We start from the raw sequence: 60372 nt of genomic DNA on the forward strand, positions 1-60372 counted from the left end.
CCTAACCCTAAACCCTAAACCCTAACCCTAACCCTAACCCTAACCCCCGTCTAAGTCTAAGTCTAACCCCATCTCTACGTCTAAGTCTAACCCCCGTCTAAGTCTAAGTCTAACCCCATCTCTACGTCTAAGTCTAACCCCCGTCTAAGTCTAAGTCTAACCCCATCTCTACGTCTAAGTCTAACCCCCGTCTAAGTCTAAGTCTAACCCCATCTCTACGTCTAAGTCTAACCCCCGTCTAAGTCTAAGTCTAACCCCATCTCTACGTCTAAGTCTAACCCCCGTCTAAGTCTAAGTCTAACCCCATCTCTACGTCTAAGTCTAAGTCTAACCCCATCTCTAAGTCTAAGTCTAACCCCATCTCTAACCCTAACCCCATCTCTAAGTCTAAGTCTAAGTCTAACCCCATCTCTAAGTCTAAGTCTAAGTCTAACCCCATCTCTAAGTCTAAGTCTAAGTCTAACCCCATCTCTAAGTCTAAGTCTAAGTCTAACCCTAATCTCTAAGTCTAAGTCTAAGTCTAACCCCATCTCTAAGTCTAACCCCATCTCTAAGTCTAAGTCTAAGTCTAACCCCATCTCTAAGTCTAAGTCTAAGTCTAACCCCATCTCTAAGTCTAAGTCTAAGTCTAACCCCATCTCTAAGTCTAATCCCATTTCTAAGTCTAACCCCATCTCTAAGTCTAATCCCATTTCTAAGTCTAACCCCATCTCTAAGTCTAATCCCATCTCTAAGTCTAACCCCATCTCTAAGTCTAAGTCTAACCCCATCTCTAAGTCTAAGTCTAAGTCTAACCCCATCTCTAAGTCTAAGTCTAACCCTATCTCTAAGTCTAACCCCATCTCTAAGTCTAAGTCTAACCCCATCTCTAAGTCTAACCCTAACTCTAAGTCTAAGTCTAACCCCATCTCTAACTCTAAGTCTAAGTCTAACCCCATCTCTAAGTCTAACCCCATCTCTAAGTCTAAGTCTAACCCCATCTCTAAGTCTAAGTCTAAGTCTAACCCCATCTCTAAGTCTAACCCCATCTCTAAGTCTAAGTCTAAGTCTAACCCCATCTCTAAGTCTAAGTCTAAGTCTAACCCCATCTCTAAGTCTAAGTCTAAGTCTAACCCCATCTCTAAGTCTAACCCCATCTCTAAGTCTAATCCCATTTCTAAGTCTAACCCCATCTCTAAGTCTAACCCCATCTCTAAGTCTAAGTCTATCCCCATCTCTAACTCTAAGTCTAAGTCTAACCCCATCTCTAAGGCTAAGTCTAACTCCCGTCTAAGTCTAAGTCTAACCCCCGTCTAAGTCTACCACCCTCTGCACTTACCTTTCTCACCTACCTTCCCGTGTCCTTCAAGTCCTTGCCGTGACAAAGCAAGACACACCACATACGTGCATTGTTTAACTATTTGTTTATTACAGCACTGTTTCCACAAGGCAGGACTCATACAATCATATACATACACACTATACCAGCAACTACGCATTGAGAAGCAGAACATGTAATGAATATGGGTCTCTGATTCCAAGACTTAGTTTATAGGCATGGCCTCCACAAATTCTGTACATGGCATAGCACAGTTCACAGGCGCAACATAGCACATATTGCGTACACGGCACGACGCAATTTACAGGCGCAGCACACACATATGCAGTACAGCTGTAACACATGGTTCGCATAGACATCAGACCAACCAGAGAAAGAGTACAAAGCCTCCACACCCCATTAGTGACCCCGCATTTGTGAGAATGTTGTGTACTGCAACCCACCTCAAAAGCAGTGCAGATCTCAGCCCATCCAAAGCCATTGCAATTCTCAGAACGGCCACAAAGGGGCGCGAGTCTCAGACTGGCCGGGAGGAACAAAATCGCCTCCACCAGCCCTTGGTTACGGGGTTGGGTTAGCCCTGCCTAGGAACAAACAAAGCAAAGCTAACCCAACCCCGTAAGCAAGGCAAACTTAAAGCCAATTTGGTTTACATTAATTTGGATGTAAAACTAAAGCCAATTTGATTGAAGTCAATTGAATGTAAAACTAAAGCCAATTTGGTTGAAATAAGTTGAATGCAAAGCCAAAGCCAATTTGGTTGATGCAAAATGACTACAAGGCTAAAGCCAAGTTGGTTGAGATTAATTGAATGCAGACGCTGAAATCAGCACAGATCATCAAATGGCCACAAGGGGGCGCAAGTCTCAGACTGGCCGGGAAGGAACAAAATCGCCTCCGCCGGCCCTTGGTTACGGGGTTGGGTTAGCCCTGCGCTAGAACAAACAAAGCAAAGCTAACCCAACCCCGTAAGCAAGGCAAACTTAAAGCCAATTTGGTTTACATAATTTGGATGTAAAACTAAAGCCAATTTGGTTTACAATAATTGAGTGTAAAGCTAAAGCCAATTTGATTGAAGTCAAGTGAATGTAAAACTAAAGCCAATTTGGTTGAAATAAGTTGAATGCAAAACCAAAGCCAATTTGGTTGATGCAAAATGACTGCAAGGCTAAAGCCAAGTTGGTTGAGATTAATTGAATGCAGACGCTGAAATCAGCACAGATCATCAAATGGCCACAAAGGGGCACGAGTCTCAGACTGGCCGGGAAGGAACAAAATCGCCTCCGCCGGCCCTTGGTTACGGGGTTGGGTTAGCCCTGCGCTAGAACAAACAAAGCAAAGCTAACCCAACCCCGTAAGCAAGGCAAACTTAAAGCCAATTTGGTTTACATTTAATTGGATGTAAAACTAAAGCCAATTTGGTTTACATTAAGTGAATGTAAAACTAATGCCAATTTGGTTTACATTAAGTGAATGTAAAGCTAAAGCCAATTTGGTTTACATTAAGTGAATGTAAAACTAAAGCCAATTTGGTTTACATTAATTGAATGTAAAGCTAAAGCCAATTTGGTTGAAGTCAATTGAATGCAGACGCTGAAATCAGCGCAACTCTCAAAATGGCCACAAAGGGGCACGAGTCTGAAAGTGGCCAGGAAGGAATGCAGATGGCATCAGAAGGAAACGTTGATTGGCCTGGGAACCCTCAGGAAGGGTGCGGGTGGGTTGGATCGCTGGGCTGAAGCTGATGGGATGAACTGTAATGAGACCGAGTGCCGCATCCCACACGTTGCCTGCGATGACCTTGGTGGGGGCTTGTGGCAGAGTGACAGGAAGATCATGGAAATCATGGAAAGGGAACGGAGTGGGGATTCGGGTAACAGCTCAACTGAACTGAGCTGGCGGTGACTGTGGGAGGCCAGGAAAGCCAATGGCATCGCAGGGGGGAAGTCATCGACTGGAAGCATCGAAGGCATCTTCACCTGTAATACAGAGACATGCTTTAGAAGGAGGAACGCTGAGACCCAAACTGTGCTCACCGTCAGCCCACCCCCACAAGGCAAAGGCAGGAGCAAAAGGCAAGGAGAACAGCCGAGGGAACGGCAAAACAGAGGGCAAAGGCAAAGGGATGGGAAAGGCTTGGAGAATGCCAAAAGTTGCGTCATAGGTCAGGCCCAAGGAGAAGGCCGCAGAGAACACCAGAACAGAGACCAAAGAGATCAACGCAGAAGGCCAAAATGGAGGGCGAGGTCCGTGAGAACGCTGCAGGGAAGGCCGATGCAGAAGGTCAAGGGCAATGGCCAAAGAGAATGCAGCACAAAAGGCCAAAACCAAAGGCAAAGAGAATGCTGTAGGAGAAGACAAAACAAGAGGCCAAAGGGAATGTGGCAAAGAAGGCCGGGAGCAATGGCCAAAGAGAACGTGGAAGGGGACACCAAAATCAAAGGCCAAAGAGAACACTGCAGGGAACGCCAGAACAAGAGGCCAAAGGGAATGTGGCAAAGATGGCCGAGGGCAAAGGCCAAAGAGAACGCAGCCAGGAGCGCCAAAACTGAAGGCCAAAATAATGTTGCAGGGAACGCCAGAACGGGAGGCAAAGGGAACGTGGCAAAGAAGGCCAAGGACAAAGGCCAAGGGAACGTGGCACAGATGGCCAGAACCAAAGGCCAAAGAGAACGCAGCGAAGGTGGCCAAGGGCAAATGGCCAAGAGAATGCCACAGGGAACGCCAAAACAGGAGGGCAAGAGAACGCAGCAGGAAAAGCCAAGGGCAAGGAGAATGCTGCAGGGAAAGGCTGGAGGCAAGGAGAACACGGAAAGAAAAGGACAGGCAGCATTCAGGACACCATGAAGTGCAGAAATGAGCTCTGGGAACCCTACCTTGTGTCTCAGTAAGTAATGAGTAAACACTGGTGGGTGAGCATTGCCCTTACCTGCTGGGCAGACAATTACCAGGCAGCAAAGTGGGGTTCCAGGGCGTTCCAGGAAATGCAGATTCCGGTTCCTGCTGCTGTCATCAAGAGCCGCACATCTCCATGCTGTCCTTACAGCACTCAGGAAAGGGAACGGAGCAGGGATTCAGGTAACGGCTGGACTGAACCGAGCAGGCGGTGAGTGCGGGAGGACTGGAAAGACGATGGCATCGCAGGGGGGAAGCCATCAACTGGAAGTATCGAAGGCATCTTCACCTGTAATACAGAGACACGCTTTAGAAGGAGGAACGCTGAGACAGAAACGATGCTCAGTCAGCCCACCCACAAAACATGGAAGCCAAACACGGCTCCAAGAAATGGCTTCAGAGTAAGGTTAGGAGTATTTAACAGGGAAGCTGTGGGGTTTTTGTTAGTATTACACAGAAGGTTACAGAGGGGTTCAGTGCCCAATTGAAAGCACTATGGAAGGTGCAGGGTTAATTTGCACAGGTATCTATACAGTCATGGCTGCAATTCACACTACATTTGGGGTTCAGAGCTTAGGGTTGGGGAGAAAGTATTGAGGTTAGGGTTATTAGGATCGTGCTCAGAGTGAGCGATAGGGAAGGCCAAGGCAAAGGTAAGAGCAAAAGGCAAGGAGAACAGCTGAGGGAACGCCAAAACGGAGGGCAAAGGCATGGACGACACCCAAGGGAAGGCAACGTCAAAGGCAAAGGGAAGGCAAAGGCAGGGAGAGCACTGAAGAGAAAGCCTCGTCACAGGCCAGGCCTGAGGAGAAGGCCGCAGAGAACACCAAAACAGAGACAAAAGAAAACAAATCAGGGAAGGCCAAAATGGAGGGCAAGGTCCATGAGAACGCTGCATGGAAGGCCAACGCAGAAGGCCAAGGGCAATGGCCAAAGAGAACATGGAAGGGAACGCCAAAACCAAAGGCCAAAGAGAACGCCATAAGGGATGCCAAAACAAGAGGCCAAAGGGAATGTGGCAAAGAAAGCTGAGGGCAATGGCCAAAGAGAACGCAGCCAGGAGCGCCAAAACTGAAGGCCAAAGAGAATGTTGTAGGGAATGCCAGAACAGAAGGCAAAGGGAACGTGGCAAAGAAGGCCAAGGACAAAGGCCAAGGGAATGTGGCACAGATGGCCAGAACCAAAGGCCAAAGAGAACGCAGCGAAGGTGGCCAAGGGCAAATGGCCAAGAGAATGCCACAGGGAACGCCAAAACAGGAGGGCAAGAGAACGCAGTAGGGAACAGCGAGGGCAAGGAGAACACAGCAGGGAAAGGCTGGAGGTGAGGAGAACACGGAAAGAAAAGGACAGACAGCATTCAGGGCACCATGAAGTGCAGAAATGAGCTCTGGGAACCCTACCTTGTGCTTCAGTAAGTAATGAGTATACAATGGTGAGTGAGCACTGCCCTTACCTGCTGGGCAGACAATTACCGGCCAGCAAAGCGAGGTTCCGGGGCATTCCAGGAAATGCAGATTCCAGTTTCTGCTGCTGCCATGAAGAGCCGCGCATCTCCGTGCTGTCCTTAAAGTGCTCAGGAGCAACGCAGCTCTGCTGCCACCTGTGGGACACAATGCAGTAATGAAGGCGCTGCCCCGCATGTGTGGGGCTGCACCCTGAGCACGTTGCTGTAATGATGACACAAGGATTGTAATTAATTATAATTATAATTAACATTAGGGATATAATTAATGTTATTCATAGGGTTGAAGTTACAGTTGGTCTAACATCAGTATTCTGCACTACAATCACTATTAAGGTTATTTGACAAAAAACATGAGGCATTATTTTTAAGGCAGCATTCAGGTTAAGAGACATTTTCAACACTGCGTTAAGGGTTTGGTTTACAGATACGCTGCAGGTTAACACAATTATCATTAGAACTCCCATTCAGCTACGGGTTCAGGTCAAGGTTAACTTTAATGTTGCCTCCCAGCTAATCCCAGAGTGCCGAAGACAAGCAGAACTCCCAGGGCAGGCAAAGGGAAGGAGAACTCTCATGGAAAACCAAGGTAAATGCAAAGAAAACAGCCAAGCTAAGGCAGGGGCAAAAGCAAAGAGAGCACCAATGGAAAGCCAAGGTGAGGGCAAGGAGAACGCAACAGGAAAGGTCAGAATACAGCCAAAGAGAACACAGCAGGAAAGGCCAAGGGCAAAGGCCAAGAGAATGCAGCACAAAATGCCAAAACAAAAGGACAAGGGAACACAACGTGGAATGCCCAGGCAAGGGCTAAGAAAACATGGCAGGAAAAGCCAAAATAGGAGGCCAAAAAGAACGCGGCAAAGAAGGCCAATGCAGAATGTGGCTGGAACAGCAAGTTAGGAGGTCAAAGAGAATGCTGCAGGGAATGCCCAGGCAAGGGCCAAGACAATGTGGCAGGAAATGCCAAAACAGGAGGCCAAAGAGAATGCTGCCGGGAACGCCAAAACTGAATGCTGAAGAGGATGTGGCAACAGAAAGCCAAGGGCAATGGCCAAGAGATGTGGCATAGAACACAAAAACAGGAGGGCAAGGGCCAAGAGAACGTGGAAGGAAATGCCCAGGATGATGGCCAAGAGAACACGGCAAGAAACGCCAAAACAGGAGGGCAGGAGAACGCAGCAGGGAACACCAAAACTGAATGCCGAAGTGAATGTGGCAAAGAAAGCCAAGGGCAATGGCCAAGAGAACCCAGCATGGAACACAAAAACAGGAGGGCAAGAGAATGCCCAGCCAATGGCAACGGCTAAGAGAACATGGAAGGAAATACCAAAACAGGAGGGCGAGAGAACGCAGTACAGAATGCCAAAACTGAACGCTCAAGTGAATCCAGCAAAGAAAGCCAAGGGCAACGGCCAAATGAACGTGGCATGGAACACAAAAACAGCAGGCAAGAGAATGCAGTAGGGAACAGCAAGGGCAAAGGGAAGGAAAACACTGCAGTGAAAGGCCAGAGACAAAGAGAACACAGAAAGAAAAGGACAGGCAGCATCCAGGGCACCATAAAGTGCAATGAAGAGCTCTGGGAGCACCGTGTTGTGCCGTGCTATGGAGTGGGTAAACACTGATGGGTGAGCATTGCCCTTACCTGCTGGGCAGACAATTACCAGCCAGCAAAGCGAGGCTCTGGGGCATTCCAGGAAATGCAGATTCCGGTTCCTTGCTGTTCCCATGAAGAGCCACGCATCTCCATGCAGTCGTTACGGCACTCGGGAGCGCTGCAACTCCGCAGCCACCTGTGGGACACAAAACAGTAATGAAGGCACTGCCCTACAGATGTGCCTCTTTCACAAACCTGCACTCCTTTCCCTGATCAATGTGGCTGCACTCTGTGCGTGATGCTGCTTACCAGCAGCACTGCAGCTGGGAACAACAGACAAGGAGAAGGCTCAGGTACCCAACAACATCCATCTTCCATCTTCTCTGATAACTGCTCATTATACACTGCTCTCACCTTCGGTTTGGTAGGTGGGGATTGAGGAAGCAATGCCGGTCCCACAGACCCCTCCCTATCCCACACTGTGATGGGAGATCAGGATCTGGACCACCTGAGAACCTGACATCCAGGAGTCTTTGGGTCCTGATGAGACGAGTCCCAGAGCCCTGAGGGAATTCACCGCTGCAGTCACCGAGCCACTCTCAGTGGTATTTGAGAAGTCGAGGCAGTCAGGTGAAGTCCCTGGTGAGCAGAAAAAAGGCAACAGCACAGCTGTTACTGCAGATATAAAGTGTGACCCTGGGAACCACCAACGTGTCAGTCTCACCTCTGTGCTGCAAAAAAATCGAGGAGCAGATCCTCCTGGAAGTGACTCTGAAGCACGTTCCAGTGCGTCACCACCCTCTGTGTGAAAAGCTTCCTCCTAATAACCAACCTAAACCTCCCCTGTTTCAGTTTAAAATCATTTCCCCTTGTCCTATCACGATCCACCCTCGTAAACAGCCGTTCCCCTTCCTGCTGTTCCCCCTTCAAGTACTGTGAGGCTGCAATGAGGTCCCCCCAAGCCTTCTCTTCTCCAGGCTGAACAAGCCCACTTCCCTCAACCTTTCCTTGTAGGAGAGCTGCTCCAACCGTCTGCTCATCTCAGTGCCTCCTCTGGACCCGCTCCATGAGCTCCACGTCCTTCCTGTGCTGGGGGCCCCAGGCCTGGATGCAGCACTGCAGATGAAGCCTCACAAGAGCCGAGCAGATGGGGACGATCACCTCCCTCTCCCTGCTGGCCGCTTCTCTTTTAACGCAGCCCAGAACACAGCTGGCCTTCCAGGCTGCAAGCACGCTCTGCTGGCTGATGTCCACTCATGGATGCCAGCTCATCCACCGGGAGCCGCAAGTCCTTCTCTGTGGGGCTGCTCTCAAGGTGTTCTTTGCTGAGTTTGTACAAACACCTGGGATTGCCCCTTCATCAGTGACATTGACAGTGGGGCTGAGTGCACCCTAATGACACAGAGCTGTGGGGTGCAGTGACGCACTAGAGGGACAACGCCATCCAGAGGGACCTCAACAGGCTGAGTAGTGGCACTCAGCAATGCGCCTTCCAGCCCAGAAAGCCAATCGTACGCTGGGCTCCATCCAAAGATGTGTGGTCAGCAGGCGAAGGGAGCTGGTCCTGCCCCTCTGCTCTGCGCTGTGAGGCCTCACCTGGAGGTGCTGCATCTGGATGTGGATGTCCGCAGCGCAGGACAGACGTGGAGCTGTTGGAGAACATCCAGAGAACAGCCACAAATATGAACTGAGGGATGGAACGCCTTTCCTATAAAGAGAGAGAGCTGGAGCTGTTCAGCCTGCAGAAGTGAAGGCTCCAAGGTGATCTGGTAACAGCCTTTCAACACCTGAAGGGAAGAACAAGGAAAGATTTAGCCTAGATATAAAGAAAATCTGGTACAGTGAGGGTGGTGACACAGCAGAACAGGTTACCCAGACATGTGATGGATGCCCCGTCCCTTCCAAGGTGAGGCTGGGTCAGCCTCTGGGCAGCCATATCTGGCTGTGGATATTCCTGTTCATTGTGTGGCAGTTGGACAAGATCACCACCAATGGTACCAAGTACTCTGGCTAGGATAATCCACATCCATCAGAGCCTCTCTGGGCCAGTCCCAGTATTCAGCAGAGCAGGGGCTTCACTTCATCACACTGGGGTGATACTGAGTACAGCAGTCCAGAAGAGGACAATCCTTGGCTTTCTATAAAGACGAAGATTTATTACACCTAAGGGTGCACAGAACGCCCTTAAACAACTCTGCATGGTTGGAAGCAGCGCATAACAGCCCTGAAATAAAGGAAGAATAAGTTACCCCATTCCAAAGATGAACACTCAGCCCACACTGCCAAGGAAGCAGTCTACAGGTAGAGATGCTGCCCTTACAGCTTCCATCCCTTAAAAGTGGTCAGGATAAAAAAAAATAAATAAATAAAAAATAAAAAAAATAAAAAAAAGGGAGAATGTAGCTCTGAAATAAAGAAAAAACAAAAACCACTTACACCCTTCTCAAAGGCCAAAACTCACCCCTGCTCCACAGGAGACAGTCTCCAGAGATCAATGCTGCCCTTACATCTGCCAGCACTTCAATGTGGTCAGGATGCCCCAAAAACAGGAAAGATCACAGTCCTAAAACAAGAAGGAATGACTCACCCTTTCTCAAGGACCAGAGCTCATCCCACACTCCCAAGGAGACGGTCTCTAAAGACAGATACCACCTTAAAGGCTGCCAGCCCTTAAGTGGGGTCAGGATCCCCCCAACAACAAGATATTGCAACCCTGGAATAAAGAATCACTCACCCAGTTTCAAGGGTTCACCCCACACTCTAAAGGAAGCAATCTCCAGGTGCAGTTGCTGCTCCTTCTGCTGACAGACCTTAAATGTGGTCAGGAGCCCCCAGAAAGTGAAATTACAATCCAGCAGTAAAGAAGAAATCAATGACCCCATTCCAAAAACAAACAGCCCACATCCCAAAGGAAGGAGCCTCCATGCAGAGATGCTGCCCTCACAGCTTCCAGCCCTTAAAAGTGGTCAGGATCCCCCAAAAGGGAAAGACCAGAGCCCCGTAATAAAGCAGCAGTCACTCACCCCATTCCAAAGGGCAGAACTCACTCCCAATACTTCCAAGGAGGCAGCTCCCAAGCAGAATGCTGCTCTGTCTGTTCCCAGCCCTTAAATATGGGCAGGGAGGGGGTGGAGCCAAGCTCAGCCCTATCCGGTCCCACAGGTAAATTGCTTCCACCTGTGCTGGCAGGGCTGGCCACACCCCTCACCAGGTGCTCAATCACTGCTTCAGACCGTAAACAACAAAAAAAAGACTAATTACAAGCAGGTGATTGGATCTGCCTGTCCGGCAAGGGAGTTTGATCAAAGGATGAGAAACAATGGCATGCATATTTTGATTGAAGTCTGTCCTCAAAAGCATTCAGTAAAATTTCTAATAGATAGGGGAGCACAAATTTCAGTATGATACAGCACACAAATTTCAGTACTGATACAGCAAGATGCTGAAAAGCTGTGTGTGCAGCCTGGATGGCAGAGTTGAGATTACCGGTGTGATCGGAGCGAGCTCTGTTTGCCAAACTAGTGGGGACAGCTTGTGGCTCTCCAGTGAGAAACGTGTCGCCTACTTTCTTTGCAATTAAAGCCCATTGTGAAAACAATTCAGGATTTGACATAATCAGTGGGTGAACCTGGCACCTGCCTGTATGGCAGTGTGTGGCCTTTTGGGTCAAGTTTCAATCCCAGACTCCAAAGAAATAGGCAGGCTGCAGCGTGTGCACTTTACGCAGCCCCTGTGCTCCCTGAAGCAGGGGTCGCTAACATACCACTGTACCCCATTTCTGCTGCAGCATGATGTGGGATTTCTGAACTCATAGCAGGTTTGGAAAAAAGACAAATCGTTTCCAGAACAGACTCCCCACATAACTCGTTGTCATCTGGTTTGGAAACCAGATGGAAGGTGGTGATTAATAATCGATTATCGGTGTCTGAAAGCTTATACAGCCCCGCTAGGAGCTGCTGTCCCAAACCTTGCTTACTTGGCAAGCAAGTTGGGGTGATGCCATGGAGTGATGCTGGGATGACACTGGGGTGAAGTTGTGGACTGAGCCTGGAGAGTGACGCTGGGGGGTGATGCTGGGGTATTGCGGGTGGGGGGGGGGGGGAAATCAGAGAGAGAGAGATACTCGATGGAGACACTGGGGTGACTTAGTGTGATGTTGGGGGTGACATTGCTGGCACGACTCTGGGAGTGACATTGGGGTGACACTGGAGAGTGATTCTGAAGTGTCATTGTAGTGGCATGGGTTATGTTGGGGCTTTTTGGGGAGGAAGGGTGGGTGACATCAGGGAGTGAACACTGGATGGTGACGTTGTTGGGGTGTTATATTGGGGACCTAACGGCCCCTGACTGAAGAATGATCCTGGAATTGAATAAGGTATTTTGGCAGTTTTAAGGGAGTTGATATTTGTGGCTGTGGCTGCAAATGTTTTGTAGAGAGAGCTGTCCCTGGTATTTGGTCTTGTTCTTGCGAAGACTTGTTTTGCAAGCCGATGTTCCAGCTGGGCTCTTGTATGGGAACTGCTGAGTCATGGCCTGAACCTCTGATTGATCACCTGAGGCGAGCCATGAGGCAGCCAGAGGAGCACAGGTGAAGGCAATTCAATTCACCTGTGCTGCCAGAAGGGGTGGAGCCAGGCTGCCCCCTCCTAGAGCTATTTAAGAGCTGGCTGCCAGGGGGGAGGAAGGGTCTCTGCTGGAGATCTGCTCTGCTAGAGTTTTGTGAGTGAGCCCAGGATAGGGGTAAGCCTTCTATTTATTCTCTTTTGTTGTCATAGTCTGCTTTGCCTGTCTTGTTTATTTTGTGATTATAGCATCCTAAAATTCTTAGATTGTAAAGCTCTGTATCATGTACTGGCTGAACGGGTACAGCATGCAAGTGGAACAAACCCTACAGACCCTGGGGAGAATGAAAGTGGGAGAAAGAGTGGAAGTGTGCTTTGAAGCAGGGGATGCCCTGCTAGTGATGCTGATCAAATCCACTGCTGGCATGTTCCTTCTCTCTCCTTTTCTGTGGCTTGCCATCTCTCAAGGGTCAGATAGTAATAGCATACTTGCTTAGGGAGATTCTGCTTCCCACTTAATGGAATCATCTAAAATTTTAGAGTGACACGGTGGTTATGTTGGACCATGATGTTGGGGTATCAATAGGATAGATGTTAGGGAGTAGCATGATAGGGTGACATCATTGGGAGTGATGTTGGAGTACCACAGGGATTTAACGTGAATGACTGGTTTTGGGGTGAGAGCATTGGGGTGACACTGGGGAATGACAATGTTGGAGTAATGCTGAGGGTGGATATTGTGGTGATGGTGAGGGGTGACATCAGGAAGTGACTCCAGGGTGACATTGTTGGGTTGGCACTGGTGGGTGATGTTGGGATGAAAGGGGGGTGATGTGAAGGAGTAATGCTGGGGGATTGATGCTGGAGCATCCCTGGTGGGGTGACATCAGGGAGTGTTGGCGCTGATATTTGGAATGAAATAATGAGGTTTTGGGAACTCAATTTGGGGTGAATTAGCAAGGACGTGAACCTGGAGTTTGGTGTGAAATATTGATGGTTTGTGTCTGGAATATGACATGAAATGGGCTTTGGAGCTTATTTGGATGGCAGTTTTCAGCGTAAAAAATGCTCTTTACAGTTTCCTTGCAGGAAGAGAATAAAGAAAAGTCTGCTTTCACAGAGGAGGGGATATGATATACCTTTAGCTGATTCCCACAGGGGTGTACATATTCTCCCACTATTGCTCAAGCCACCTCAGTGAACTTTGACAGAGTTTCACTGCCTTAGGATGTGTATCCATGTGTAGATGATATTTAATTGCAAGCTCATACTCTGGAAAGGTGGGGGAAGTGGCAGCAGCACTAGATGACTGAGAATTTGAGATTCCACCTGCAAACTGTCAGGGGCTAAGTAAAGGAGTGAAACTTTAAAGCAGCAAAGGCCAGCAAAATTGTGCAGACTTGACTGAACCAAAGCGGAGATGTGGGAAACTAGTGTGAACAGAAGCAAAGCTGTGCAAAATCTTACAAAACCACGTGAACTTCATGGAATCTCAGTGAAGACCAGTGATCCTGCAAAGTCTTCAGTGAATCAGGGCGGACTTCTGCAAAGCCCAGTGAAGATCCACAAGCCTGTACAAAAATACCGTGAATCCGCATGGACATTGGAACCCAAGTGAACACCCACAACATCGTGCGTCCTTTGCTTTATTCAGGTTTATTATCTGGCAATGCAGCCCAGCTGGATAAGGCTCTTGTAGACTGGTAGTATTTTCTTCAGGAACACTGAAATCTGAATCAGTGGGACATCGTCCATGATCTATTATCCAACTCTTACCTTCTCCTCCCCTGGTTTCTCATTGCCTGAGCACTTCAGGTTCACAGAAGATGAAAATGAAAAGAAAAAAGGAAAAGGAAAATGGAGAGAGAGAGAGAGAGAAAAAAAAAAAAAAAAAAAAAAAAAAGGAAAACGGAAACGGAAACGAAAAAAGGGGAATAAAAATGGAAAAAAGGGAAAAGGAAAGGAGAAAAGAACGATGTAGAAAAAGAAAGAAAGAGAAATAACTAGAATTATTAAAAGGAACATTATTAGAAAAAGAAAAAAGAATTTGAAATACAATGAGGACAGGAAAAAGGCGAGGAAAAAGACAAAATAATTGGAATTAGGAAAATAAATAGAAAACGAATTGGAAATAGAACTAGAAGAAGAATTGGAAAAGGCAGAGGAAAAAGAACTGGAATTAGAAAAAGAATTACAAAAATAAAAAGGAAAAAACCAATTAGGGAAAAAAATATTAGAAAAGGAAAAAAATCAAGAATTAGAAAAAGCAAAAGAATTAGAAAAAGAATTAGGAAATAAGACAAAAAGAATTAGAAAAAGAGTAAGAAACAGAAAAACAAGAAAAGGGGAGAAGAAAAAGGTGAAGAAAATATTATAAAAATAATTTGAAATAGAAAAGAAAGAAAATAATTAAATTAGAAAATGAAAGAGAAAAACAATTAGAAAACGAAAAAACGAGGACAAATTAGGATTAGAATGAGAATTGGAAAAAGATAAGGAACTGGAAAAAATGGGAAATGAGAAAGAATTAGAAAAAAATATTAGAAAAGGAATTGGAAAAGGAGCTAAAAGTAGAAAGACAAAAAAGAGGGAAAAAATAAAGGAAAATGGAAAAGTGAGAAAAAAGTCTAGAAAAAGAACTAGAAATAGAACAGTGAAAAATAATAAGAAAAAAGAGAATAATTAGAAAAAATAGAAGAAGAATTAGAAAAAGAATTAGAGAGAGAAAAACAAAAATATGGAAAAGAAGATGAAAAGAAAAGGAATTGGAAAAAGAAAAGGAATTGTATAAAAAGGAATTGAGAAAAGAAAAAATGGAAAAAAATAGATGAAAAATTGGAAAGAGAACTGGAAATGGAAACAGACCTGGAAAAAGAATTGGAAAATGAAAAAGAAGAGAAAGGAAACAAAAGCACTAGAGCAAGAGAAAGAATATGAAAAGAAAAGGAATTAGAAAAAGAAAACCAATGGATAAAGAAAAAGGAGAAGAATTAGAACGATAATTGGAAAAGGAAAAAACTGCAAAAAGAAAAACCTGGAAACACAAAAAGAGCTGGAAAAAGATTGAGAAAAATAAAATGAATTAGAAAAAGGAAAAATATAAAGAAAAAATAGAAAGATAACAAGATTTACAATGAAAAGTAGAAAAATATTTAGAATCTGAAAAAAAAAACAATCAAAAAGAACAGAAAAAAATAGAAAATGAATTAGGAAATTAATTTAAAAAATTAGAAAAAATTGGAAAATGTAAAAGAAAAAACTGAAACAGAAAAATGAAAAAGACATGGAACAGGGAAAAGATGTGGAACAGGGAAAAGAAAAAGTACCACAATTAGAAAAAGAGTTGGAGTTGGAAAAAAATTGAAATAGAAAAAAGAAAGACTTAGACTGGGAAAAGGACCACAAAAAAGGCTTGGAAAAAGAATTAGAATTAGAAAAAGAAAAAACAAAGAGCAGGAAACGAATTAGAAAAAGAATTAGAGAAATCATTAGAAAAGGAAAAAGAAAATTAGAACACAAAAAGTATTAGAAAGATCAAAAAGTATTTTTTTTTAAAAAAGAAGAAGAATTAAAATTAGATTGAGAAATGGAAAAAGGAAATAAAAAGGAATTGGAAAAAGAAAAAGAATGAGAAAAAGAAAAAAATAGAAAAAGAATTAGACAAATAGTTTGAATTAGACAAAGAATTAGGAAAAAAAAAATAGAAAATGATCCAGAAAGAGAACACAAGAACTACAATTTGAAAAAGAACTGGGATTCAAAAAAGAAAAAAAAATGAAATAGAAAATGGAAAAAGACTTGCAATGAAAAGAAAAACTTGCAACAGGAAAAAGAAATAGGAAAAGAATTAGGAAAAAAAATTAGAAAAACAAAGCAGATTAGTGTCTTGCTCCAATTTATAGGAGGGAGAGGAGGTTCTTTTATTATCTATATACCCGGCGTGAGATTAAGAAACAACAGTTCAAATGTTGGTCCAACCAATTTATTACAAATCGTAATTAGGGAAATGGGGAAGGGGAGGACGGAGGCTATTACGAATCAGGGTAATGGGGAAGGGAAGGAGGGCGATAGGAAAGATAGAAAAGATAGAGAAGAAGAAGCAAGGAGTCTTTATAGGAAGCAAGAGGGAGACAGTCACCACCATGGATCTAGCGTGGTTTGTAGTTCAGTCTTTGATCTTCAGTAGTGGTGGGTCGTCAGGCATTGTTCTGTTGACGACGAGGAGAATGATGAGAACGACGGCCATGACCATGGCGATGACAGCCCCTTTTCAATAGTTTCAAAGTGGTCGAGTCAGCTGTCTTTGGAGTGACAGCTCAAATCCAATGTGGTTGAGTCAGCTCTCCTTGGAGCGGCAGCTTCTGGCTCTGGGATCTCAGCAGAAACTCCTTTGTTCCCATCTTCTGGGCCTTGCCAGCAGACAAGAGGGAACAGGGATGCCCATCTGCATCTTGTTTTTCACATAACACGATGGTATAATTCCCCAATTTTCCCATACCAAGCTGGAGCTCTTTAGTCACAGGCCAGATCTTCTGCCAGTGAACACTCCTGAGCACTCTATTCCCATGTCTAAGTCTAAAAATTTCGTTGCAGTTCCGGATATCGGCCACACGGGGGCAGCCCAAAGAGCGGAGAGCACATCGTTGCAGTTTCGCATATCGGCCACACGGGGGCAGCCGAGAGCGGAAAGAATTTCGTTGCAGTTCCGCATATGGGCCACACGGGGGCAGCCCAGAGAGCGGAAAAAATTTCGTTGCAGTTCCGCATATCGGCCACACGGGGGCAGCCCAGAGGCAGCGGAAAAAACTTCGTTGCAGTTCTTCATACTGTCCGCACGAGGGCAGCGCAGAGAGCGGAAAACAATTTGTTGCAGTTCCGCATATCGGCCACACGGGGGCAGCCGAGAGCGGAAAGAATTTCGTTGCAGTTCCGCATATCGGCCACACGGGGGCAGCCCAGAGAGCGAAAAAAAACTTCGTTGCAGTTCCGCATATTGGCCACACGAGGGCAGCACAGAGACGGCGGAAAAAATTTCGTTGCAGTTCCGCATATCGGCCACACGGGGGCAGCCCAAAGAGCGGAGAGCACATCGTTGCATTTTCGCTTATTGGCCACACGGGGGCAGCCGAGAGCGGAAAGAATTTCGTTGCAGTTCCGCATATCGGCCACACGGGGGCAGCCCAGAGAGAGGAAAGAATTTCGTTGCAGTTCCGCATATCGGCCACACGGGGGCAGCCCAGAGAGAGGAAAGAATTTCGTTGCAGTTCCGCATATCGGCCACAAGGGGGCAGCCCAGAGACGGCGGAAAAAACTTCGTTGCAGTTCCCCATATCGGCCACACGGGGGCAGCCCAGAGTGCGGAAAAAACTTCGTTGCAGTTCCGCATATCTGCCACACGGGGGCAGCCCAGAGACGGCGGAAAAAACTTCGTTGCAGTTCCACATATCGGCCACAAGGGGGTAGCCCAGAGAGCGGAAAAAATTTCGTTGCAGTTCCGGATACCGGCCACACGGGGGCTGCCCAGAGAGCGGAAAAAATTTCGTTGCAGTTCCGGATACCGGCCACACGGGGGCAGCGCGTTCCTAGCTCTGCACTGCGCATGCGTCTTTGCCCGAGTTCGCACGGCGCATGCGCCTTTTTCCCCGCACTGCGCATGCGCATACTCGGTGACGGCACTGCGCGTGCGCCTCTCTACATGCACTGCGGCGCATGCGCCGCTCCCGCGGCGGCACTGCGCATGCGCTCAGCCGGACGCACGCGCAGTCGATTCTCAGCGCACTGTGCACGCGCCGTTCCCAGCTCTGCACGGCGCATGCATCTTCGGCCGAGTTCGCACGGCGCATGCGCCTGTTCCCCCCGCATTGCGCATGCGCCTACTCGGTGACTGCACTGCGCGTGCGCCTCTCTACATGCGGTGCGGCGCATGCGCCGCTCTAGTGGCGGCACTGCGTGTGCGCTCATCGGGACGCACGCGCAGTCGATTCCCAGCGGCAGGGCTCGGAGCTGCTCGGAGGGGCTCGGAGGAGCTCGGAGCTGCTTGGAGCAATTCGCAGCGGCTCGGAGGTGCTCGGAAGGGCTCAGAGGGGCTCGGAGCGGCTTGGAGTTGCTCGGAGGGGCTCAGAGCGACTCGCAGCGGCTCGGGGATTCTTGATCGCGTTACCGGCGTGCAGCAGCACCGACACGAGCGTGTCTCGGGAAAGCAATACATCTGAGCAAATCCGGGCTCTGTAACACGCTATATATATGCGCCGGTTTCTGCCAGGCGAGGCGCATACGCCAGCCGCGGCATGGTAATACGCTTGCGCCAGCTCAGCAGCGAACAGCGTGTGCGGCTTCTTGGCACAGCACTGCGCATGCGTCGGTCATTGCGTGCAGCCCGCATGCGCCGACTTCATGCAGGCAGTACCCATGCGTCTTCCTGGACATCGCACTGCGCATGCGTCAGTTTCCTCACCGCAGAGCGCATGCGCAATTCTCCTCGCCGCAGCGCGCGTGAGGCAAGCCCAGACAGGACTCTTTCGTGCAAAATTCACATCTGCTTTCCCATGTGCGTTGTTGGGCACGGAATGGTTACGCGGGGACACCAGAGACCGCGGAAGAAAGTTGGAGGCAGTTCCGCATATCGGCCACACGGGGGCAGCCCAGAGAGCGGAGAGCACATCGTTGCAGTTTCGCATATCGGCCACACGAGGGCAGCGCAGAGACGGCGGAAAAAACTTCGTTGCAGTTCCCCATATCGGCCACACGGGGGCAGCCCAAAGAGCGGAGAGCACATCGTTGCAGTTCCGCATATCGGCCACACGGGGGCAGCCCAGAGGCAGCGGAAAAAACTTCGTTGCAGTTCTTCATACTGTCCGCACGAGGGCAGCGCAGAGAGCGGAAAACAATTTGTTGCAGTTCCGCATATCGGCCACACGGGGGCAGCCGAGAGAGCGAAAAAAAACTTCTTTGCAGTTCCGCATATTGGCCACACGAGGGCAGCACAGAGACGGCGGAAAAAACTTCGTTGCAGTTCCGCTTACTGGCCACACGATGGCAGCAGAGACCGCCGAAAAAATTTCTTTGCAGTTCCGCGTATCGGCCACACGAGGGCAGCACTGACCTGGAAATGAAATTCCAATGCGTGAAAACAGAAAAGAAATTGGAGGGAAGGGAGACGACAAAGAAAACGAGGAAAACTTCGACAAAGCCACCAAACTTGCGTTCAGTGCTTATGAATATCTGTCTGTAAATAATAGTAAATAATAAATAATCACTAGAAAAGTGATGATGTCATGCTTTTTATTCTATTTTTTTTTCAGACAGCGTCATCAGAGGTGATGAAAAACCCGGTGTCAATCTGAGAGATGCGTGCAGCAAAGCCAAGGATTTGCTTTTGGCACCGAAGCCCAAACCCCACAGAAACAGGGAGGCTGCAGCAAGCGTCTTTCCTGCAGCCACTGCCCTCCTCGAGTCAGAGATCGCTGACGTACTGCAGTCCCCCATTTCTGCTGTGGCATGACATGGGATTGCTGAAGTCGCTGCAGATGGAGAGAAAAGACAACCCATCTCCAGAAAGCACTCCCCGAACAACCTGCCCACGGGCCTGGGGCACCAGCCCCATTTTGGGGGCTTCAGGGGCACCATCACCCCACTGCACACGGCCATCAACTCGTCCCAGGACTCCATGCGCCCCACGGGCAGCCCCCAATGCGCGGAACTGCCACCACCTGCCGCCGAGTCCCCCCAGCTGCACAACTGCTGCATGCGCCCAGAAATGCGGAAGTGCCGATCTAACCACTCTGCGCAGCTCATCCACCACTCTCTATGGTGATCAGACCTCCGGCTAATAGCGAACACGCGCCCATCACCTTCAAAACAGCAACTGTTTCGAGAAACCACTGCGGCTACGGGCAAGCAGCCGATTCCGGACTGCCAGCTCAGCGATATATTCTCCCCCGCTAATCCGGGGTGCTCCTCGTCTATTTCCACCGTTTGATGCCCGAGCCCACCCGGGAACGGAAACGGACTGGTTCGGCTCACAGCTGCCCCTCAGTGCCTCGTGGCATCCAACTCGCTCGCCTCCCGGTGAACCAGCAAACGTCCCCTTCCAACCCTAGCCCTGCACCGTCCCCCAGCCATTTAAAAGCCCCCACAGCAGCAGTGCAACGCTGCTCGGAGCGACTCGGAGCGACTTGGAGCGGCTCGGAAAGGCTCAGAGCTGCTCGGAACGGCACGAAAGCGGCTCGGAGCTGCTCGGAAGGGCTCGGAGCTGCTCGGAAGGGCTCGGAGCGGCACGAAAGCGGCTCGGCGCGGCACGAAAGCAGCACGGAGCTTCTCCGAGGGGCTCAGAGAGGCTCAGAGCTCCTCGGAAGGGCTAGGAACGACTCTCAGCGGCTTGGAGCGACTCGGAGGGGCTCGGAGCTGCTCAGAAGGACTCAGAGCGGCGCAAAAGCGGCTCGGAGCTTCTCCAAGAGGCTCGGAGCTGCTCGGAAGGGCTCGTAGGGGCTCGCAGGGGCTCGGAGCTACTCAGAAGGACTCGGAGCAGCTCGGAGCGGCGCGAAAGCTGCTCAGAGCGGCTCAGAGCTTCTCCGAGAGGCTCGGAGCTCCTCGGAGCTTGCAGCTCCTCGGAGGAACCCGCAGCAGCTCAGACAGGCTCACAGTGGCTCGGACGGGCTCGGAGCGGCTCGGAAGGGCTCGGAGCGACTTGGAACGGCTTGCAGCTCCTCGGAAGGGCTCGGAACGACTTGGAAAGGCTCGCAGCTGCTCGGAAGGACTCAGAGCGGCTCAGAGCATCACAAAAGCGGCTCGGAGCAAGCGGCTCACAGCGGCTCGGAACTTCTCCTAGGTGCTTGGAGCTCCTCGGAGCGGCTTGGAGCTCCTCAGAGGGGCTCGGAACGACTTGGAGGGGCTCAGAGCTGCTTGGAAGGACTTGGAGTGGCACAAAAGCGGCTCGGCGCGGCACGAAAGCGGCGTGGAGCTTCTCCGAGGGGCTCGGAGCAGCTCGGTGGGGCTCGGAGCTGCTCGGAAGGACTCAGAGCAGCTCAGAGCAGCACGAAACCGGCTCGGGATGGCACGAAAGTGGCTCGGAGCAGCTCGGAACTTCTCCGAGGGGCTCGGAGCTCCTCGGAGCGGCTTGGAGATCCTCGGAGGGGCTCGGAACGACTCGGAAAAACTCAGAGCGGCATGAAAGCGGCTCGGAGCGAGCGGCTCAGAGCTGCTCGGAAGGACTCGGAGCTCCTCGGAGTGGCTTGGAGCTCCTCGGAGCAGCTCGGAACGAATTGGAGGGGCTCGGAGCTGCTCGGAAGGACTTGGAGCGGCATGAAAGCGGCTCAGAGCTTCTCCGAGGGGCTCGGAGCTCCTCAGACGGGCTAGGAACGACTCGCAGCGGCTCGGAGGGGCTCGGAGCTGCTCGGAAGGACACGGAGCGGCGCGAAAACGGCTCAGAGTGGTTCGGAGCTTCTCCGAGAGGCTTGGAGCTCCTCGGAATGACTTGCAGCTCCTCGTAGGGGCTCGCAGCGGCTTGGACGGGCTCGGAGCGGCTCGGAGCTGCTCGGAAGGGCTCGGAGAGACTCACAGTGGCTCACAGTGGCTCAGAGATTCTCGATCGCTTTACCGGTGTGCAGCAGCACCGACACGAGCATGTCTCGGGAAAGCAATACATTTGAGCAAATCCGGGCTCTGTAACGCGCTATATATATGCGCCGGTTTCTGCCACGCAAGGCGCATACGCCAGCTGCGCCACAGTAATACGCATGCAACAGTTCAGTACCGAACTGCGCATGCGGCTTCTTGGCACAGCACTGCGCATGCGTCAGTCACTGCGTGCAGTCCGCATGCGCCGACTCCATGCAGGCAGTACACATGTGCCTTCCAGGACATCGCACTGCGCATGCGTGAGTTTCCTCACCGCAGAGCGCATGCGTAATTCTCCTCGCCGCAGCACACATGCAGCAAGAGCGCACAGGACTGTTTTTCGTGCAAAATTCACATCTGCTTTTGCATGCTCGTTGTTGGGCACGGATTGGTTACGCAGGGACACCAGAGACCGCGGAAAAAAGTTGGTTGCAGTTCCGCATATTGGCCACACGAGGGCAACACAGAGAGCAGAAAAAATTTCTTTGCAGTTCCGCATGCTGGCCACACGAGGGCAGCACAGACAGCGGAACAAACTTCTTGCAGTTCCGCATATCGGCCATACGAGGGCAGCACAGAGAGAGGAAAAAACTTCGTTGCGGTTCTGCATATGGGCCACACGAGGGCAGCAGAGACCGCAGAAAAAACTTCGTTGCAGTTCCGCATATCGGCCAAAAGAGGGCAGCACAGTGACCGAGGAAAAAACTTCGTTGCAGATTCGCATACCGGCCACACGAGGGCAGCACAGACCGCGGAAAAAACTTCGTTGTAGTTCCGCATATTGGCCACACGAGGGCAGCACAGACAGCGGAAATAACTCCGTTGCAGTTCCACATACTGGCCCCACGAGGGGAGCACAGAGCGGAAAAAACTTCGTTGCGGTTCCGCATACTGGCCACACGAGGGCAGCAGAGACGGGAAAAAACTCCGTTGCTTTTCCACATATCGGCCACACGAGGACAGCAGAGAGAGCGGAAAAAACCTCGTTGCAGTTCCGCATATCGGCCATACGAGGGCAGCATAGAGAGCGGGAAAAACCTCGTTGCAGTTCCGCATATCAGCCACACGAGGGCAGCACAGATTGAGGAAAAAACTTCGTTGCAGTTCCTCATGCTGGCCACACGAGGGCAGCAGAGACCGTGGAAAAAACCTCGTTGCAGTTCCGCATATCTGCCACACGAGGGCAGCACAGAGAGCGGAAAAACTTCGTGGCAGTTCCTCATACTGGCCACTTGAGGGCAGCATTGACCTCGAAATGAAATTCCAATGCGTGAAAACACAGAAAAGAAATTGGGGGGAAGGGAGACGACGACGAATACGAGGAAAACTTCGACAAAGCCAGAAAGTCAGAATGCCCTAAATCTTTAACCTTTTACTGTGTACTTAGTGGAAGAAAAACAGCTATTTCACAAGAGGGTTATAAGTTCAGTAAAGGCCAGTACTATATACAGAAAACACTAAAAGCTTCTTATGCACAAACACAATCAACATCACAGAAGAGAAACACAAAACAGCCGCGCAACTCTTAGAAGAAACGTAGCAGTAACAGCTTCCAGGTACTGGCCTCACCCCTCTGAGAACCCATCCGGGTCCCCCAAGGCTTGTAAATATCCACTGGATCTTTCTTGATATCATGCGATTTGTCATCAGTTCTTTCATTCACAACCAGTGCCAGGATCTGCCGCAGGGCATTCTGACCACAGGCTGAACCATTTTAATAACAGTGGGGTTCCCAGGTACAGTCTCGAGAATTTGGTCTAATTTGACACAAAGGAAGAACTAATGTGAAACATGAGGTATGTATACGTCATCATGAGGTGTGTTTCTCAGCATCCCCCTTGGGAAACAGGTAATGGATTTGTCATAAAAGTCTCAGTACAGCAGTAACATGCAATGCTATATAAGAGTAGTATGAGAATACTCTGTGATGAGGCAAGGAACTTTATGATCTCCCTCTGGGAAGCACCAGCACCACCTGCCTGCGTACTCCTCTTTGGCAACTGTTCCAGATCCAGCTGTACATTTTGTTCCAGAGCACAATTCAAATCCACAAAGGAAACAAAGGGAGTTTTACATAAGCAGAAGAAAAAGAATGGTATATTTCCTTCAGTATTTAAAATAATAAAGTAAGCAATCAAGACAAAAGCCATTCCTACAATACCACTATGGGAAACATAGCAGCAGAGAAGAAAGCATCCACATTTCTCTAAACCTCTGCTCAAGAAAAAAAATTAAAAAGAAAAAAAGGAAAAAAGGAAAAAAGTACATTTCTTCTAGACATTACTTGTTTGAAAGCATATACCACCCTCACACTTTAAAACCATAAAAAAAAATGCATAGAGAATTTCCTCCAACAATACATGTATTTGGTCTGGGCAGCAAGTGCTGCAGCTCTGGTATCATAAAGAACTGAAGTTGTAAGCACCAAGCTGCAGACTAATCAGTTCAACATGCCTATAGACAGACAGAATCCTTAGGTAGGACAGCCAGTGAAAACATCAAACAGAGCACCTGATTCTCAGCCTTCTCATTCCTTTTTGAAATCCTAAAGGCCTCCCTGTTAGCTCCACCACTGGCCTGTAAAGCCCGAGCTTGCAGTCTGTTGGCAGTCCTTGTCACTGGACAGCAGAGAATTCAGATTGGACTGAATTTCAGGAAGATGAAAAGATCAAAAATGAGCATGGAAATATGGGCTAAAGACAAACAGCTTAATTCCTAAAGAACAAAGTTAATTCCTCCTTTCCAGATTACAGAAAGGATTAACATTAGACCAGAGGAGCAGAAAGGAGGGACAGTTTAGCATTATCTGCAAATTAACATGGGACATCACACATGAACGGCTTCAATTCTAGAAACTGCCCAAACTGAGGCAACAGCAAGGCTGCAGCTCATGCTACAACATACCTGATCTCCTGCAACACTGCTAGGGAAAACCAATGCAACAGATATTCTTCTCTTTGACTGGACACAGTCACACAGCTTGAAGATAACTGAATCCATGAACTCTGTGCATTTGCTTTCAGGCATCTCAACAAGCAGCTTGTTCAACTACACCGGGCTACTCTGCAACAAGAAGAAAAACTGCTGCATGCATGCATCCATAAAGACCAGTGCCACAAAGAACTACGGTGCCCCAGCACTGCAGCGCATTGCAAAGACTGAAGTGTGCTCTAGCAGCAGAATGAAAAGCTGCATACTGAAGGAAGCAGAACAGATACCGACAGGCTTCCAGCTTTTTTCCCCCTCTTTGCTGAAAGCTTTCAAATATATAAATATAATAAAATATAGAATAGTGTTAATCTCTAAGAATATTTATACAAGTATGAAAATATTTTTCAGTTCACATGATGTATGACATACCATTGAATATAAGGTAACTAATTTATGTCAGTGACATTGACAAATGACATGAGCAACACGTCTATTACATACACATCATTACATAATATTACAGGTAGATAGAGAAACGGACTCTATGTATTTAAATGCTTCCTTGTAAGACAGAGCAGCACACATCAGGAAGTACCAGCACATACATGCAGACACAGAGTGACTTTGCACACAGCCAACAGCAATAGGGCACAGGAGAGGCAGCGGCGTCAATGCAGGGAAGCCATCGTGTCCCGCCGCAGGGAGCGACCATCCCTTGGCCCCGACAGCTGCTCCGCGCTCACTCTCCAGAGAAGATGCTTGGGCAGCGATGTGGTGGTGATGGTATGGAAAAAGAACTGGAATAAACTATTATTAAAATTCCAGTAAAGTGATTCTTGTCCCTGCCCTACAGCAAAGGGGGGCTGAGAGCTCCTCATTTCGGGTGTGCGTGCATCTACTCTTTTGCCCATCCATCTTTAGGGGGACAGGGGCAGGCAATGAGTAGCAGCTTTGTACCGGGCACAGAGAAAATGCAGCAAGATGAGAGTTTCAGGAAAGGAGAGATGCAAAAGATGCCATGCAGATTTGAAAGCCTTGCAGCATCATAAAATACAGCAAAGACCTCTAAGAGAGAAGTCTGAACAACACAATTAGGGGTGGAGGGAGAGGAGGGCAGGGACTCGGCAGGGGTAAGCATTTCCAGATTCAAGGGCTGCTGTTTCTCATCAAGTTCTCCTTCCATGTCTTGCCCCAAGCCACTCTACACCCTTGACCATGGAACCCCATTGTTATTAACCGTTTATTTTTTGCATCCTGAAGTAATTTGTCTAAATCCCCTTCCACAGACAATTGACAGAAATTCAAAAGAAAAAAAAAAAAACAACCAAGTTAAAGCAAAACATCTGAATTCTGGTGAATAGATTATCAGAACTTTTAGGATATAGCCCAACAAGAGCTCACCTCCAATCACAGCACCAAAACTAGATCACTGCTTCACAGGCAGTAGCTGGTGGGGACTTCTCAAGACAACCTGTTGGCTTCTTGGGCCACTCAGTTAAGAGGAGGTGCTTAGCAGGAGACCAGAAATAGGATGTTTTCATCCATACAGTCTAAATACTGACTTTTAGTATAAAAGACATCACATATTGGCTCAGACTATTTAGCCCTCCTTTCAGGGACACTAGCTAAACAGTAAGCTGGTACTTAAAAGCCTAAACAAAGTCCCCCAAGTTAAAAAAGAAAAACAGAACAAAACAAACACCATGCATGTGCTGTGAGACATACAACTCATGTAGCATGTTTGTTGTGTCTGAGTATCACCTGCCCTCTGTGGCAAGCTAAGAAGAACTTCTGCAGAGAGACTGGTTGTAAGGCCCAACACCAAAATCATACGTGGTCTTCAATTTGAATGGAGCTTTGACAATATTCTCTAAGCCTAGCTGATGAAATCTCTTAATGCAGTACACCCAAACTAAGGCACATGGATTAGAGTGGAAGAAAAGCATCAAATCCTACATCTCTAAAGCTAAACATCTCTGTTCTTATGAGGAGCAGTAACTGATGGAGCTCTGGACTAGTTAAATGATCTAAATCTTCCCCTCCTGCACACAGTAACAGGAATTCCCTTCTCTCAAAGATGCATTTTATTCAGCACCTGTGAATGTGGAGTGATTTAAAAGTGCTTATTTCCCAAAGTTCTCAGAGTAGCACTTGTTTTGATACAGGATGGATTCTTCTCCAAAAAACACAAAGGAAAATTTCAGTCCTGTAAAAGTGCAACCTCAGAAGTGACGATGTATCTGCATGTCAGTTTCAGACCCATGACTTTGATGGGAGAACAAACACCTAGGAAAATGTAACTGAATTTCTGGAATAAATTCTGGGGCTTTAAATTTTATTTAAAACCAGGTAAGAAGATTCGTGCTATTAGGCATTGTTTTTGCTATCAGGCATTATTAACAGAAAGATAATACCTAATTAAGGATAGGGTTTTTTAATCATGATACTAAATGCAAGTACAGTGTAAGACAACAAAACATACAATGTGTATGCATAACCATCAAGAACTGTTCCAGCTAATTCCATTCCCTCATTGGCAAGTGGACAGCCGTAGCTCCGATCAGGAAAGATGGAGCAGCAGTGAGCTGATGAGCCGAAATGGGATGCATAGTATCCTGCAGCATTATTATCTGCATGCCAATCCCAGTGAAATTGCTGACTGTTTCTCACTCTTATGTCTCACAATCCACCTGTTTCTGGTTTTCTAGTGTGAGTTTCATACCCATTTAGACCAGCTGAGCTCCACCACTGTTTTGCCAGACTACCTACTGTCTTCGATTCCACCACCGAAGTTAATGAACTACACCACAGCCTACAGAAACTGTTACTTACAAGCACTTCTAGTTACCCCTTTGCTGAGCTTTAGATGCTCCTACGAGGGCAAAAGGTAGAGTTCTATGTCTGTCAAGGGTAACACTGTAACCGAGACTAAAAACGCTCCTGTTCTAAAGACCTAACGTCCTGCACCTTGCAAATAACACAGTATACCAACAAAACGGATGCTGAGGAGGCCCAAAATGCCCAATTTCTTCTGTCTTGCGATGCGTGTCTGTTACTAAATGTATTCACAGCTACCTTCATTCATGCCTTTCAAAGATTCTTTTGAAGGTTGAGGAAGGTTATCATTTCACTTGTTTAACCTGATACTGAAGATCTAGCAACAAAAGGGCTGGGAGCAACTTCAGTGGTGACCCTCACATGAGCCTGACCAGGTTTCTTCACAGTCTTCTTGAAAGCTGAAGTAAGTCTACCCGATGGGGCCAGGAGGTGGATGATCCATGCAAATCCTGAGAGCATGCCTGGTCAGAGAGGTTAGCAGTTTGTTACTTACATGAGGATTACTCCCATAAATGGTGCAACTGAGTACACAGTGCTTAGCTTCAGAAACATGAGATAAGCTTGTGTCTGCAAAGGAGAGAAAGCAAAGCTTTGGAAGTTATGCTAATTATTTCTGTATCCCAGAATGTTTCAGAATACACTGGAAAGTAACAAAGGGTTTCTGTCCCACAAAGTTCAGAGTACAGTCAAAGGTCTAACAAACAATTAATATGCCCAGGGAGACAAGAAGAGAAATGCGACAAAACCAGAAAATTATATCAAGATCTGTCACAAATGTTACACAGCCTTGGAAAAGCTGTTGCTTTCACAGTATACAAAGTAAGACATAGCCACATTCGGAATTATGGAGATCAGTATTTCTGGATCCAGTAAGAAAGCTGGGACACTCCTTTATACAGTCCCCCCCCCCCCCCCCCCCCAAAAAAAAACCATATTAACAAATACTGCATTTCAGAACATAATTTCAAAACAGAAAACTTTATCCTTAGAATGTCTTTATATTAATTTTTCATAATTGGCCAACAGCACCCAGTTTCCCTAATTCTGAAAATAAAACAATGCCAAACATTTCAATCACTTAATAAATACATACTCAAGTTTTTACCCTTTAGAGGGAAATGCTGAGAGTGTAGTACCTACTCAAGATCTTCATTCATTTTGTTATCCCTGAAAAACTAATAACTAGATCTGCAGACAGAGGTACTATGCTGCATTATGTCAACGATGTAACTGGCAAAAGCAGACAAGGTTTTGATCACTCAGAGGCCTCTGTCAGGTCCAGAACAGAAGCAACAGATCTAAATAAAATTAGCAGAGTTACACAGAACTCATTTGCTCAGAGTTTAGCTGGGGGCACATCAGGTAGGTCACCTCTGAGAGGCAAGATGCTGACTTTCTTTAAAATAAAAGAGAAGTTGGTAAGGCAATGAATGAGGATACAGTGCTGAGGGAGATAAACAGGCACTTCATTGACTGTTGAATAGAGAAGAATATTATGATATGCCATAAAACTGGTTGCTCTATTGAGTCTGTGGTCCTATTTCAGACTAATGCAGGACTTGCCTGGAAAAGCTCATCTACTCTAAGCTTACACAGTAAAAGATTACCTACAAATTCCTGTTTTCTTATGTCTCAAGACTATCATGGCAATGATAATTTACTACATATGCAGAAGATGTCATGCACCTGACTCACATTTAAATAATCAAAGATTCCAAGATGTGTGTCCTATTACCCTTAGTCATGTTTCACTTCCACAGATGCCATACTGAAGTACCTGGAAGTTTGCTGTTCAATCCCTGTAACACTGCAGACAGTACTAACCCTCTTTGTACCAACCACAATTATACCCATTGCTGTCTATTTGGACTCTGAGGCGTTTCAGATCTGTGACAAGCACTTATGAGACAAGCATTGTACAGGCTTTCCTATCAGAGTTGCTTAGTGTGAACTGCTTTTGAAAAAAAAAAAAAAAGTAAAAAAAAAAAGCCTGCAACAGTCTATAGCTTCTGCTCCTATCTGCCTCCATGTTAACTTTATAGTTTAATAATCATATTCCCCATTGTGACTCTGCAGTTCCTAAGAGTTCTCCTGCTGTTAAGCTAACATCCATGAGTCCTTCATCCTGTTACAGATACTCCTAACTGCTACTCTTTCTGCTGTCTCAGCTCTTCCATGTTTTTCACTTCCTACATGGAACAATGCACAGTCTTGATCTATCTTAAGTTTTCAAATTCAGGTAAGAAGCAATAGAGAACTGAACAGAAAACAAGCATATAAATAGAAGTCATTAGGAAACACAGAACTTGCTCCTTCAGTTCTATTACTCCAGTACAAAACAACGTCCTCCTTAATATACAACAAGAGAGTCTCATTAAAGATTTCCATATTATATTTGAAGCCTATCAGTGGCTCTGAATATACCTAAAGTGCCATAAGGAAAAAGCACATTAAGTTAAGTGAAATTATGGACATTAGATGTGACAGTGCTTAAGAAAGGAGACTCTGGAAACAAAGTATTTTCTACTATGCTTTTTGCACACTGTAGTTGATCCATACATAGATGTTTACTCTCTGCTGTACCGCTTCCTGAATGAAACATTTCCTCAATACAAAATATTTATGTAAGTCACACTGTACTTTATCCAAATGGCCTTCCTGAATGTAAGCCATATCAGAGTTAAGTAAATAATAGCCTATAGGCTAAAACCTGAGATCTCTTTGATGGACCATTATACCCATTAAACATATAAATAAAACAAAACCCAGTTTACGTACAAACAGTATGTTTTTGTTTTGGTTAGAATCATTAATGTACTATCCCTTTTGTAAAAGCTATCAAATACACAGTTAGATGAAAAATAATGGCTGTGAATTCCTACCTATGATTTTTTTATGCCTCTTCTAGCAGAGAGCACAACAATAAAACCTAGAAGCATCAGAGCAGTGACCTCTGCTGATTGTAATTTAAAAGGGATGTTCTGAGTATTTTCAATTACTGTGAGGAAATGCAATATACCTCAAACAGCAACAATAACAAAAAAGCCTTAAATCTTTCCTGAAACTTGAGAAGTGTCACTATAAGCAGGGCTTCTCCAAAAGATACTTGGGAACGCAGAACAGAATGGATCTATAGCCTATATTTGGCATTGACAAAGTGTTAAAATTACCCAGCGGCGTTCACTCCATAAGACACTACGAAGTTAGAAGCACTACAGGGCTTTCAAGTATTTTATGTATCTATAGTGAGTAGAAATACAGCCACAATGATAATACTGAGAAACTCTGAAGATTCAAAGCCTACTGAAACTCATCAGCTTCAGACCCCAAGCACCAGCCCCTAGAGTTGCGCTAGCATCAACTCCTGCAACAAAGTGAACTTCATAAACAGCAGACAGTATCAAAACATGAAGTCACTAGCAAGTATAGCCCAGGCCTTCTTATCACACTAATTGTGGTTTTTAAAACAAATAACCAAGCATCCATACCATCCTACCCCCCTAACTACTACTACCTATAATTAAATTTACCTTTCTACAAACAACTAATATAAGGAAAGAGGTGCCCATGCAATCAATGGGTGTACAATTGTACAACCAATAGGTACAGGGAAGTCAGGCTTAGTAAGATCACCACAGTGGAAAAACAATCAGAATAAATAGAAATGCTCACTACTGTCATAGGCTCACAGTGAAACTCCACAAGGAGCAATCTCCAGACACAGGTCCTTCCTCAGTGGCAGTCAGCACTTAAATGGGATCTAGGAGAGTTGCAGCCAGGCTCCACCACTTCTGGTGGAGTTGCCTTCACCTGTGCTCCGTGGGTGACTCAGTGCTTGCCTCAGGTGGTCAATGAGAGGTTCAGGCCATGATCAACAGTTCCCATACACAGGCCTATGTAACATGATTGCTTTACCCAGCCCGGGGAACAGAACTGCTCCACCAGGACTGTGAACATTCTAGAAACTGTGGGGAAACATTGATGAATATGCTGATAAGAGACAATGACAAAATAACCAGGCTATACAGTGCAAAGAGCATGCAATGTTGTTTCAGTGTTTGCACAGTACAAATAATGCTATTGTTTGAATAAACTACGCAGCTAGAAAATCAACATTGAGCCTTGACTGATACATGGAGCTCAATTCACAAAATATGATGTTGTCATGTGTATTATGCCCAGCTTCCTAACAAAAACCCAAAAGTTTTAAGAGACTTGTTTCATAAGGCATACGTTGCAAGACAGTTACACTTGACAGCTGCTGTAACTACAATGAAGAATAAATGTAAAGATCAAGCTTTTAACACAATGGCATTTACTCAGAATGATACATCTGCGATGGCAAATGTACCCAGTGTATCTCATATAGACACTGTAAATGTTGCACAGAAAACAGTTGTTTTCTGCAGTTTTCCAAAGGAAAACATGATTATCCATTCCTTAATTGGAATCTACAGTACTATAGAACATCAGTCTGTGTGGCAAGGCTGACTCAGCTTTCTATCACTCTTTTAATTGTTCATCAGATCTCTCTCTTTTTTTGTGTCCAACCTATATATTTTTCCACAGTGACAAAACCTCCATCCTGAAGCATACATAACATTGATTTTAGAAGGAAGTGGGATTTAACACCTAGAGACCACTGCTTTGCATTGCAATGAAGCTGATAACGTAGACATCTGATCAAACTCTTGTAGCATTGACTAATAGCCCTTTTCTTGTGCAACCCTGAGCATCCTAAGATAAAACTCCACTTCTCAAGTCTACTTACATCAAGAATGCAAGAACGCACACATTCTGCTGTTAGATGATCAAGAAACAATTGTCAGAAAGATAGGTGAGAAAGCAGTTCAGAGATCTGTATTGCTGATGTTTTGTACAGTTCTGTCACATAGAAATGACCAGGATTTGAATGAATGAAATGAAATTCCAAGCAACATCACTGTTGCTTTATGTTAGCTATCCTCCAAATTCTCTTGCCATTTAAAATAAATGAGCAAAGATCTCAAGTAAAATATCCTCACCTCCACTGCCAGCCCTTAAATGAGGTCTGGGAGGGGATGGATCCTGGCTGTACCCCTTCCAGTCGCTCAGGTGCACTGGGTTGGCCCTGCCTTCCACCAGGTGCTCAGTGGTTCAGGCCATGACTCAGCATTTCCACTATAGTGGTCAAGGAATGTTTCCCTGATTTTAGCGTTTATTAAGGCAAGCAATTTGCTTTTGAGGAAGGGTTTACAAAAACTGTTTCACCTCAAACATAATCACCCAAATCTGGGAAATTTGCAAGAGGTGGGACTTTTCATCAGCTTGCACTTGAGGATTTGTTTAGTTTTTAAATCCACGCACGACAAACTGTCAGCCGCTTCAGGTTAGAAAGGAATCCTGTTCCTGACAGGTTTCCCTCGAAGTATTGAGTGATAGAGCTGAGACACATCCCCGCCATGAGCAACAGATTACAGGAGAGGACCTTGGGATTCTGTTGATGCACAGTTTGCACCATGCCCTTGTGCAAAGATGTGGGTATCATGGTCTGCATTAGGTGGAGTGCTGCCAGCTGGTAAGAGGCGATGGCACTGGCAAGGCCATGCACATGGATATGAAGTTCTGATGTCCTCAGGAGACACAGAACTATTGTAGATAGCCCTTTCTTCCTAAAGATGAAAATTTAGCAGACACAGGAGACTGTACTCTCCATTACCTACCAAAGAGGTACAGCTTACATTTCTGCAAGGATGGAACCCCAGGTATGAAATAAATACACAGCCTTCCCGCTGACACACGCTGCCCTGGGGGAGGGAGAGCTGTCAACGGCATCAGTAACGTTCAGGCAGCCTGCAGCGCCGCCCAAGCCTTTGGTGTCACCTCCGTCCGCACAGCGGAGTGCTTTCAAGGACAGCTCGGCCAACAGAACACCAAGAGAAGGCACGAGGATCGCTCCGCACGCCATCCTGAAGGCGGTCACCGCCGACCCCGCACGTGCGTGCCGAAACCAGAGCACGAGCGACGTGCCGCCGCCGCAGCCGGTCATGGCGGACACCCCCCCCCCCCCCCCCCCCCCCCCCCCCGCAACACTGGAGACGCCTGGGGCTCCGCCCACCGGCCGCAGACGTCTCGCGCGCGGCCCCGCCCCTATATTAGGGGTGGCCGCAGGGTAGGTCGCGGAGTGGGTTTGTTGCGTTTGTTTGAGCTGCTCCGTGGAGCCGGTACTATGGCAGGTCAGTGAGCGCGGCCACACCTCCCGCGGGCGCGCAACAGTCGCGCTGCGACCCATGAGGGCCGGGGGCGGCGCGGGCCGGGGCTGTGGGGTCGGCGCGCTCCTCAGCCGCGTCCCGGCCGCGTCGCGGGGTTGGGGCGGGCCGCGCCGGTTCCTATTTTTAGGTGGCCGACCCTGCCAGCTGCGGGCTGCTGACCTCGGCCTGATCCGCGCTAGGATGCAGAGGCGCCGCGAGCTGATGCTGCAGCCGGTGCGGTCTGGGGCTGCCCGAGGAGTGGGGACGGGGATCTTGCGGGCCGGGAGGACGCTTCTGCCGCTGCCCCGCTCCGCGCCGCCCTCTCGGCTCCGAGGCCTCGCTGCTGGCTGGAGGGATGCGGTCTGAGAAGCGAGGGGGCGTGGGGAGCTCCCGGCCGGAGTGCGGCAGCTTGCGGAGAACGCGCAGCCCCGTTCCTGAAACGCGGCAGGCAGTGCGTAACTTCCGAGCGTGCCGGCTGCGCTGCGAGTGTGCCGGCCTTGCTTTCTGTCAGATTTCTCTGACTCTTCTGGTGGAGCTGCCAGCAGTGCCGATTCCTCTCTCACATCGGGAAGGCTGTAGGGCATTGCTCCTCACTTCCCCGTGCGCATCTCGTTCAGATGCTCTTGCCTTTGAGAATCTTGCACTCAGGACCGAGAGGTTATAACAAAGAGGGGGAGAACAGGCAAACAGAGGTGAGAACGCTGGGTGTGTCGGAGTTCGTATCCAAAACAAGTTAAAAGCTCGCAAGTCAGGTACAGAACACGTGGGGTAGACAGCAGTCCGCTGCTGCGTGCTGTCCCATGAAGGCTGATCGTAGCTTGGGCTTCCAGAGTGCTCTCTTACATGTGTGGGGAGGGGAGCAGTGCCAAGACTCTTTTGTAGAAGCTTGTTCCTGGGCGCTGTTGTAACTACATAATTAGGAAGGCATGCATGTAACTCACGTTGTGTTGCAGCTATGCTAAGAACTAACTATATTTTAGGGATAATGATGACTCCAGTGAGAGCGTAACCTATACACACGAGAAACTTTTGTGTTAGGATAAGTGGGCTAATCTCTTGCAGATTTAACTTTCATTTTAAACACTAACTGGTCTTGCCTAGATGATTGCCTGTGGTTTTGTGTGTAATGCATGAACATACTTGTACTATCAATGTACTTCAGAGAAGGTATGAAATAGTTTTCAAAGTCTTAAATATAGTATATTTTCACTGATTTTCAGTGCTCTAAAAGTTGTGAATATTCTTCTGTCAGGCAGTTGTAGTTCATCCTCCTGCAGTTGAGATATAATGGGGAATTTCTAACTCTTACTTCTCTGTTAAATTGATTTTATTTTCACTAAAACCTTTGTGTGTGTCATGCAAGCTGCCTAACCAGTAGATATATTTTTTTTTTAGGTTTATGAAAGCTAAAAGTTAAACAAAAAGTCTAGTTTGTCAGTAGCAAGAATGTCTTACCCTGCTGGAAGGGGGAAATAATTCAGCTAAATGTTGCTGGCATATAATTATACTTTGGCTGTGCTGGACTTGTAGTGAGTTCTCTATCAGTATACAGTGGCAAATGGATATTTATTGAGTAGCTGGGAAGCAGTGTGCAAATTCAGTAATAAACATGGATCCCTGTTAGAAGAGTGTATATACCAGTTAAGATTTTACACACTTGCTGTTTGTAAAGCTTCAAAGCTCTCAAGAGGCTGCAGATTGTTCTTTGGATTTGCTGAATTATATGAACTACTACAGATTAAGTGAAATGGAAAAAAGAGTATTGATTTCCGGTATTTTTAGAAGCTTTCTTAAATTTTGTAATTGACTGCCATAATCTGTTTCTTGGGACTGGTTGGTTGTGCTGCTAAGAGAAGTACATGCCAGCAACAAAACCCTCTAGAGTTTGTAAACCAAGTTTGCTGTGCTTATAGGCAATTATCATGTGAGTTTGTTGCCAGCAATTCAGATGGCAGTAATTTAAAAAGATACTAGTGAAAACGTGACTTATCTCATGATGTGAGCACTTGTCCCTAAAAGCAATCTTTCTGAAAACAGAGCAGTCAGTGTTTAAGTCTTAGTACTATGCTTGATTTTAGGCTACAGGGTGCCTAGAGCTTTCGCTCTCCGTCTTCATCTAATCAACCTTTGTAAAGAGGAGTTATTTTCCAAATGAACTTTTAATGTCAAAACCAGTTTTTGAAATTCTTTGCAAGAAAATATTTTGCTTGTAATGTCAGAAATGATTTTTTGGGAGAAAAGTATGCTTCTTCATAAGGAGTTGTAGCTTGTAAAGGGCTACTATGTAATAACAGCTGGTGGTGAACTGAATGGGTTTAGAAGTCGCGTTGGTCTGTGTCAGTCCTATCTTGGCAAAAATTTGCATTATATGGCCTCAGTGAACATACAACAAGGGGGTGCATATTTTTAAAATACTGTTGAAGTAACAGATTATATACTTGATAGTAACAATCTAGCTCTACTTCTCTTGTGAGCAAAAGTGATTGCTAAGCATATTACTAGATGCTTCCCATTTAAATCTTGCTTTCTTGTTAAACAGCTGCAACCATTTCTTGCTGAACAACTCATCTTCAATAAAACTGTCCATGATCTAAATCAAAGTTTACTTTCATTTGAAAATGAAAAAAAAAAAAATCTAACTACCTTCAGGTTCAGAGCTGAACCCAGTGTAGCTTTATGAAGCTGTACTGTTAGTAACTTTAGAAAAAAATGCAAGCGTACTGACTCCAATACTGTTTAGCTTAAAAACAGCATGTAATTAGCTAAATAAATCTCTCCAGACCTTTTAGATCCTCTCTAATGTTGGGATGTCATACTTAACCTGTAGGAAAACTAGAACTGGCTTTACCTTGCAGTAGTCTTTAATTTTTTTACTCTATTTTTGCAAGTGTCAAGTTACTAATAGTAAGTATAGCTATGCAATAGTAACGTTCTTCATTTTACCTTATGGGTAGGTTTAAAGGGGGTGTCTTAAAGATCTTTCAACATGGCTATCTAACAATACTAGATTTCTAGTGTATTTAACTCAGAATAAAGTAGTGGATTGTGCAACTTTGACCGAGTTAATTTCTTCTAGACCAGTCTTTTGTGACTCTAGCCACAAATGATTCCTATGTGAAAGGAGCACTTGTACTTGGTTCATCCTTGCAACAGTCTGGAACAACGAGGAAGCTGACTGCACTCATAACTCCTCAGGTTTCTGATCCAATGAGGTAAGGTTGCTTAAATATGTCAAACTGCCACAGCTTCTGCTGATATGAAGGTTGAAGAAAGTTAGATTTCTTGATAGTAACTTTCCAAAACTCTGAAAATTTAACTAAGCTTAGGAGAATTAGTCTAAAGTATCTGGAATTCTGTGAGGGATTCAGACTTGAAAGTTTTGTGACTTTTCTTGTATGATAGGTTAAAAAATACTCAATAGTTAGAGCACTATAATTTGACTTAATATTCTAACTGGATCTTTGCTCTTTTGTAGTCCTTAGGATTGTCTGACAACACAGCGTTGCCCAGGCCTTCAGTAGCAGTATACACATGTGTGTGGTAGTGGGGAATTAGTATCTACTTATCTCACAGAAGCATTCTAGATTGTGCCATTGCAACATTCTTGAAATCTAGCAGATGCTTCAGATGAAATTCTATCATGAGAGAATGAGTAGAACAAGAGTAGCATCAAGTGTGATAAATCAGCAAAACAAGAGGCATTTGAGTCTAACCATGGTAAGATAAATTAAGACAGCTACTTTTTACAAGCTCACTAGAAACTAGTCTCAGCATGGAACTGATATAATACTTTTTCCATGTGTAAGGGCTGGGATGGCAGGTTGCATGAGCAGTAACTTGCTGTACGATCAGTATTTCCTACATGAGGAACTTCTGAAAGGACCACTGATAAAGAGAATAATAGCTCAGTAATAAATGGAGTGAATCTCTGGAGAGTTCTGTGACAGCTGAATAGCCTTGTCATTATAAAAACAGGGGTATATCTGTTCTAACTTAAGTGATTTCAAGGCTTCACAATGAATTGCACAGGTGTGCATACTGTATTAGTGCAACACAGTACTGTGACTTATATTATAACACCTTTAGCAACCAATACCTGTCTTTCTGGTTATGTAAGTGGAGCTTGAGTTTCATACTCTCTACAACTTGCACCTTAAATTCAGATGTAGCTGTCTATACTAAACTGTCAATGTAAAGACATCTTGCAAAGCAGAGTTCTAAAACTCATTTACAAGCTCTGTGTCTCAGATTGTACTCATAATTGTGTAGCGTTCCAGATGCTATATAGAATAGGTAATTGCTTTACAGATGCTTCAAATTTTTAAGCTGTGTAAACTTCTATTGAATTAAGCAGTGATGGCAAAGCAAAGCTTGGCTATCTGTCCTGGGGAAAGAAATCATATGCTTCCTGAAAACTTAAGAATCAACCTCAAGGCAAACATGATACTAGGCAAAAATGCTACTGTACGCAGAGCCACAATTAAGTGAGCTCTTAAAGCTTTTTGGATAAAGACATTTTTCCAAGTGGGTCTAATCACATGGCTCTAGTGGTCACATATTCAGAATGGTGTTATTGCATAACTTCCTTTTCAACTGATTAGAGTTCAGCTAGTTCTTTGTTACAAATAGAAACCTTGAGACTGACATGCAAGGTTATGGATTCCCACATGTGCAGTCAATTTTCTGATGGCTTAAGAAATACTCACAGGTTCCCTGTTGCTTTACTTCTGTTCATGGAATCTGTTAAGTAGTCTAATACTGGAACCACATAAATCTTGGCAACTTATCTCTCCACAGGAACATACTACAGAAAGTATTTGATGAAGTCATTTTGGTAGACATCCTGGATAGCGGGGACTCAGCACATTTAGCATTACTGAGAAGACCTGAGCTGGGTATCACGTTAACTAAGCTTCACTGCTGGGAACTGACACAGTTTTCAAAATGTGTTTTCATGGATGCAGACACAATGGTAAGTGGCCGTGTCACAAAGAGATACCAGGAGACATGATATGAGGGTTGTTGGTTGGTTGGATTATTACTTTTTTTGGTGGTGTTTTATTCCTTTTGAGGGGAAGGAGGGATAATGGAGCTATTTTTGCTGTTTAGACTAACTATCTAAAAATGTACATACACTTATTCCTAAATGACTCCCTTTAACATGTAGTCTGTGGGCACTATCTCCATAAAGTATCATCTTCCATAAGACAAGCATCAATATGAGAATTTTCTTTCATGTCTTAAGATGGATGTCAAAAATCCATTAAAAAAGATACCCCCAGTTCCTACCCTAGAAACCAGAAAGCAATTTTTTGCCCCCCCTGCAACTAGGTTTTGTCAAATATCGATGAGCTTTTTGAGAGAGAAGAGTTGTCTGCAGCACCAGATCCAGGCTGGCCTGATTGTTTTAATTCTGGAGTTTTTGTTTACCGACCTTCCATTGAAACATACAATCAGCTGTTACAGTTTGCCACAGAGAAAGGCAGCTTTGATGGTATGTATTAATTTGTATTCCAATATAAGTTAGACCAAAATAGTAATGGTGGTTGGGATGGCACAGGAACTAGATATGTTTCATAGGGGTTGTGTATGATGGAATTCTGAACTCCAATGTAATTGCACAAAATCGCATTATCATAGTAAAGGATGAATATTCCAATATATAATAGAACTACTTTCTTCAGATTTCCTGGAATGACAAAGGAGAGTAGCTTCTATAAGCATTAGCAATGCAGAATCACAGAACACTAAGCTTTGACATGTAGCAGTACTGTAAATGCATGAACAAATTGAACAGCAGTACTATACTTTAAATTCAGCTCTTCTGAGGTCTCTGGTGCTCAAGGCTGTGCGAACTGAAATTGATAAAAAAATGTAGTACTGAACAACCTGAGTATAGCTTCAGAGAATCTTAACATACTTGAAGATGTGAGAGTCTCTTGATATGCATGTGATAGCTTCTTATCTTTATAGGATGGTGACCAGATTTTTCCCCAGTATGGTGTGCGTAGCATCAGCTGCTGACCATTATAGATGTAGGTCATTAACGATTAGTCACTGTACCAAATTTAAGCTTGAAAATCCAACTTCTGATGTCCTGTTAGTCTTGGCAATCTATAACCATTGCAGTAAATGCACATATTCCTTGAAGTCTGTTGTAGTTAAAGGCTTCTAAAAAACCAGACTTGTCTCAGTTGCTAAATTTAATTATCTATCTACTATGGCATGAAATAAAGTTTTACAAAAAGTGCTGCAGAAAACTGTATAATAAGACTGTTAAATTGTACTTGTAAGGGATAAAAATTCTAGATGTCACTCCTACTTCACAGAATTATTTGTTAACTCATGGGTTCCTATGTGCAGTCTCCTAGAGAGCATAGGTCTCAGCTGGATGCTTAGTGTGAATAACCTAGTGAAAATTAGTGCTGTAACAAAGGGATCTGTCTGTGCCTCATGACTAACAAGGCAGTAATTGATAGCTCTAGGAGTGCTTTCACACATTGGAGGTAAATTGGTCTTCTGAATGTTGGGAATAAACCTTTTACTTGAGTAGATAGTGCAAGGACAAGGGGGAATGGTTTTAAGCTCAATGAGGGAAGTTTTAGATTGGATGTCAAGGGGAAGTTCTTCATAGAGAGTGATAAGGTGCTGGATCAGGCTGCCCAGAGAGGCTGTGGGTGCTCCAGGTCTTGTCCCTGGAGGTGTTCAAGACCAGGCTGGATGGGGCCCTGGGCAGCATGGTCTAGCACTAGATCGGGAGGTTGGTGGCCCTTCTTTTTGTGGCGGGGGGTTGGAATTTGATGATCCTTGGGGTCCCTTCCAATCCAAGCCATTCTATGGTTCTGTGTGCCAAGAGCTGTAAGATGGTACTGAATTGTTGCATTTAAAAAAGAGGAAGATGACTGAAGAGTTCCAGGTACATATGAGATTTGTCTTCTCTGAGCCTTGTGCTCGACTCCTAGTAATTGCCATCTTCTAGGTGTAAGGCCCTTGTCATTTAAGAGAGTACAGCTGCTTCTACAATGTTCTTTTTGACTTCAGAGCTAGAGCCACGTAATGATGTAACATCCTTGATGTTGTCTACATGCAGCAGTTGTTATAGCTCTTAGTGGAAAAATGGGTTAATCATTTGCCATCTTTTAGAATTGTAATTTATTATTTGGCTGTTGAACTTATTCAGGTTTTACCTGAGTAATGAGATGGTGGAGACTATTAGTACTTGTGTAAGATGTGTTGAGCTTGTGAACTTGGGGAGAAAGAGTATTTAAATTTCAATTGACTTAGACATTAGTAAAAGTTTATAGGAAACTTCTTATAAGTGAAAATCTGAGAAGTCATTGGCCTTAACAGGGCACAGGAATGCAAATTTCATAATCTACAAGTTACTGAAATCAAGCTTTATACACCCTATCTGCAGGAGTATGAACTAGGAAATATAATACCTTCTAATGTATTTTGTGGTTATAAACTACAGCAGACAGATGGCTCTTATGTATAATACTTTAGTCTAAGAATAGTAGAATGACAGCTACTTACAGAGAACAACTGCTTTATCCAGAAAAGTGAAACTCAAACAGAGAATAAGGAACTAGTGGAGGAAAAAGTCTGGTTTTAAAAGAGTTCTGATAGTATTGATACCTTAACAACTGATATTACTGCAGAATAGTCTGACTTTTCACTCTGGGATCTGAAACAGTTGTTTTTTCATAAAAAGACATGCAGCAGAACTACCTGTAGATATGTGGAGAATATAAATACTGCCTGACTCTCTTACCTTATGTTTAAGGGCCGATTTGTAGAAGACTACCGCTGAAGTCTGAGCTAGGACAGCTAAACTTTGATTTCAGTGGCTGCTTTGGCACAAATGCATGCAAACTGAAAAAAAAAAAAAAGCTGAGTGTGTGGAACAAGTCAGGTAGAGTAAGTTAAATACACTGTTGCTACCCTTTAGTCACAAGCTACCTCTTCTGAGAGGGCCACCAAGACTTAGTTTGGTTTAGAACCTAGTGTTATGAATGCATATGCTAAATCAGAAGTTTAAATGTTATATAACTGAGTAAAGACCAGGGAACTTCTCCAGTTCCTTTGACTTTGCTCTCTTGCAATAGGGAACTTGTTCAAAAGTGCTTTGCATCTTTAGGGGTTGAGAGGAAAGTCAAAGGTTTGAAATTACTGATCTGAGTCTGTAGGCAGTGTCTTGCTCTCCAATCTTCACATATATTGATTGCTGTAACAGGACACTTAGAACTTGTTTGTCACTGTATCTCCTGTAAGTCTAAGTGCATGATCAATATAGATATTTTAATATCAAAAAGCAGATTTTTCTCAAACTACACTGCGGATGTAAACTTTAGTACTACCCTGTACTTAATTGTAGGCAATTAAAAAAAAAAAAAAGCAAAACAAAATCATCTTTTCCTGAGTCAGCAGAAACTGAGTGCTTCAGGAAATAAAAGATTAAGGGATGGTATATGTTTTATGTTTTATTTATGTGTTTTGCTATGTTTCTGCTGTTTAGCAGTGCTACTTGTGAATGCAGTTATAGGTGAAAACAGCAAATGAGACTGAAAAATCCCTCACAAGTTTGATTTGTGAGAGAAAGTACAGCTGAAATTGTTGAATATACTTAATCTAAGTATATTCCCTGCAGTAAATATGTAGTTTTTACTTCTCAGTGGCTCCTTGTCAAGTGACCTACTTTGGGGCAGGAGCTATATTTTTAACTACCCTACTACTGGCATACCAAACAACTTCAAACTCTCTGACTTCATTACAACTTCTGCTTGCAAACTGATAGGTGAGCCATTCCAACACTGTACCTTTGGTCATGATGTACATGGCTGTCCTCACGTAAGGGTTAATTGGTGGCTTTATATGGCAGAGCTAGGAACTTCTATTGCATGGATTTCAGTTTTATTAGTGCTGTCACCGAGACAGAATGTGCTTTCCTTGCCAGATTACAATGTAGCTACGTATGCCTGAGGTTGCAGGTCTAAAAGACCACTGATACCTTGAGTCCAGCCCCAAGGCCTTGGTCATGTGTCTGTAAGCATAAATAATAAAACTAATGGTGGTCACTTGAACATCTGAACTAGAGCTTTCCTAAAGATCTACAGGACACAGTTGTCAAATCCTTTTTTCTGCTGCCTTACATTGCTTGAAGCTGCACTGCAAAAGACTGAATGGCAGGGTTTGTGAGCAACTCATGGTCTTTTAGGTAAGAAAAGTAACCTCACACACTACCTTTTTCATTGTTTGCATTGTTTTCAAATTTTCAAAGACTGCAAGGCTTACAGGATTGTTTACAAACAAACTGTAGTGCTCTCTGCCGAATGCCTACTGTACCTGACAAACTACATTATCAGCTCCTTAATTAGGAAGGATTGGTGGAGTAGATTGAGAAGATTCTAAAGCATTTGAATAATGCTTGTCGCCTACTAATGCATTCTCTTTCAGGTGCAGACCAGGGGTTATTAAACACCTTCTTCAGCAGCTGGGCAACAACAGATATGAACAAACATCTACCATTTATTTATAATTTGAGCAGCACTTCTGTATACTCTTACCTTCCAGCATTTAAAGCGTAAGTTCAAAATTCTAAGAAGATTTTTAGAGCATATATAAACTAATGTCTTGTAACGTAACGAACGATGTGAACTTGAAAGGTTTTTCTAAATGGAGTCCACTGTTGTGATTTAATATACTGTGTATGGTTCTACCCTTTAAAAAAAAAAAAGCTGAATTTCTAGTAATTAAATGAATCATCATTTGATGAAAGATGAGCATTGTAAACTGTACTGGTAACTTAAATCACTGACTCCCAGTGTAACGTTAACATGGATTCAGAGTAAGCATGTTTAACAGCTCACCTGCAGAAGGGAGAATCAGAGCTCCAATACTGGATGCTGCTTGTTAGAGCTCTAGCCAAAGACAATAGCTCTTGAGTCATCTTAAGCTGAGCATCAACATGTAATTGTTGATATTGTTCCTGTCTAGATAATTTGCCTTAATCACTCAAATTACTTAGATTAACTACCAGTTGTTAAATACTCTTATCAAACGTTCACTTAAACATAGTGAAAAAAGACTTGCATAGAGCTAGAATTCTCACCCAAGATTCTTTCTAGATCTGAGTTCCCCAATAGTAAAAGGGAACAAAGACAATATATTATTGTATACTTCCAGCATAAGGAAGAAGCTGACTCTTCCTTAACAGTAGTAAATTAGGCTTGCGAGTAAATACTCTGGTGGTGGCAAGGTCACTGCTAAAACAGACAGAAGGAAAGGGGACAGCAGGAAAAGCAAGCTGTAATGTTACACCCAAACCCATATTCATTAAGAGCTGTGAATGCTGGGGAGGGGGGAAGTACCAATTGCATGAAAACAATCTGATCTTTCAATGACATGAAGCTATTAGTGTCTAAAGCAGCAGCTAGCATAAGCAGGACTTTGCTGGCTCAAGATCAAACTATGTCTTGTGATCAGAACAGCATCTGAAATACTGTCATGCTAAAAGTGGAGTACTTATTTAAAGAAATACATGCAAGCCTGAGAATGACTAAGTAGTTCAGTAACATTTGATAAGCTAACATCTATTGTAAAAATGTGTTCTTTTCATGGCTGCTTGCTTCGTAGTCGCATAACCTTAAATTTACAAATGATCTTGTCACCAGAATGGACTTATTGAACTGGGTGCTCCTGACAAAGATTCTGTATAACTGATTCAATCAGTTGCCTAGCTGAACTCAGGAGACCTTCAGAAACTATTACGCTGGAAGGACAGCCCTTTTAAGTAGAACATTCTTTTTAGCAGGTGGAACAACTGCTCTTGGTTAGATCAGCAGTTACTCAGTAATCATCAGTTGACATAGACTGAAATTTAAATGTACTGATATCAATAGCAGAGTAGCATTTGTAGCATTGTACAGCAAGACTAAATTTCACAGCAGGTATCGGTAATCCCTTCTCCAGTGGAAACTGCCAACTTAGGACAAATGGTGTCTAACTTCAAAACATTGACTTTTATGAGAGATGAGGAAAGAAAGATTAGTTGCTCTGACAAGTGTAGACGCAAAGCTTTCTAACAGTTCAGCTTAAATATCAAAGAAAGTACTGCATCTAGAAAGCAGATACTGAGGATATCCTGGAAGTCTGGCATCTGTCATTTCTTGCGCATGTCTTCAGTGGAAGAAATACTAAGAATACACTTCATTTGCAGAAACAGTGTAACACAAAACTTCAAGTAGCCTTGATTTTAAACAATGACAAGTTTCTTCAGAGTGACAGTAGCCTAAGATGAAGAAAACTAGATAGTGGTGTCACAACTAATAACTGAGGTAGCCCTACTAAGCTGAATCTTGACATGTGGGTTTTAAGGTTAGAGCTTGGGAAATGACCTCCTCCTGGCAGGTTGTTTGCTTGCAATTATTGCAATTCTAGACAGTTTCACATGTGCATGGGTTTTCATTCAGAATCAGCTGTGTTTGAAACATTGGGAATAGTCAAGTATTTCACAGTAGCAATGCATATTGCTTTGTTTTGTATATTTTCAAGTATTTGAAATTTACCTGTGCAGGCTCTATGTAGAAGAACTCAAATATCCAAATCCTAGTCAAGATGACCAGAATATGCTTAATTAAAAAGTTATTAGACAAAGCTGTTTGGTATTATCCTTCTTAAAGGAAATCCTGACTTGACACAAACAGTTGCTGTTACTAGAGAATTCCCAAAACTGACTCAAGGTAAACTCTATTTCTGGAATTAGATGAGGGTTCCCCTGAAAGTAATGCCTGCAATTTTATTTTGGCCCATGACACCAGAGGTGGATGTCGGTGGTGCAGCAGTAGAGGCTGAACCAGTGTTCCATTAGATTTTTATTGCCATGTGACATGTGGTAGCAGAGGGGCAGTCTGACTGAATGGTGTCAGATATGGAAGTGCGGATGAAGCAAAGGTATGGAATTGAATTGCTCCATATGGGGAAATAATGGTACCCATTGACATCCATTATGCTCACTGAATATTTATGTTCTTTACTGCAGGAGATAGATCTCATTAATATTATTATTAATATTAATATTCTCATTAATATTAATATTCATAATGCAAAAAGAACATAGTGGTAACAGTTGGAACAAAGCTTGATGCCTATTTTGAAATGGAAGTTAAGATAGCTCAAGAAACTTACTAAATCCTATTTTTTGTTATTAAAATAAGTAATGGTTGGCTTTCTAGCAAGACTTTGCAGTGAGATCAGAAGTTCTGAAATGCCTTGATTATAAAAGGCTTTATTTTGCAGAGGCAGCCTTCTTGTAGAAGGCCCTTCTGGTGTTCCCTTCTATGGAAAGATTTAGGGTTTCTCTAATACATTGACTATATAATGCTTGTAATGCTTAGCTAGCTGGATCACTGACTTTGCAGTAGACTTTCTTTCACTTTTAAAACTAGTTCTGATTGCAGTGGCTGCTTGAGACTGCTGTCTCCTGAGCTGTGATCATCACTACCTAAAGAGTTGGCTGTAAGTACTTAAATAGTTCATTAGGTTTAAGCTGTATTCTGACCTGTGTAATGTAGAATTGTTTGCGTTTTAAGTAGTGATGCTTTCAGCCCCAGTAGGCATTGACAATCCTACCTTTAGTGTTTAGTCTCCTAAATATATTCCTGTTTCTATTTTCTGGATACTTACAAAAACACAGGTTAATTTTTCTTGTCTGATAGTCAAAGCACTTGTTTTCTAGATACTTCCAAATTATGGGCTCTGACTTTCTCTTTCCAACAGATTTGGTTCAAGTACTAAAGTGGTGCATTTTCTGGGAAGCACAAAGCCATGGAACTATACGTATGACTCCAGAACAAAAAGTGTAGAAGGCAATATCAATGACCCTAAAATTGTTCACCCAGAATTCCTCAACATGTGGTGGGATACCTATACAGTTAATATTTTACCCTTACTAGAACAGAAAGAAGTTGATGAAGAAAATACCACAAGTGCAAACCTGGTATGTATCTTAATATTCCTGTGGAAACTACCTATGCAAACAGAATAGACTTTGTGTGATCTCACTTGTTTCCCCTCCTGTGCAACTGAAAGCATGGGTGTGGATTAGTTAGTGAGATGCAGAGATTCTTGGTTTTTTTCTTCTTTCATTTCTGGAATAAAGAATAATACAGATTAGAAGAATATTAAGTGGTCTTGAGCATAGTTGATTGCTATGCTTAAAATTAAGTGCAGAGTGATGCACCAGAAATGACAGTGTAGTAACTTCAGTAAACTCATCCTTAATGTGCTGCAGCTATTCAAACATGAGAACCCCCAGTTGAGCATGCAGTATACATACACTTGCAGTCTTGCATGGTACAACCTACCTAGGTAGGCCTGCAATAATTAGAGAATAGGCTACTTAAATAGATTTGCAGTAATAAATCTTGATACTTGCAAAACCAAAATAATGCTTCTTATTTTAGTTCTTAAACAGAATTCAGTAGTATGTCTGCAAACTTTAGTGTCAGATTAGTACAGTGACTGATTCAAGTTTTTAATCCTTCTCAGCCTGAAGTTACAGAACTTTGGAGATGTGCTCTATCTCTTTTAAACTTTTTCTAATGAACTGTTTGCAGCTATCAGGCTTGATCTATACTCTGGCTTTCTCTTGTGGCTTTTGTAGAGAGGTATGAAGAACTAAACCCCTGACCCTCCCTCCCCCACCTCTTTCCTTGAATGATTTGTTACTCTGCTTTATTTTGCTAGGAAAGCTGTACAGTCCCTGCTTGTTGGTGATGCTTGGTGCTATGCATGAGAACATCTACTTGGTTGCCCTCTTATGTGGCCTGTTGCTTGCTTAAAGTATGCAAAATCTGTCTGTATTTTTTACTCTGCCTTTTATTTTAGGCAGAGGTTACAGAGGCAGTGTCCCATATGTCGGTATCGGCACCACCACCACCAGTATTACCAACCATATCTTCAGAAGAACGCAAGGCTCGGTGGGAACAAGGCCAAGCTGACTATATGGGAGTGGATTCTTTTGATAACATCAAGAAGAAACTGGACTCCTACCTTCAGTAGAAGTGCCATTTTCAAACACTGGCACTACAAGGACTTGTTCCAGAACTAACAGCTAGGAAAGGCTGTAGATGATGGACGATTATGCTTGCGAGTAGCTTGATGGAAAAAATTCTTGGCTGAAGGCCTCTGCAGTGCTACAGATAAAGCAAGAGCTAGGAAGCAGAATTCCTTGGGCCAATTATAACTGCCTAGTAACTAAAAAAAAAAAAGGGTTTTCAACTACATTTTCCTTATGTTGTGATCAGCTGGCTCAATGTATTCATTGAAACTGGGTTTGCACCTTAGCTCATTAAGGTGATTAGCAATGACTCCTTTGCTTGCTATTTTAGGTCTAAAATGTGATTTGTGAGATTGCTCATACACAAAATGATTGCCATTCTGCTTTACCATTAGTGAGAGATAACAGTAATAGCACTGCTTTGATCTTCTAGTCACAATTGCACTGATGTTTTGACCAGGTTTTTACACATAGTGCCTACAGCATGGCAGAATGCATTTGTTCAGTTCTGTATTCTTCAGGCTTAGTAAACTGAGTTTTTCTGTTACTTGAAATCTTCATGCAAAAATAAAAACTTGTCATGCTTTTCTGGTTTTTTTGTAAACTCTTGAGAAAATAAAAAAGAGATCTTTGGAGCAATCCAAAATAACCCAACTTTGTTCATTCCATTCTAGCTATCATTAACAACTGTCCAGCTTCTAGTTCTGTAATTTTTAATGGAGTATGTAATCAAGTGCCAGGTTGCTGCTGGAAGAAGTACCTGCAGAATGGAGCTAAGAGAATCTGTATTTTGGTTACTGAAGAACAATCTGTAATGTGATACTGTTTTTAAAACAAGGAGTAGTGATGCTATCTTGGCAAGTAAAGATGAAGTAGCTGTACCTACACGGGTTAGGAAAACTCTCTCTTCCTTGTGTGCATTGCCACCATCATGCCACGTGTTGTATTTTGAGACAGAGAAAAGTAGTAAAAGTACAAGACAAAACTCACAGTAACAGCCTTCTGAAGAGAGGGTGGCTGCTGTTTGCCATTAGTTCAGATCCATCCTTTAGCTACAAGTGTAAACAGAACCGAACTACTTAGCGTTCAGTGTGGTACCTGTAATCTGTATCAGTCCAGAGACATGTATTTTCTTATATCTTTATAAAGGAGGATTTTGGCAGGAAGCTAGTAAGGGTTGTTTAGCTTTAATCCTGGAGATAAACAATTAACAACCTGCTACTGTTTGCTGGTAAGGAGAAGATATGATCTGCATGTGAGAGTTAATTGAGGTCCTGGTCATTGTTCAGCAAAAAAATGGTAAAAAGGAGGTCCAGGTCAAAGTAACTTACAGCTATTTAAAAGTTAATAGCATTTGAACTCTCAGTCATAATGTTACAACTAACCACTTTTTTTTTTTTTTTTAAATTCGAAGTTGTTTGGAAGCAGGAAGAGTTAGTAATTACAATCTACAGTTACAAAATATACTTTACCCAGCAAGTACAAATACTGAAGTTTGGCATGCTCACAAATATTCTCTGGGTAACTTAAAAGTACTCTTGAGGTCAGCTGAACAGTCTTAGTTTTGTTCTGTACACTTACTAGCGAATCAGCAGGTTCTTTGACTTTCAGTTGCAGACAACTGTAAGTGTAAAAAGCATGAGACTACACCAACCTGAAAATTTGGTTTAGCATGTAAGTTTTATTACATTCAAGAAGATAAGATGCTGAATAAGATAAAACCTGTATGTTTCAGATTAACAAGTATAGTTAGTAAATAATTAAAACTGGGGAAAAAAAAAAAATTACACTAACCCTTGACTCACATTATAATGTTCAATAAATTAACATTGTCATTTTCTGCCATTATTTTCTCCATAATTAACAGGCAGCATTAGCAGAACTGTACAGGCCTCTTTAAATCACCCCATCAGTATAATTTGATACAAAGACTTTTTTGTGAAGTTTGTAGTCAGTGTAATAACTGAATCACTGCTATACTCAAAATGATAATTCAGAAGCTAATGATAAATAATGATAAATAATGATAAATATGATAAATAATGATAAAGTTCATGATTGCAAAACCTCACTTGCAGACCATGCTACACTCCAAGAAAGAACAATAGCCACAGCCTGCTTATACCTTGTGAAAAGCAAAAAAAAAAAAAAAAAAAAAAAATTAAAAAAAAGCACCACCGAGAAACTCAGAAACTCAAGTCACTGTACAACTTGCCACTAACTCAGTTAAGTTTTTTATTTGGCTTTGGAACACTGAACCATCATCTAGTTAAGAGAAAACAATACTGGTGGTTAGTTTCATAATCATTTTTTAACTCAGCCACTCTGCAAAATATACATTATTTTTTAAAACAAGCAGTGATGTAGCTTGGCTAGCCGTTGAAATGGGTCCCTTGCCAATGGAATTTTAGCTTGAAAAAGGAAACAAAGTTAAATCTCTCATTCGTAGTCAGGAATTGTTTCTCCAGCTTACATCTAAACCTGAAAGTTTGTTTTACATAAACTATGCAAAAACCTGACAATTCATTTGGTTGTACCTCTGCTTTCCTGCTTTTTTGTCAGACTTCCAGGACTGTAACCAGCTACCAGGGCACATTATTCCACTGCCCATGTCTTGTTAATTCTTTGTCTACCAAACTCAAAGCATCACAGCATGTTTTCCTCGAGGCTAAGAAACTAGCTCCATAAAAGTGCATCAGCTTGTTAAGCCACATATTTTGGATTCCTTCAGTTAACTCACTATTTCTTAAAATATAAGAAGAAATGCAAGGAATCATTATGGATTTCTAAGGAGGTAATGGAATTTAGTGTATATTTCTAGTTGCCAAAATGCCCCTGTTTGCTGACATAAGATACACACACACACACACACACACATATATACACACACACGAAGTATAGCTCCTGAGAAGTTTAAAATTAATAGCTGTAGATTCCACATTATTCCCTAACTAAATTAAAAAAAAAAAAAAATCATTTTATGAAGGCCAAGACCATATCAAGAATCAAGCTCTTAACAACTACAACCAGTGGGGGGGGGGGGGAGGGAGGGGGGGGACAATAAAAAAAAAAACCACCACAGCAGCATGGGTTTTGGTTTTTTTTTTTTAAATATAATAAGCTTTATATCTAGCAAAAGTGTTTGTTTTCATGAGGAGCTGGATGTTTTCAGAATATGCTCGTGTACAGAAAAAAATATATCCATTACTTTCTATTCATGGAACAAAAAGCATAATCTTTGCACTTACCCTTTCAGTGACTGTTTTATGAGAGTATCCAGAGCTACTGTACAGGGACTGCTGAATCACGGCCTGAACCACTGATTAATCATCTGAGGCAAGCAATGAGTCAGCCCTTATTTTTCTAATTTTTCATGGGAATTTTATTGTAATTTTCTCTTGATGAACACACACAAGAGGCTGAATACCTGGTCATAGACCAGGTATAGACCATAGAGCATGCATAAAGAGAGTAACAGGAAGAGATGAACACATTCAAATCTATCAGTTATATTATAATTTATATTATAAAGTCAGCCATATAATTTTTGTAGTAATGTTAGGCAGGAACGTAAAGACAAGATAGCAAAAGTCTTCAATAATTCGCCTCTAAAATAGTCATTCATCCCCACCTAAAGAAAAAGAGAGCAACACCTCAAGAGAAATTTAAAAGTGAACAGCTTAACAAGCTAATTGTTTTTAATGAGATTATAATGGTGGCAATTAGAAATGCATCAGATTGGGATAGGCCAACACTTAACATTAATTAACATCACTCCACTAGCTTAAATGAAATAACAGAAATTTCTGTGTCTTACCTTTTACCAGTTCTTGTTAGCAGGCAATACAATTCTGTTTGTGGGTGGGTTTTTTTGTGTGTATTTTTGTTCATTTGTTTGGGTGGGTTTTGGGCAGCAGAGCTCTGTGGTCACTGTGGTTCCCTTCAAGCTGAACTGTTTGGTTCTAAAGAGCTGTCAGTAATCCAGCCAAACTCACAGCCCGTGCAGTAATTGCATTTAATTGCATGCATTGAAATTTAAATCACGTGCAAACGGAGGCAAATATTGCCAAGATCTCCCTTAGCTAAATCTTCCATAACACTACAGATTGCCTTGTAAAAAAACAACAGAAATTTAAAACTGTAAAGACCCTACTGCTGGGCTCTTGAGTACAGCTCAGAAAAGACCATCGGACAGAAAATAACAGCTTCCACATGCAGGTACAAACTGCTTTTCCTTCAGGAAACAATGGCAGGAGCCAGGCATTAGCCTCAGTCTACTGCTACAGATGTAGTTTTAAATGCAATTGATTGCAAATTATGAAAAATCTCGTGGAAAAAAAAAAAACTACACAGAAGTTGCATTGGAACAACTGAAATCTCATAGAGAATTAAAAAAAAGGAAACGAAATATTGAGTTCTGTAACCCCTTCAGAAAAGTTACTTTGGACTAGAACCACCGCTCGTGTTCTGCGCGGAAACAGGACATCAGCACCCGCGCCGCGCACGGCCCCGCCACACGCTCTCTCCACAGACCCAAATTGCGCGGGAACTCCCCAACGCTTCAGTCACGCCACCAACCGAGCATGCGGCAGTTAGCACCCCACGTGAGGAGAAGAGCGCACTGGCGAATCGGTGGCCGCCGTTCGCCTCTGGCCCGGGTGACAGCCAATGGGAAAGCAGCGCGCAAGGGCTCTCCGGACCGTTACCTGACGGCCGTTGCGTCTCTTCGGCTGCGGACGTGTTCCGGTGGAGTGCCGTGCAGTCGAGGCTCCTGAGCCTAACGAGGCGCCATGGTGGGAGTGGGAACTCGGGTTGGGGAGAGGAAGGGAACCTGGGATGGCTTTTGCCGCGGCGGGTTTGGGGAGTCGAGAGTTACCTGTGCTGCGGCGGAGCTCGCGGAGCGCTGCCGCTTGCGGCCCTGCGGTGGCGTAAGGCCGTGTGTGGGAGTGGAGAAATTAACATGAGAACTGAGAGTTCGAGGGAGGTGGTGTGTAGAAGTTGTCTGGTGGTAAATGAGACAAAACAGGTGGAAAAGCAACGAAACCGGCTTTGCAGTGCGAAGGACGACGGTTGAGGGACAAGAACGCCTACCGCATCGGCGGCGGCATTTCTTGTGGTGCCTAAAACGACTGGGGGCTTCAAACATGGAATTCAAACATGTAGTTGAAGATGAGAGTTTTGATGAAGCTTTAAAGACGCTCTCTACCTCTGTGTTTTCCTAGATCAGCTAAATACACAGTAATAGTATATAATATATGTATAGTATATAATAATAAGCTAGAATAAGAGTTTCAGTCTCAGATGTAAAACAAAATTGGGGTTTTGAGTGATTTAAACGTAAGTGCCATGCTTCCTCACCCAGATAATTTAGTAGCGGAACCCAAATATGAGTGGATTGCCTGGCACTAGTTATGTGCTTATTGTAAAGGAAAACATACTTAGAGGTCTTGTGCAGAAAAGATTCTTGCAACATTACTCAGTACATTATTGTCAACAGATCAAGGAAATAGAGGGTTATTATATAAAGAAGGCTTCTAAAACCAAAGAAAGGTGAAAAAGAGACTAAACGGAATATTATACACAGGATATATGTGCTCTGTGGTAAGGAATGATGATACTGCATTCATCCTGTGTGACCGCGTGGTATCTAAGATCCTCCAACATTCTCAACATTAAATCCTAGAATCTTTACAGTTGGTCATCTGGTCAAACTCCCCGGCAATGATTAGGGAAAAGCACAGCTAGATTAGATTGCCCAGGGCTTGATCCCACCTTGCCTTGTAAGTCTCCAGGAATGAGGCATCAACCACAACTCTAGGCAGCCTGTTCCAGTGCTTTGCCATGCTTGCTGTAAAAAACTGTTTCCTTCTATCCAACCTAAATGTGTTTTACTTTGTGAAGTTCGCCTGTACCCACTGCTCAAGCCTGCTTAGGTCCCTCTGGATGGCATCCTGTTCCTCTGGTGTGTCAACTGCAGCCCACAGCTTGGTGTCATTAGCAAACTTGCTGAGGGTGCACTTGACCCCACTTTTGATGTTGCTGATGAAGGTGGTATCAAAGAGTACCAGTCCCAGCACTGATCCCTGGGGGACGCTGCTTGTCACCGATCTTCATCCGGACACTGAGCCATTGGCCACTGCTCTCTGGACTTGATTCTGCAGCCAGTTCTTCATCCATTGAACAGTCCACTCATCAAATCCATATATTTCATATATATTTTCATATATTTCCATATATTTAAGGACTGTGATTGAAGGACTCTGACACAATACCCCACAACATCCTTCTCTCCAAATTGGAAATACATGTGGCTCTTCTGTTGTCCATTGATGCAGTGACACTGCCATAAAAGGCTGCTAGGTTGGTCAAGCAGGATTTGGCCTTGGTGAAGCCGTGCTGGTTCTCCCTGCCTTCCATGTGCCTTAGCTCACAGAGGTGAGACTGATGGGTTGGTAGTTTTGAGGGTCATCATATTATCCTTCTTAGAAGTGGGTGTGCTGTTGACTTTTTCCAGTCACCAGAGACTGATTGCCAGGACTTTCCAGATGTCATGGAGAGTGGCTTGGTGACTACATCAGCTAATTCCCTAAGGACTCTGGGATGCATTTCATCGGGACTCATAAACTGGCAGATGTTCAGGTTCCTCAGGTGGTCAAAAACGTGATCTTTGCTTACAGTGGGAGGGACGTTGCTTCCCCAGTTCCCTCCTGCTAAACCAAACATTTGAGGGCTGTTTGGCGAGCAGTTATCAGAGAAGATTGAAGCAAAGCAGTTGTTAAGTACCTCAGCCTTCTCCTTGTCTGTTGTTACCAGATCGCCTGTGTCACTAGGCATGGTATGCATTCCTGGACTTTCCTTTTCTGCTTGAGGTACCTGTAGAAGCCTTTCTTGTTCTTCTTGGTATCCCTTGCCAAAGTTAGGCCAATCTGGGCCTTGGCTTTCCTGACCCCCTCCCTGCACAGACTTGCAGCTTCTTTGTAGTCTTCCCATGGTACCTGTTTGCACTGCCTGTACGTTTTCTTCTTGTTCTTCCATTTGACCAGCAGGTCCTGGTTCAGCCACGCCTGTCTCTTGCCTTCCTTTCCTGACAGCGTAGATCAGCAGCAGTGAGTAGATTCATGCTAGCAGCAGACTGTTGGGTCATTTTAATTGTCACTCAAGCAGCCGAGGTAATAATGCAGCAGGGAAAGATCACTACAGTATAACCCACAGATAGCAAGTTATTTTGAGAGTGAAATCTAAGTGATGGATAGCCCCAGATCTCACGTTATCATTGTCCTTTTTTTTGTTTGCAGCGTGAATGCATATCCATCCATGTTGGTCAGGCTGGTGTTCAGATTGGCAATGCATGCTGGGAATTGTATTGTCTTGAACACGGGATCCAGCCTGATGGTCACATGCCCAGTGACAAAACTATTGGAGGCGGAGATGATTCATTTAACACTTTCTTCAGTGAGACGGGAGCTGGTAAACATGTTCCCAGAGCAGTGTTTGTGGACCTGGAGCCAACGGTAGTCGGTACGTACGCAAGATGCACATCTTCAATGTAAAACTACTCCTTTCCTTTCAGACTTTTGTGCGTTTTCAAAACACTAGGGGTTCTGAAAGGTGTATAGCTGGATGATGTTTTGACATTTTTGGTTCGTGTTATTTGAAAGAGATGAAATGATGGTCTATGGGTAATGTTTGGAAAACATTAAACTTCTTTGCAGATTTTGGATAATCTTTCCAAGTCACTGCACTACATCCACAGCTTCATTTAATTGCTATCCAGAATGCCTGTGCCTGCAGTGTAGTTCTCTTGAGTTGCCTCCATGTTCCAGGATGCAAATACTGCTTTGTGAGCATCTGATGTTTTCCCCTAAAGAAAGACACTGAAGTTGTACCAACTTCTTGCTGCGTTTGTTCATGGAAGCTGTCTGTAGGTTTTTGACATTTCCTTTTACGTAGTATGTCATCCCTAGGCACCACATGCAGAACTCAGCAGATAAATTTTATGTTGGAATATGTATTTTTTCACTTGTAGATGAAGTACGTACAGGCACATATAGGCAGTTGTTCCACCCTGAGCAGCTCATTACTGGGAAAGAAGATGCAGCTAATAATTATGCCAGAGGCCATTACACCATTGGAAAAGAGATTGTTGATCTAGTGTTAGACAGCACGCGCAAAGTGGTAAGAATTCGTGCTGCAGATCAATATTTAAAATACAAATTTTATTTAAAATACAGCTCTAGAGCTACCTATAGTTACAATTTGTTATGACACTTGTGTTGTTTTTTTTTTTCTGGGGGGGGAGGGAGTTGTTTGTTTTTAAGAATTTTATGCATAGATTATTAAAAACAAAAAACCAGGAACTTGGTCCCATGCCTCCCCCCTCTTGAGTTAAATAAAAATTCAGTCAGTAAAACTTGAAAGTTCTTGTGATGTGGAACATCATTATTTGAAGATATTTTAAGGATACCTCAGAAGTGCGTTATAAAATCTTTAGACTGTAAGCACTTGTTTGTTATTTTTAACCTGAATCGCACCATTATGTGTCATTCAAAATATTTCCAGTACCCTGAAACTCAGATTTTGGTTGGACGTTCAGTAATTTCACATGTCTTTCTAGGTTTCCATAACCTGGTGTAATGTAAGAAATTCACTTAGCATGATGTGAATCAAAGTGAAGTAGTGATTGCCTATCTGAAGTTGTAAAAATACTTTTTTTCCAAACCAAATTGACACTTGCTGCCATACAGAGTACAATAGTAGTTTAAAAGCTGCAAGCCTGCTGTAATTTCTAATAACCTTTCACAGTGGTGCACAACTGCTCTTGCTTTTAGTAGGATAAAAAATGCATAAAGGAAAATGCTACATTCAAATGAGAAAATACTCATATTCAGAACAAGGTGTGCTGTGGTGGTTTTAAGTAAAAGATATGCAAGAAAAAAGTTACCTTTTAAAACAAATGATTAGGAAATAATTGCTTTTGAGTGTTTATTTTAATGTTGATGATTTTGGAAAAGGTAATAATAAATATATGTTTTTTCTCTCTTGCTTTTTTCCACCCTATTATAGGCTGATCTGTGCACTGGGCTGCAAGGTTTCCTTATCTTTCACAGTTTTGGAGGAGGCACTGGTTCAGGGTTTACATCTCTGCTCATGGAAAGGCTCTCTGTTGACTATGGCAAAAAATCTAAACTAGAATTTGCAATTTATCCAGCACCACAGGTTTCTACTGCTGTAGTGGAACCTTACAATTCAGTTTTAACTACACATACAACACTGGAGCATTCAGACTGCGCATTCATGGTAGATAATGAAGCCACTTATGATATATGTCGTCGCAACCTGGACATAGAACGTCCCACTTATACCAATTTAAATCGACTAATTGCGCAAATTGTTTCATCCATCACAGCTTCACTACGTTTTGATGGAGCCCTTAATGTAGATCTGACAGAATTTCAAACTAACCTTGTTCCGTACCCACGAATCCATTTCCCCTTGGTAACATATGCCCCTATCATCTCTGCTGAAAAAGCCTACCATGAGCAGTTATCCGTGGCTGAAATTACCAATGCTTGCTTTGAACCAGCCAACCAGATGGTAAAATGTGACCCACGTCATGGTAAATACATGGCCTGCTGCATGTTATACAGAGGTGATGTTGTCCCTAAAGATGTTAACGCAGCTATCGCTACTATCAAGACTAAACGTACCATTCAGTTTGTGGATTGGTGCCCAACTGGATTCAAGGTACTTTGATAACTTCTGAAGTGCTTGATTTTGGAAATAGTAGGAATTACATGATATTTGGAGGTAGCAGTCATTGTACTGTATTGTAACGTTCCTGTTACTGAACTGCTTACATTTCAGATTATATTCTTAAATATAATTCCCTGATATTTTAACTCAGATGAAAATTCTAAAACAAGTTACAGAATAGCAGTCACGGTTTTTATAGGAGCAGGCAGTACTGAGTGTCTGAAAATAATTTACAAGCAGGTAGTACTGAAAAGCAATGCCAGGTTTTACTGCAAGTCTTCAAAAATCTCGGGAGCTTTGTACAGAAGGAATATAGGCAAGCCCCAAGCAAATGTAGAAACACTACATTAAGTTATTGAATTCAGTGCAGTAATTTCCCAACAATGTTTTTGAGATACCTTGAAGTGGTAGACGCTATCAGTTTCTGGACATGTGGAGCCTGACTGCTATCACTAGAGCAAACCTATTTTTTTCGTTGTGATTCATTTAAACATAGGCTCCTGTAAGTTGCCTTTTTACTAGATCAATATCAGGTTGTTCAGCTACTTCTGCTTGTTCTCAGTTGACTGGCAGTGTCACCTTCCGGACAAGAGGTCCATCTTTCCAGCTACTGTCCACGCATTCAGGACTTGGAAAGACCTAGATTCTTATGTTCTTTGTAGAGTCCAGTAAGCTCTAATGATCTGTTGGAAAAATAACCTCTAGGCCAATGTAGCTAACGCTGGACCAGTTTGACCAGATCCTGAATTTAGGATTTAGTTAAATATTTTGATGAAGCGCAAAATAATTTTATTTAATTGTTCACAGTTGTGGCTACTGTTGTTGTTAACAGAAATAAGTCTTCAGTGCTTCCCAGTAATTAAAGACGTTCTCACTTGTTTTCTTGAAGGTGGGCATTAACTACCAGCCTCCAACTGTGGTGCCAGGTGGTGACCTTGCAAAGGTGCAGAGAGCTGTATGTATGCTGAGTAATACCACTGCCATTGCTGAAGCATGGGCTCGTCTCGACCATAAATTCGATTTGATGTATGCCAAACGTGCCTTTGTACATTGGTATGTTGGGGAAGGAATGGAGGAAGGAGAATTTTCCGAAGCCCGGGAAGATCTGGCTGCCCTTGAAAAAGATTATGAAGAAGTTGGGATAGACTCTGTAGAAGCAGAGGCTGAAGAAGAGGATGAATACTGAAAATGCTGAAGTAATAAAACGTGTGTTCTGTAACAGCAACAAATGAATTGCAGAATCCTGTTCGCTTGCTTGCTTGTTTTCAGATTCAGTTTTAAATGTTGTACTGTTCATTTTTTTCTTTGTTACTGTTTACACACACAGTTGCTGCGTAAGAACCGTTTGAAATTACAGTTTTTGGTAGCATCTAGTCTTGCACAACGTAAAGATTAAATTACAAACTTGTGTACGTGTCTGTAACACTGTATTTATCTATTTATCTATTTATCAATTTATCTAACTGTAGTAAGGGTAAGTGCCATTACACTTTTGGTCTGAACTAGAATATTTGCTAAAAGCACCAAACTTGCTACTTAAAAAAATAAAATTTAAAAAAAAAAATGGGGAGACTCAGCAGACAAAAGGTAAAATTTTCCAACCAGGGTGCCCCCTTACACTCAGTTCCACCTTAGATAGAAGGGAAATAAAATGTCAGATTACCTGCTTTACAATAGTCATGTTTTGAATTCCTACACTGACCTATGAAATACTTATGTGTCCTTTAATGCACAACTCTGTGGACTCTGTAAGCTTTGATGAATTAATAAAAAAATTTTTTGGCTTTTTTTTTTACCTGTTCTTACTGTTAGCAGAAAATACAACTTCTATTTGTGGGCAGTTATTTTGTGGTGTGTTTTTTTTGTTTCTGGCTGGTTGGGTGGGTTTGGTTTTGTTTTTCAGAAAAGCCATATGGTTTTCAGTGAAAAGGACTGGATGCAACTGACTGGTGTTAAGTAGCAGATGCTTCTCTTCACAGATTGTGTGTTCTTTTTTTTTTTTTCTAGGTGGAATGTCATTTGAGGCAACCTCTACAAAACCTGCTTTGTAATGCTGTAATTTTACACTGTCTGATAGTAACAGTACACATCCCAAAAGCCTTCAGTTTTAGTGCAATCTAGCTACACTGTTTCAGCTAGTATTTCTGGTTAAAGTTAATAGGGATATCTCTGGATAAAGAGAAGGAGAATATATACGTGCTTTTAATGTAACAGTTAACTCTCTACTAACTAGAATAGTATTCTGCAGCAGACATTTTAAAATCTAAATTAAAGCTAATGCACCAGATCTGATTTATTTGCTGAGTATTCTGCTTTTGTAATTTAAAAAATACCAAAAAAAGTATATAGTGATGTACGTGCTATTTTTACTTTACCAAAGGATGAACTTCTGTCACATGCCTGTAACAATTTCTAAGCTTTTACATTTTACTTTCTTAACATGGAACTTCTTTGTACGCTAGTAGGAAAAAAGAAAGAGATGGATGACTTTGAATACTCGAGAAAGTATTACTGAAAGCCTGCAACTGAATTCTAAATTATACTTGCTGTTGAAAGGGATGCACATCATCACAACATCAGAAGCAGCTTCAAAACAATCTTCAGAGCAGGAAACCACAGTATTACAAAGTACAGAGCTACTCATTCCTTGAATTCAGATAGTGCCAGCCCAAACACTGGTCCTGTTATTAACTACAAACTGAGTCTTCTGCTGCTGTCGTCTCTCGTACAGGTACAGGAGGAGTTGAGGATTCTAGTGATAAACCAGTAACCAGTGCCGTCTAGGTCCATCTTAAGTTTAACAGTTGAGCACTTACATGCACCTAATAAGCAAGGAAGGGCTTGCTCGTGAGTAGCCTGCCATTTGAGCACTATCGTGGCTTTCGAAAATCACACACTGAATTCTACCTCGAACAGGCTCCTTAGTTACATTGCTCAAGCCTCAGGATGGATGAAGAATCAGCATCACTGACAGCATTATTACTTCATCTTTGTATTAATTGAATCCATCCTTAGAAGCGCGCTGATTGACAGGAGGAAGGTGCTGTTAACACTGGGGATGACAGCCTTGGGGGGGGTCCTGGATCTACGGGAGCATTGGACAATCATCAAC

General features: G+C 43.7%; 2 protein-coding genes and 1 long non-coding RNA gene across 6 annotated transcripts; 2 read left to right on the forward strand and 1 right to left on the reverse strand.

Moving 5' to 3' along the window:
• Positions 1-22843: 22843 nt before the first annotated feature.
• On the reverse strand, positions 22844-31032 carry LOC125697553 (uncharacterized). 2 transcript variants are annotated; one of them, XR_007378845.1, is made up of 5 exons: positions 30891-31032; positions 27712-27785; positions 24354-24512; positions 23961-24093; positions 22844-23464 (listed from the first exon to the last, which is right to left on the reverse strand). It is a non-coding gene; the product is annotated as an uncharacterized LOC125697553 (long non-coding RNA). The 2 variants fall into 2 exon arrangements; XR_007378844.1 differs by having other exon boundaries at positions 22844-24093.
• Positions 31033-33326: 2294 nt separating this feature from the next.
• GYG1 (glycogenin 1) lies at positions 33327-48394 on the forward strand. Of its 3 annotated transcripts, XM_048955065.1 has the most exons (8): positions 33327-33433; positions 36525-36660; positions 38246-38420; positions 38780-38942; positions 42905-43031; positions 46226-46445; positions 47065-47115; positions 47336-48394. In XM_048955065.1, the coding sequence occupies exons 1-8, from the start codon at positions 33427-33429 to the stop codon at positions 47507-47509; spliced, it is 1053 nt and encodes a 350-aa protein (XP_048811022.1). In that variant the 5' UTR covers positions 33327-33426; the 3' UTR covers positions 47510-48394. The 3 variants fall into 3 exon arrangements, with proteins under 3 accessions (XP_048811022.1, XP_048811019.1, XP_048811020.1); XM_048955062.1 differs by lacking the exon at positions 47065-47115; XM_048955063.1 differs by lacking the exon at positions 47065-47115 and having other exon boundaries at positions 33338-33433; positions 36530-36660.
• A 3543-nt stretch (positions 48395-51937) lies between these two features.
• On the forward strand, positions 51938-59230 carry LOC125697691 (tubulin alpha-3 chain-like). The gene is made up of 5 exons (XM_048955202.1): positions 51938-52300; positions 54803-55025; positions 55534-55682; positions 56571-57251; positions 58150-59230. Exons 1-5 carry the CDS (start codon positions 52298-52300, stop codon positions 58444-58446), a joined length of 1353 nt encoding a protein of 450 aa, XP_048811159.1. The 5' UTR covers positions 51938-52297; the 3' UTR covers positions 58447-59230.
• The last annotated feature ends 1142 nt before the right edge of the window (positions 59231-60372 follow it).

Source organism: Lagopus muta, chromosome 9 (genome assembly GCF_023343835.1).
Source record: "Lagopus muta isolate bLagMut1 chromosome 9, bLagMut1 primary, whole genome shotgun sequence".
NCBI lineage: Eukaryota > Metazoa > Chordata > Aves > Galliformes > Phasianidae > Lagopus > Lagopus muta.

Excerpts from the sequence above, each read along its gene's own strand:
- GYG1 (XM_048955065.1), top strand. Across the intron at positions 36,661-38,245 it reads CAGGTTTCTGATCCAATGAG|GAACATACTACAGAAAGTAT; the intron begins GTAAGGTTGCTT and ends ATCTCTCCACAG. Across the intron at positions 43,032-46,225 it reads TACCTTCCAGCATTTAAAGC|ATTTGGTTCAAGTACTAAAG; the intron begins GTAAGTTCAAAA and ends TCTTTCCAACAG.
- LOC125697691 (XM_048955202.1), top strand. Across the intron at positions 55,026-55,533 it reads CCTGGAGCCAACGGTAGTCG|ATGAAGTACGTACAGGCACA; the intron begins GTACGTACGCAA and ends TTTCACTTGTAG. Across the intron at positions 57,252-58,149 it reads GGTGCCCAACTGGATTCAAG|GTGGGCATTAACTACCAGCC; the intron begins GTACTTTGATAA and ends GTTTTCTTGAAG.